A 72,089-nucleotide genomic window follows, 5' to 3' on the forward strand; every position below is an offset into this window, starting at 1 on the left:
TTAAGGCTGGATGAAAGCAAGAGGCTGATCGAAGAACCAGAGGCAATTGTTGACCTTAAGACTAAAAAGTTGCGACGTAAGATGGTCGATTTAGTGCTTGTGCAATGGAAACATACGAATGGGCCAAATCTCACCTGGAAACGGAGAGTGACATGATGAATCGCTACCCGCATTTGTTTGCTGATGTGTGATTCCGGGGAAGGAATCATCCTAAGGGGGAGAGAATTGTAACGCCCGTGTTTCTGGGCTAAAAGCATTAATAATGGTGAAATAGTCTAGGTCAACCTTTGTAACTCATTTTGAAGTAATAAAGAGGAATTATGTGAATATTATGTGAATTATGTGCTTATTTGTTTAATTATTATGATTTAATTAATTAATAATAAAAATAAGCGTTGAAAATAAATATTAGAAAAAGCCGATATCTTTTAAGAAAATTGTAGTGGTCGAAACAAGGATTTCGGAGATATAAAGAACGCCGAAATCCGAGTTATAACGAAGAAGTTATGACCTGTCGAAGTTTTGCGACGGAACCGGCACGACACCGGGAAGCGTAAAAAGTGAATTTACGATAAATTACTTTTTAGCCTTAGAAATCTAAACGAAAGTCGTAGTGTTCGTTAAATCGAGAGCGTACATAAAAAGAACGCCCAAATCTGACTTCGTATGAGGAAGTTATGATTTTTCTAAGTTTTAGCTTAACAGTAGACAACTAAAAACTCGAATTTTAGATCGAATGATTTTTAGCCAACACAACCTAAACGAGAATCGAAGGTCTCATCAATAGTAGTACAACGGTAAAAAGACTGACGAAAACGGGCGTCGGATGAAGAAGTTATGAATTTTTAACGGATTTTCCTGTCCTAGTCTGTTAAAAATAATAATATAAAAATTAAAGTCAAAATTAGCCGATGAAGTCTAAACGAAAGTTGTAGAACATAATTTTACCTACCCGTGCATATAAAGAACGTCAAAAACGGAGCTCGTATGCGAAAGTTATGGATTTTAGAAGGTTTGGGTGCAATTTCCGAGAAATTCGCATGGATTGGAGACGGCCACGTCACCCTCGCGAGATCACGCCTCGTGTCCGACACACGTCGCAGTCCAATTCGCCCAGAGTTTTGGTCCAATGCGCATCCGACGAGCCTCTCCAAGTGTCACACTTTCGAGCCTCGCACCTGGCCCCTCGCACGCGCGCCACCTGCCCTTCGCGTGTCCGAAACTCACACGAGCCACGTCTACCCTCTGTGTCCGAGCGTCGCATCTGCTACGTGGAGTCTTCTCAGCCATTCAAACTTCGGTCTCGAACCCTATAAATAGGGGGCTACGAGATCTCCCGGCTAGAATTAGAAAAATGTCATTTTCACCCCTAAACTTATATTTTGACTATTTTGACTTCCCCCGAAGCCCTGTATCATTTCCAACACCCGAAACACGTCCCGAAGTGCCCGAAGACCCGAAATTTTTTATCTTTTCGGTTTTGAAGCTCCGACTCTCGCAGAGCCCGATTTCTCAATAAAACTCCCGGTTTTACCAGAAACGATCATTTTAAGAAACGAAGTGCTGCCCGATTATCATCAAATCAAGTGAGTGTATAGTCACTTTCATCTTACACATAGATATGAAGTATTTTATATAAATACGTGCTATGTGTATATATATTGATTGTTTATTTGAGATGGTTGTTGCATATATATATATATATATATATATATATATATATATATATATATAATCTACAAATATGTTAGGTATAACATTGATAGATGAAACAGTTGGTGTATGATAAATTGATGAGAGGCCTCGATGTTGTTGTTGTTCAACTCATCTAGCGGAGTATGGATGACGACCACGGACTCTTTTAGACAGTCCAGTGGAACGCTAACAGGCTCGCAACCTGTAGGTGTTTGTGGGCTTGATGTTCACCGGTGTACTCTATCCCCCTCATGGTTGCCTTACGGACATATATGGTTGAGGAATCCCCTTAGCAGTAAAGTCCATCCCGATGATAAAATCCTTAGACTAGGTCCCTTGTATAGGTGTTTAGGGACGTAAAGTGAGGATAACAGGAATGGGTAATCAAGGTTATTGTTGGTTTGATGAAATTAATAAATTTATTCTTGATCGATGAAATTAATAAATTTATTATTATTTGTGGGTTGAAAACCCTAGATGCTTGTCGGGCTCCCAAGCCTGACCCACTCAGTTTTATGTATTACAGGTAGTGGCGCTCGAGCATAGTTGTGATGTGTTGGGATGAGGGATTACGGATATATGCCTGTAGATATGAAATAATGTAGTAAGGCTTATATTGTATTGTTTATACTTATGTACTGTATTGAACATGACATCCCGAGTCTTTTAATGAAATACATTTATAAGGAAATGCTTTTGATAAATCTTTATCATATTATTGTTGTGGGACAAATTCCGCAACTCTTTTATTAAAAGGTTACTCTGATTTTGAAATAAAGTATAAACAAAACCGGTCTTTTCTGTCCGTGAAAATGAGGATGTCACAACAACCCCCATTTGACCATCGTCGTCCAGGATTGCATTGCATCTACTCTGCCTCACATCCCTAACTATGCATATCGATGTGTCTTTGTATGTATACAACCCTAAACCCCTAACTCTGCGAGATTGACGTAGGTTTGATTTCACTGCTTCAAGATGATGGATTGAAAGGAAAAAGGAACGAGTGAAAGGGAAAGAAAGAAGGAGATGATGGGTGCCGCTGATGTTTGGTGATTCTAGTGTTGACCGATGTAAGAAGGTAGATTCTAATGATTGGTGATGGCAAGATGATGGTTGTTGTATGGTAATGTAATTTAGTGGTGTGTGGTGGTTGACGTCTGTTTTGATCATGGTCCCTCTTTTTCTCTTTTTCAATTCAACATTTGTAGTAAAAAGCTCAAGATCAGAGGAATTTCCCTCCCAAATGCAGTAATGATGCTTCATGGTTGTTCTTGTTCTTAAAATTGTTGTTCTTTATGGTGGCTAAGTAGTTGCATTTGAAACCTGACTTTAATTACAATTGTTGATGTTAGCTTGAAATCTGGTGTTTTTATTTAGAAATAGCATCGTACCAATGGCGGAGAACGACGGTGGCAACCGGTGGTGCTCGCTTCGGCGACTCCCGCTGCTTCTGTTCATTTCTTCCGGTGAGGTCGACGCGTGAGACACGATGGGAGGAAGAAGTAAGGGTCGGGGATGTTTGGAGGATCTTTGGGGTTGCTGTACTCGAAAAAATAAACACGGTGGTGGTAGGTTTTTACCATGGCAGCGTGGAGTGGCAGAGGGAGCTGCTCCGGTGGCCGGCAACGGTGGTTCTTGGTTGTAAGTGAAGAAGAAGGAAGGGAAATTTTGTTCCGGTGAGGTATGAGAGAGAGAGAGAGAGAGAGAGAGAGAGAGAGAGAGAGAGAGAGAAAAGTGGGCCCTTTTATTATTAAAATAAATAAATAGATATTATATTTAAGAAAAATCAAAGAAAAATAAAAAATAAATACTCCAAGGGCATTACTGTCATTTCAGTTTATTGAGGGACCAAAACTACATTTAAACTACCTTAAAATGACCATTAATCCAAAAAAATCAAGATTTGGATTAAAACCCCCAAAAAACTGTATACCACAGCGAAAGATGTTCCATTTAATGTTACAACATTAAATGTTCAAAAATAACCCTTTTGTGACAATTTAATGTTACAACATTCCATTTAAAATGTTCAAAAATAACCCTTTTTCCAAATGGTTAACACATCCGGACAAAACTTTGAAATAAATAGATTAACCCCTCATATGAAAATAGTTTACTCCTTGGCTTGTTTTCTTACCAAGGTAAACAGCGAAAGAAATATATATATATATATATATATATATATATATATATATATATATATATATATATATATATATATATATATATATATATGACAAAACTGCAAATTTGGTCCTTGTGGTTTGGAAAAAACTTTGGATGGGGTTCAAAATGTTTTCAGCTTGCACAGAAGGTCCAAAATCAAAGTTTTTCTATGTTTTGGTCCAGAAAAATTTGAAATTACCGATTTAACCTTTTAATTTCATATTTGTATTTTATTTTCTTATTTAATTTAATAATTTATGAAATAAAATAAAAAAACAAAAAAGATAGACACCCACTCCACCCCTACCGGTACCCTCTCTCTCTATCTCTCTCTCTCTCTCTCTCTCTCTCTCTCTCTTTCTCTCTCTCTCTCTCTCTCTCTCTTTACAAAACCCATCTTCATAATTCTTATTTTTAGAAAAATTGCATATCACCATTACCATCTAAACAATATGAAGATCTGTGAACCAAATGAAGATGAAGAAATCAGGGGAAAGATGAAGATGAAGATCTTGTGTTCATCTAATAGCTAATACACAAATCCAGAATTCAGGGGATAGAAATTGATTTCTTGCCTTCAAACATGAACATGCACATACACTCCAGAAATCAAGAACCCTTTCAAATTCTCTCAAAATTTCATCTGTTTCTTTGATCTCTCTTCCAATAGGATCAAAAATATATTCTGGAAGAGCAATAGATGATACAAAAATCATAAGCACCCATCTTGGGTTTACTCTGTGATTGAACAATAGGAGGGAACTCACACACATTGTGTGTCTGTATCTGTGTGTGTGATAAAGATAACAAAAATATGAATGATAGGATACTTCTCATCAATTGCTAACCAAATCGATTTCCTAAAATTGATATTTGTTTGGATCGATCATCAGGAGGTTGAGCAAAGGGGATAAGTCATTCCAAGATTTGGGTTTATTCCACCATTCTAAGAACTCATACAGAGGGTCGATGATGGTTTCGTTGGGGTTGTTGACAGAGAAATCATGGAGATTGGGTTTCTATTTATGGCCTCAGGCGTTGTGAAGGATGCAGTCGAATGTAGCTTAATATGTGGATGATTCTGAAATGTCGATTGGGTGGTTGAGGATGATGATTTACAGATGACCGTGGTTGTGAAGAAGATGAGATAGAGAAGAAGATCTGAGTATTGTGTTAGGAGAAAAAGTTGTATGTGTGTGTGAGAGAGAGGAGATGGGATGTTATTTTTTATTTTTTAAAATAAAAAGTATTAAAATACATAAAAAAAAGAAATTAAAAGGGCAAAACTGTCATTTCAGGTGTTCCAAGGACCAAAACCACAAAAAAAGTTTTGATTTTGGACCTCCATGCAAGTCGAAACCTTTTTGGACCCTATCCAAAGTTTTTTACAAACCACAAGGACCAAATTTGCAGCTTTGTCTATATATATATATATATATATATATATATATATATATATATATATATATATATATATATATATATATATATATATATATATATATATATATATATATATATATATATATATATATATATATATTCCCTTTTCCTATTCAAAACTTTGATTTCAGAATAATTGTTTCAACCCCAACTAGAAAATAGTTTGCAAACTTAGTCCCAATATCAAACTTTGATTTAAGTTATTCAAAACAACCCCTTCCGTTAGAAATAAATTTGCAAACTAGTTCCAAATCATCAAAATTAATTTCCATTTAATCAAAATCAGCCCCTATAGTTAATTAAATTATAAAACCACATCCTATACTTATTAAATAATACCTTTTTGGTTATTAGGTAACAAAAATAGTCCCAATGATTTATTTTGAACGCAAAGGGAGTCACGTAGTGGTTTCTCGCATCACGCTACACCTCAACGAACTTAATTTCCAAATTCATGCTACAAAAGTGGGTGCTTATGGCCCATTTTTAACATTTTTATTATTTTGGGTGAGAATACATATGAAAAATGTATATCTATTATGAAAAATGCATGTTGAACTCATACTTAGCTTAAACCGATATTTTGTTAAAATAATATATCATGGCTAGTTTTTATCATAAAATATATATGCCATAGTGGTTTCAAACATGTTATAACTAGAAAAGATAACTTATATGATGCATGTTATAAATTATAAATAATAAGAATATTATGATTTTACGAAGTAATGCGTATCAAAAAAAAAAATATGGGTAACGTATGTTAAATAGATATGTATAAATTATAACACTTATATCTTGGAATTTTTTATGCACTTGAGGAACTTACTATATATTTAAGCGAGTAATATACACTTTTACAAATATATCGAATTTATTTGGCTTTTATAGAACAACTATATCGTATACATTAGTTATTGACTTTTATAGTGAGACACTATTCGGTACCTAAGTTTGAGTACTTAGTATACCCTCTCGGCTATAACCATTAATCCTTGGAACAAGATACGTATGTATAGATCTATACGGGTTGACACCCTCACATGTGGTTGCTAGCTATAACCATAACATATCAATTAAAGCGGGTGATAATTATCTTTTTTCATTAATCCACAACGTCCAATGAAGCGTCGCAAGAGGTTATATCTAGTCATATAGCTCAGTTATAGGACTCACTATAAGCATTAATCGGATCATTTTTCTAGAAACCACAAATTCGGTTTCTCTAATTATTAAACATTTTAAGTATATATTTACTTATGATTTATCTATGTATCAAACATTTTAAGTATGAAATTACTTACGATTTCTCTCTTTATCAAACATTTCAAGTATGAATTTACTTTTAATTTATCTCTTTATCAAACATGGTTTTAATTATAAGGGAAATGCTTTTTAGACTTTTTAAAAATATTACTACGATTAGCAGAAAACATGTAATTCTCACCAACCTTTGTGTTTACTCTCAAACGACATGTATTCCCGGGAGATCATTAAACCTACTTTTAGTAGAATTTATGTTCATGGATTTCTGGCAACCTAGTTTTATCTAGCTTTTGTTATATCGGCCTACTTATTAAGACAAATTGATGAACTTGATATCATTATTTGTATGAACCTTGTATTCAAACCTTAAAGTGGAATGTTACTAATGTGTTCTTATTGTTGTAACTTGTGATGTATATTCAATTTTTTATGATCCATGAACGAAGTTGCACAACTCGACATATTCTATCGCCTCGGCCACTAGTGTGACACTTATTCATGAAGTTGCTCATTTTTGGATATTGAAGTCGGGTCATCCATTCCAACTTTGAATTGGGGGGGGGGGGGGGGGGGGGGGTGTTAGGGTGAAAAGCTCTTCATTGGATAATGTCTTGGCTTACCCTTTGTGATATGGGTTTTCTTTTTGGGTAGAGCTTGCCTATATATATACTTGTATAGTTTTCATGTATAGGTTTAAGAGAGTTTCCATTGTATAGATTTGTAGAGTAATTATATATATATATATATATATATATATATATATATATATATATATATATATAGAGAGAGAGAGAGAGAGAGAGAGAGAGAGAGAGAGAGAGTAATATAGTAAGCTAACATATGCTTCTATATTTTTTTTACTTTCTCAAATATCTATACAAGTTTGTGCTTAAACTTTAGATCAGGTCTTATCGATTACGCATTAATTCTTCAATTTAGTATTTGTCATCTTCATTGGGATCCTACAACAAAGTTTTACCCAAAGATACATAATTGATTATGAAGTAACGTACTCTCCTATGGTTGATGCAATTACATTATATAATTTAAGAAATATGCAACACATGCAAAATTGGAGATGCAGTTACCGTCTATTTATATAGTTCACATAAGAATGATATTTATATGAAAATCACAAAAGTATTTAAGGTTCCAGAAGCATAAACTTCTAATTCTTGAAAAGTATATTCGGTAAAAGTCAATAAATTTTTGTATGGATTGATCTAGCCTAATGTGGTTCAATTTCTGAAGTACATTCTTGTTGAAAGAAGGTTATAAAAATGATCTTACAACACCATGTGTATTCATAAAAAGATTCTAATCAAAATTTGTCATAATTACTATTTATGTAGATGATTTGAATATTATTGGAACTCCTAAAGAGTTGATGATCTTAATAAAACAAAATTTTATTTGGGCCTTCAAATTGAATACATAAAAAATTGATTTTTGATTCATCAATCCGATTATCTAGAAAACTTACTTAAAGGTTTTTTATAAATAATTCACGTGAATCGAGTAACCTCATGGTGGTAAGGCACCTGCATGCCAAAAAAAATGTTTTTGCCATTATGAATATTCTCAACAAACTAACAAACCAAAGGTAGTTAAAACAATTTACTAATAAAAAAGTTTTGATTTTATCAATAATATTTTAAGCAAAACAAACTATAAAGGTTCTCATTTTAGCAAATGTGGAAAAAAAAAAATCTAAAATATCAAAAATTAAAGTATGTATATAATACTAGAAACCACGTTGTTTGAAATTTATAATTATTTAAAATAATAATTTTTTATACCCAATATATGTTTTTATGTTTGCAAGTTGCAATATATATATATATATATATATATATATATATATATATATATATATATATATATATATATATATATATAGGTTCAGGTTCATTTGAGACCATTCTAATTTTGTGAGACCGTAAGACCAAATCTAAAAATAATTTTAAAATGCAAAATAAATGGAAAAATCCAAAAATTCTTTTTTTAAATGTTATTTTCGGAACTTTAATTAACTAAAAAAAATATAAAAAAATATAAAAAAAATAAAAAAAAATCCGTTTTTTTTTTGAAAAATACGTGAAATATTCTAAATAGAATATTTCACCGACATATTCTAAAAAATAATTTTAAAATGCAAAATAAATGGAAAAATCTAAAAATTCTTTTTTTAAATATTATTTTCGGAACTTGAATTAACTAAAAAAAATAAAAAAAAAATTCTATTTTTTTTGAAAAATACGTGAAATATTCTAAATAGAATATTACACTGTACATATTCTAAAAATAATTTTAAAATGCAAAATAAATGGAAAAATCAAAAAAATTCTTTTTTTAAATATTATTTTCGGAACATGAATTAACTAAAAAAAATAAAAAAAAAAATAAAAAATAAATAAACAAATGCGTCTCACGGTCTCACAAAATATAAGTGGTCTCAAATGAACCTAACCCTATATATATATATATATATATATATATATATATATATATATATATATATATATATATATATATATATATATATATATATATATATATATATATATATATATATATATAATAAACGGCATATACTTTATTATCATTATATGTCAATTGAGTCATATATCTATAAACCTCTCACCTATTCTCAAAAGCTTGTGCTTATTTATCACACTAAATCCTCTTTGATATCTTGTCAAATGTCAATGGAGGCAACCACCAAACCACCACAACCGTCACTCTCCTTACCATGGAAAACACGCATTCATCTTTCCTTTTTCTCCATCGTCACGGACGCATGTTGCCGGAAAAATTGCACTGTCAACCGTCGTCTTCTTAACCTACTCGACTTCCGGATTCCACCAACCTCAGAACCAGTCAACGGCGTAGCATCACACGACGTGGTTGTAGATGAGACTCGTAACCTCTGGTTCCGTGTCTACGTACCTACACAACACGCCGGTGAAGATCTCCCGGTGATCGTGTTCTTTCACGGAGGAGGATTCGCCTTTCTCTCCCCTGATGTCATGCCATACGATGCTGTGTGTCATCGATTCGCGAGAACAGTTCCGGCCATTGTTGTGTCTGTAAACTACCGGCTTACGCCTGAGCATCGGTATCCGGCGCAACATGATGACTGCTTCGATGTGCTTAAGTTTCTTGATGATGAAGAGAATAGGTCTAAATCTTTGCCGGAAAATGCGAATATGTTGCGTTGCTTTGTTGCCGGAGATAGCGCCGGTGGAAACTTAGCTCACCATGTAGCTCAACGAGCCTGTGAATTCAACTTCCGACGACTCAAGGTATATATCGATCATTAATGACTACAGCCACAACAAGTTTCTGTAATCATAATTATTGGTAACAAAGACTTGCATCATGTTTGAAGGTGATCGGAGTTGTAGCAATTCAACCATTCTTTGGCGGCGAGGAGGGGACGGATTCCGAGACCCGACTCGATGGAACACCGATTATTTCCAAAAAGCGAACAGATTGGTTTTGGAAGGCGTTTTTTCCAGAAGGAGAAGGGTTCAATCGAGACCACCCAATCAGCAACGTTAGCGGCCCAAACGCGGTGGACATATCAAAACTAGACTTTCCGGCGACTATGGTGGTGGTGGCGGGATTCGACGCCTTATATGACTGGCAAAAAAGGTACTATGAGTGGCTAAAAAAGTCAGGGAAAGAAGTTTATTTGTTTGAATATCCAAACATGTGTCATGCTTTCTATCTCTATCCTGAATTGCCTGAATCTGGACAAGTTCTTGCCCAAGTGAAAGATTTCGTTCACACGGTGTGGAGTAATGTTGCTACTTTGTAACAAATTAAAACATTGGTTAATAATTTCTTTTATTACGTATGCATTATTAGTTGTACCAAACTCGTATTATATTGAATGATTTTGGCCCGGTGGTTCATTGGTTGGTCTACAATTTTGCGTAATAAGATGAATGGGTATGTTCAGATGCAACCTATTCATAAAATGATGTCATATCAACGACATGTTAGTTTCATTATAAATTCACTACCAAGCCACTGTCCTCTCGAAAATATTACCATTTCACATCAATTATTTATTTATTTATTTATTTTGATATTATTAGATTAAATTAAAAAAATAATTATTAAACAAAAATAAACACATAAATATTAAATAAACACATTTTACATTAATTAATAAAACAAAATTTTAAAATCTAAATTACTTAAAAAACATAAACATTTAAAACCTAAATTACTAAAAAAAAACATAGAAACTATGACTTGAAAAACGTTAACATAGTCTGGATATATATATATATATATATATATATATATATATATATATATATATATATCATCAAGGTAATACCCATAATTATATTGATGTTCATTCACAACGAACGACATATTTGATACTTTACCCTACAAAATATCGTTAAATATTGGAGATGCTCACCGCGTCATACCAAAGAATGCATGCCAAAACCAAAGGGCATGTTAAACAACATCCTCTAGTATAATAGTCAGCACACCATGGTCACCTCGTGTGAATTGACATCGCCATGCATTGGGACAATTTGTCCACTCCTAATGTGTACAATCAATGCTGTCAAGCATTCCTGGAAAGCCATGTTTAGCTTCATGTGCGGCATACAACTGTTCGACATCATTTCTAGTTGGATGTCGCAAGTATATGTTACCATAAAGCTCTAAAACATACTCATAAAAAGATAAGCACATTCTCGACCAGTCCTCTCAGACATTTTCAAATACTCATTTGACGCGTCTACGACTATGCCGTATGCCAATTGTCTAAGAGTTGTTGTGTATTTTTGTATTGTACTAAAACCATGTTTTCCTCTAGCATCTCATCTCAATTGGAAAAACTCATAATTATTTTCCAAATCTCTAGCTATACGTAAAAATAAACTTCTACTAATACGCAATCGTTCTTCAAATTTTGATAGGTCGTACAAACTATCAGAGACAAAGTAATCACGTACCAAAAGTTCATGTTCCACGATACGATCCCAATTTATCGAAATTCTATGCTTCTTCTCAACATTTGAACTTTCGCCTCTTTGTCGCACCCTTTCGTGTGCTGCAGACAACAACATGTGCAACACCAAGTCGTCATCAGAGTCGGGTGAAGAAGAAATCGAACCAGTAAAATTATTCATATTTATGTTTAAAAGTGTGTTTGTTTAAATTTAGAGTGTATATATATATATATATATATATATATATATATATATATATATATATATATATATATTACTACTTTATAATGCATAAATAATTATGGAGTCCATCACTTTTAAGATCAAAGTCTTAAAAACAAGGAAAAGAAATATGAGCCATTCAATTAATTTTGAACGATATAGATTACAAAATTAGTGATCCATGTGAATGAGTATTAACCAATCAAAGTTAACAAATAAAAAATCTTTATATATATGTAACATTCATAAAAGTCATGCCAATTTAAAACTTTTTAAATCATTCAAAAACCAACAATTATTACAAATTTGTTTTCAAAATAGTTCCATCTCAGAATATCCCAGAAACAAAGTCATAAAATGCGAGGTGGTGCACGATCACGCCTTCACCTTGTCGTGATCATCCAAAGGACCTGTAACAAAATACAAAACTGTTAGCTTGAAGCTTTGTGAGTTCCCCCAAAATACCGATACATAACAAATAGCACATATACAAATAACATGTAATGGGTCCACAACTCTACAGACTGGATTACTCCTAAGCCCACAGTGTGAGTCTGACTTGCCTTTCAGGCCCACAGCTCACATCTGGCTTGCCCTCGAGCCCACATCATAAGTCTGGATTGCTCTCAAGCCCACAACTTATGATTGGCTTTCTCCCTCAGTCATTGGATTGCAATACAAATGATTAGCCCATAGTATGAGTCTGACATGACATGCCTGGCCCTCAGTTTGTATCTGGAATGCTTAGGAGTCCTCAGTATGAATCTGGCATGCCCTGCCCGACCCTCAGCTTATATCTGGCGTACTCCAGGGTTTGTTGGCTACCGCACAGAGTAGCACAACCTCAACCCATCCAACACAACATGTCGACATATAACAGCTAAAGGCACGTACAGATAACCAAATAGTAATGCATGTAGTCTTACAGATCTACCAAACTGACATACCAACTAACATGCATAACTATCTCATACTCAACATATCATCAACTACTAGGATATGAGATCTAATGGGCCGGCCTTGGTGCCTTCGACCCCTAAGTATAGTGAGGACAACTAACCTCGCAAGTAGCTCGGGATGATAAATGTCAAACTCCCCAAATACAACTCCAAACTCAATCACCTACATTTACTAATGATCCACTTGCATAAATCCCCAAATTACTAAAATACCCCCAGAAGTCAAACCAGTCACCCCTTGGTCAAGGTCAAAGTCAACGGTTAAGGTCAACAATCCATGTTAACCCAACTCGTTAAGTGTAGCTCACTAACTCGTCGAGTCCTTCCAGAAATCGAGAAATCCTGAAAACCCTGGTTGACTCATCGAGTTTCGAGACAACTCGTTGAGTCCATACAGTGTCCAAAATTCGGGAAAACCCTAACTGACTAGTCAATTCGTCTTATTGACTCTCCGAGTCCATGTAGAAACCAACAAAGGCCAATCTTCATTTGACTCGTCGAGTCCCTTCAGTCCATTTCTCATTCAAGCGTTTTTAAGCTACCCCAAAGCTACAAATTGCAGATCTAGCCTCCTAGGGCATGGTTTCCACGTAAAGTTGCAAACTTTACATGCATGCAAGGTCTTAAATGCCAAAACCAAGCTAAGGGAGAGGTTTAAACCAAAGAGAAGGGCCCAAAGCTTGATAAATTCAATAACTTTATAACTATAGGGACTTAGAGGAGTCAATATCTAAAGTTACAACTTCATATCATGCCCAATACCCGAAATGATCCACAAATATGTGAAAAATGGCCTTAAACCTAATAATAAGGATATCTAACACTAGAGTGATCAAGGTAACAACTTGTTACCTTCAAATGGAAGCCAAAATGATGTAGATGCTGGATTTACAAGCTCTTTCCCGTACCAAGCTTCTCAACCTTCAAACTTCTTCAATAAACGCACCAAAAACACTCTCTTAGCCTCAAAAGCACAAGTAAGTAGTAAAGAGTGGCAAAGGTTTCCTTCTCTGGGTAATGAGGTGATAAGGGAGGCCAAGGGAGGCGGGTTAAGTTTTTTAAATAGGGTGCAAACCCTAAAAATTAGGGTTTTCCCATTCAGCTCCTACTCATCTAGTTGGGGTCCTCCAACTCGTTGAGTAGACCTCATAAAATCACGCGGCCTGATCCGCTTCTACACGACAAGTTGGGGCATCCAACTCGTCGAGTAAGTCCAATAATGTGACTAATAAGCTTTAAATTTTATACCTGGGAGTCGAGGTGTTACAATTCTCCCCTACTTGAACTAGACTTCATCCTTGAAGTCTGTTGTGGTAAATAACACAGGGTAATCCTCCCACATCTCTGCCTCCGGCTCCCAAGTCCACTCGGATCCCCTCCGGTGCTGCCACTATACCATTACTAAAGGTACTTCCTTGTTCTGTAGAACCTTCACTTTCCTCTCAAGAACAGCCACTGGCCTCTCCACGTAATTCAGGTGCTCGTCGACCTGTATATCGTCCAATGATACCACTGCCTCCTCATCTATATGCACTTTCGCAACTGTGACATATGGAAAGTGTTGTGGACCTAACTAAGCTCGTCCAGGGGATCTAGTCTATACGCCACCTTGCCAACCCTAGCAATGATCCTTAATGGCACAATATATCGGGGACCCAATTTCCCCCTCTTCCAGAAGCGAATCACACCCTTCCGGGGTAAAACCTTCAATAATACCATGTCTCCCACCTGGAACTCTAGCTCAGATCGGCGCCTGTCGGCGTAACTCTTTTGCCGACTCTGAGCGGTCTGCAACCGCTATCTGATCTGTTGAATCCTCTCAGTAGTCTGCAAAACTACCTTTGTCCGTCCCATCACCCTGTGACCAATCTCACCCTAACAGACTGGGGTGCGACATCTCTGTCCATAAAACAACTCATATTGTGGAGCACCAATACTGCAATGAATGTTGGAGAACTCTGTAACGTCCCAAAAATCAAGGGTAAAAATTTCATTTTTAATATAACTAAAACATTGATACCATTTAATTCAAACAATCAAATCATAGTCAATCAAATCGTTCATTAGAGTTTATCCCAAAATCATTCATTGCGGAAATCATAGGTGTGTGCACTGCGATCAACCCGAGCTCTTCCGTTCCAAAATGATGATACCCGAAACCATAAACAAACTTGTAAGCATGAAGCTTAGTGAGTTTCCCAGAGCATACCATTCACACAAACCACATATCACATATCCTGTTAGCTATAAAAGCTACACACATATCATATATACTGTTAGCTATAAAAGCTACCATATATCACATGAGCCCTACATACATAAAACCTGTAATATTGCCACGGGCTACCCCACATGGTCTTTACCTAAGACTACCATGGGCTCCCCCACATGGTCTTACATCTAATGCCATGGGCTACCCCACATGGTCTTTACCTAGGACTGCCATAGGCTACCCCACATGGTCTTACATCCAATGCCACGGGCTTCCCCGGGGTCTTCCCTGCAAATACCTTATATAACCAAATATCATATCATGCATCACATAAATATCTACACATAACACGTACATAAACCTGTAAGGATGCCGTGGCTACCTCCACGGTCTTATACCATTGTGCCATGGGCTACCCCACATGGTCTTCCATGCAATTATCACAAAGAAAACTAGCATATCACATAATTACCAGCATACCACCTAGCATAAAGCTAACTATCATATCACACAACATAAGATGGGCCGACCTTGGTGCCTTAGACCCATTGGTATGGTGAGAAGACTCACCTGCAACTGTCGGCTGAAGAAATAAGATCATGCTGCTCCAACCACCGACACGAACCCCTCCACTAGTCAACACCAAATAACTGAACTCAATAAATACGAATAATTACCAAAATACCTCTAGAAGTCAACTGGTCAACTCTTGGTCAAAGTCAAAGTCCTTAGTCAAAGTCAAACTTCCTGATTGACTCTACTCGCCGAGTCAACCCGCTGACTTGTCGAGTCCAAGAATCTTCGAGTCCCATCCTGCTCAACTCACCGAGTCGTCCCTTGACTCACCGATTCACGACTTAACTAGAAAAGGTTAGGGTTCCATGACCAGACTCGCCGAGTCCAAGAACAGACTCGCCGAGTCCGAGGCAATATTCAACAGACTCGCCGAGTTGTTCTTCCAACTCGCCGAGTCCATACACATATTCATACAACTCGTCGAGTACACTCATGTGACTCGCCGAGTATCTCCAGTTCTCAATCCATTCAGAGGTTTTTAAAGCCATGTAGGGGCTCCAATCCATAGATCTACCCTTCTACAAGCTATCCCTCACGTAAAGTTGCAAACTTTACGTGATAACAAGGAGATATAAGCCCAAAACACACTAGGGCTTGGGTTTTAGACAAAGGGGCTTTACTAACAACCCAAGAACTGAAGCTTTATGACATTCTAAGCCATCATGAGTCTAGATCTGGAGCAGCAACCCCAGATCTAACTCTCAAATCCGAGATAGGTCTCAAAACAAGCTAAGGGACTCCCAAAACAACCACCAAGGATAAACCAAAAAGGAAATAGCTTAAGATAAGGCTCCTTACCTCAGAGATATGCCCAAAACTGATGTAGATCACAGATCTATACAAGACCTTGATGCTAACTTCTAATTTCTCAAGATCCTTCCACCAATTTCCTCTTCTAAGCCCCCAATCTCCTAAAAAATGAAGCCTCCCACGAATTTTGGGGGTTTTTACAACTCAAATGGAAGGTAAAGAGGCTGAAGGAGGAACATAACATTCTTTATATAGGGCACAACCCCGGGATTAGGGTTTTTCTCTCTTCAGCACCAACTCGTCGAGTCCAACTGCTGACTCGATGAGTTGGTTACTTAACTCGCGAACAAAGTCCTGCTCCGACTCGGCGAGTCGGAATACCTACTCGTCGAGTCCCCTTCATTATTTACACTTTACCCCCTAAACTCTTGATTCTGACTTGGGATGTTACATTTCCTTTCTTGGCCTTTCTGATTTCGGGTGTTACAAACTCTGTAAGGGGTAGGTAGGAGTCCCAGCTCCCACCAAAGTCAATATATCAGGCTCTCAACATATCCTCGAGGGTTTGTATGGTCCGCTCACTTTGTCCATTTGTCTGTGGATGGTAAGCCATATTGAAGTGCAGCCGTGTACCCAATTCCTCGTGGAACTTCTGCCAGAAATGGGAGGTGAACCGAACATTGTAGTATGAGACAATAGAGACCAGCACCCCATGGTGAGCAATGATCTCGCGGATATACAAGTCGGCCAGCTTCTTGGCCGATGAACTCTTCTGTATCTCTAAGAAATGGACACTCTTAGTCAATCGATCCACAATGACCCATATAGCATCATATCCCTTCGTCGTCCTTGACAACTTGGTGATAAAATCCATCGTGATCTGCTCCCATTTCCACATGGGAATCTTCAGAGGCTGCAGTTGACCGTGCGGCCTCTGATGCTCGGTCTTGATCATCCGGCAGGTCAAGCACCTCTCCACAAACCATGCAATCTCCCTCTTCATGCATGGCCACCAGTAACTCAGTCGCAAATCCCGGTACATCTTGGTAACCCTTGGGTGAATAGAGAAGCGAGACTTTTGAGCCTCCTCCAGAATAATATGTCTGACTCCACCAGACATCGGAACCCAGACCCGACCGCAACAGGTCGATAATCCCCGGCTATCCTGCACAAATCAGGTGTTCTCACCCCTAATCCTCTCAAGCTTTCAATTCTCATGTCGCATACCCTCAGCCTAAGCTACCCTGATCAAGCTCACAAGTGGAGAATCCATTAATATCCTCATACATGTCATCAGAGTAGAAGATCCAGCTGACTTGTGGCTCAGAGCGTCCGTAACCACGTTCGCTTTACCTGGGTGGTAATCAAATCATCCACATAGACTAAAACATAAAGTGTGGATGAAGGAGTAATATGAATAAATAGTAATGTTTTAGATTGAAAAGTTCGAAAACCATGTTAGACTAAGTAATTTTTGAGCTTTGTAAATCAAGCTCTTGGTGCCTATTTAAGGCCACAAAGAGCCTTATTCAACTGACATACATGATGAGGGTGATTTCGATCTTCAAAGCCCCTGGGTTGTTTTATATACACCACTTCAGATAGATCACCATTAAGAAAAGCGTTATTGATGTCGAGTTGTCGAATGTAACGTCCATAGATTTGGGCTAGTCAATTTAGAGATAATACAAAAGATTATTTAGAATAAATAATCTTAACCAAGTTGTAGAATATGTCTCAATGGTTATGTACATATAAAGAACGCCAAAATCCGAGTTATAACGAAGAAGTTATGGCTCGTCGAAGTTTTACGGCAAAACCGACACGACACCAGGAGACGTAAATAGTGAATTTTTCATAAAGTAGTTTTTAGCCTTAGTGATCTAAATAAAAGTTGTAGTATACATTAAACCGAGAACATTAAAAAAAAAAGAACGCCCAAATCTGACTTAATATGAGGAAGTTATGAATTTTCTAAGATTTAGCATAGCAGTGCACGACCCGAAACTCGAATTTTAGTTCGAGCGGTTTTTGGCCTGCACGACCTAAATGAGAATTTAAGATCTCATTAATAGGAACTCAACGGTAAAAAGACAGACGAAAACAAAGTCCATATGTAGAAGTTATGAATTTTACGCGGAAATTTAATAGTATAATCTCCTCATACTGTTAAATTTAAGATCGGTTGAGAATTAGCTAAAGGAGTCAAATTGAAAGTTGTAGATCTTATTTTTACCTACGCATGGATATAAAGAACGTCAAAAACAGAGCTCGTATGTGAAAGTTATGGATTTTAGAAGTCTGAAGTGTACCGTGCGAAAATGGGTGATGTGGCACAATCTTGGCCTTTGTTTTCTCCACAAGTCTTGTCAATAGATGGTGACATGTGGCACCAATTTCAGACATTTTCATCTTATAAATAGAACCTCTCGCACCCTCATTTTCTTCACATATTTTCCATTCTTTCTTCTCTTTACTCTCTCTCTCTCTCTCTCTCTCTCTCTCTCTCTCTCTCTCTAGAACCTCTCTCTAACCCCGAAACCCCCCGAAAAGCCTAGGAAACCTCCCTAGCACGCGGAAAAAGCCCCGAAGGGCTCGACGACTCCAAGAAGAAGTGCTTTCCGGCTCGGGAACGCTGCTCCAAGCAAAGCCCGGTTTTCTATAAAACCTGTTGTAAGTCAGCTACACCTACCCTATTTTTAATATAGCTTTTATTTAATTATAGTAACGTTATTAGGAACTTATAATAAGTACTTGGGCTATTAGTATGGGTTATATAAGTATATTTTAATGCTTATATAATAGTAATAATAGCTAGACTATTAATTAATCTCGGCGAATAATAGACTAAACTCTAGTGGTAATAATACTAGGTTTCGTCGAAGGAAATTATTTTTAAGAAGCGAAGCGCTGTCTGAGTTCGGATTCACCACCTTTTCAAGTGAGAGCATGGTCCTTTTCATCTTACACATAGATATGAAGTATTTTGTATAAATTACGTGCTATGTGTGCATATTATCTGAATACTTGCTGTCTATGATGGATGTTGGGATAAAACATGGGTAGATGAAATAGTTGGTGTGTGATGAAATAAAATGATGAGAGATATGTGATGGTAGGAAGGTGATGATAATTAGGTGATGGATAGAAGATGATGAATCGGTGATGTAGGATGAAAGATACGATAACCTTGTCCGACAATTTGGAGATCTAGTCATCTACTAGAGTATAGATGGCGACCACAGACTATTCTAGAAAACCCATGGAAACACCAGCAGACTTATAACCTGTAGGTGATGAATTACGAGTCCAGGTGATGTTGTGACTGTATATTCATGTGATGATATTCTAACCCTTACTATGAATTACAAGTTCAGGCAAAGTTGTAACTACGTATTCATGCGTTAGGAACGAGCATATAAGGAAATGTGAGGTAAAAAGATGAGAGGTAAATATGATATAGGAGATGACCCTTAAGATAATTCTTTAAGGAATATCAAAGAAGATAACGGGGATGGGTAATCGGGTTGATTGTTTGATGCTTAAATATAATAATTATATTATTATGGGTTGAAAACCCTATGTACTCACCAGGTTTCCCAACCTGACCCACTCCAACTTGTTTGTATCACAGGTGTCGATACGAAGCTACTTTGTACTGAGAGATTTAAAATATATGTAGATCACTAGTGTAAATGAATGTAAGTTTTGTTTATGCTTATGTTTCTGAATTGACGATGACATCCCAAATGTTTTAAATGAATAAAAATACATTTCTTCGAAAGTGCTTTGATAACATATTTATCATGTTTTTTTGGAACAAATTCCATAACATTTTTATTAAAAGAAGTACTCTGATTTTTATAAAGCATAAACGAAATCGGTCTTTTCTGGCTGTGAAAATGGGGATGTCACATCGAATGTGCCAACCTTGGGATAGAGCAATCGAAAGTACCAGTCTGATTGTTGTTGGTTTAATAACTGGACTGAAAGTATCAAAGTAGTCGACTCATTCTTCTTGAGTGAACCCTTGAGCAATGAGTCGTACTTTGTATTGGTCAATTGTACCATCTGACCGTTTCTTGACCCTGTATATCCACTTAGAACCAACAACATTGGCATTAGTAGGACAATTAACAAGTGACCACGTGTTATTTTTCATGAGAGCATCATATTTTGCTCGCATCGCATCTTGCCAACATTTGTGCTTAATTGTTTGTGAAAAAAGGCAAGGTTCGATAGTAGAGCTAATAGAAAGATCGACATTGAATAACATAGATTTGAGAGAGTTTGTGCGTGATAGGGTTACTATCGGGTGTTTACTGTTTTCATTTGGTCGAAAAATAGATGTATTGACGGAGGTTAGGAGGGGATAAGAGAAGACATGTGTTGCGATGACGGAGTGACAGGGGACGAAGGGTTCGTATAATGGAGTATATATAGGCTAGAAGGAATAATATGTGGGCCATGCGTGATAGTTGGGTCTGGTGGGCTCGTGGGACTAATAAAAGGAGTTGAGGTTAGTGGATTAGAAATTCAGGTTTGATTGTCAATGACAACCGTAGGTGAGGGGTCAAGAGAAATGGATGTGGTGTGATCTTGATTTGTGTTAAAATGTTGGCAAGGAAAGAAATCTTCATTAAATATGACATGGCATGAAATATATATATATATATATATATATATATATATATATATATATATATATATGAGAGGTTTGTGGATGAAAGCATATATAACCTTTACTAGTTGTGAAACCCGTATATTATACGGGTTAATTAAAACATAATGTTAAACAGGAGCGATTAAATGAAAAGTTTATCTGAATTTGAAATATGAAATAAGTGAAAATTATGAAAAAAAAATGTAAAAAATAAATTAATTAAAATTATGTGTTTAATTGTTAGACCCGTGTACTAAACGATTTATTATAATAAAATGTTAAATACAAATGTTTAAAGTGTAAATTTATTTGAAATTGAAATTTAAAATTTGAAATTTGAAATTAATAATTAGTATAGTAGGTTTAATTTATGAAAACTAAATTAATGATATAGTGGAAATGAATAATGAAGTAATTGACAAGTGGAAAATAAATATATTTCAAAATTATGACAAAATGACATGTGGCCAAATAAATGAGAGAATGACAAGTGACAATAACATTTTCATTTATTAGGGTAGATGGGAGGCACTATATCCAAGACAAATACAAGGTTTTAAACGAAAGTCAATTGTATAAGGATTATATGGTCTTAAATATGGATAACAAAGACAGCCAAAGGTTTTTAAAAAATCATAATTGGGTGTCTTGTGATATAAACGTTGATATGGTGATTCATAATTTAGATTAGGAGTGATGGTTCTATTATGTAGATAGATAGCAGTTTTAAAAGCATGTTCCTAAAAAATTGAAGGAAGTGAGGATTGAGCTAGAAGTGTGAGACCTTTTTCAACAATGACTCGATTTCGACATTCAACAACCTCATTTTGTTCTTGAGTATGAGGACAAGAGATACGATGTAAAATATCGTGGTGATGAAGAAACTTAGAAACATTTCGATATTCTCATCCACAGTCAGTTTGTAGGCCTTTAATATCACTATCACATTGAAATTGGGTTTTTATCATTGCTAAAACTATAAGAAAGTTTCAAAGACTTGAGATTTTTGTGATAAGAAATAAACCCTTACAAATTTAGTACAATCATCAATAAATAAGACAAAATAACGACTTCCATTTAAAGAGAAAATGGGGGAAGGTCCCCAAACATCAGAATAAACTATTTCAAAAGGTTTTGAAGATGTAACATGAGAACTTGGAAAATAAAGTCTATGACTTTTTCCTAGCTGACACGACTAACAAATAGTAGGAAATTTATTTGTGGACACGAGAAGATTAAATGTAGAAACTAAATGTCGAAGAAGCGGTCTACGTGGATGTGCAAGTCGTCTGTGCCATCCATGAAGTGAAGTGCGACTACCAGTAAAAGCTTTATGAGTATGAGAGGGAGTAGTTGATACATGACTTCATGTTTATCCCCTTGAAGGATTGTTTGTCCTTAAAATGTCTTAACAGAACATGTTTTAGGCTAAAATTCCATGTAAACATCATTATCTTCTGTTTATTTGGAAACACTAAGAAGATTTTTAGTGAGTTTAGGAACAATTAGAACATTTGGCAATTTGAGATAAGATAAAGAAGATGAGCCAACATGAGAAATATAAAAGTGATTACCATTTCCTACTTGTAGCTTTTCATCCCCTGTGTATGAATCAGCTATGTTGAGCTTTGTGATGTCGGGAGAAACATGGTCAGTAGCACCGGTATCGAAGTACCAAGCTAGATCAATGGATGATGGGCTAAAAGATCCTAATAATGGTTTGCTTTAGGATTGGGCCTTCTAGATGGAAAATCTGTTTGATTTCCCCATTACCAACAATCAATAACTTTGTGACCAGGTTTAGTACACAATTGACAAATTGGGCATCGTCTCCTCTGGTCAGAGCTGTGATTTGTAGTGGAGGAATTTGACCTTTGACCAACATATGAACTTGATTAAGTGTTTGATCTGTGATCAGTGTATGAGTGAGAGGAGCGGTGATTTGAACGATTCATTGTTACAGCAGCAGTAGGGGCTTATGACACAGATGCAAGGCGAATATGTTCTTGTTCAAGCCTAGCTTCTTCCTGTAACAAAAGACTTATGAGATCATCAACTGTTAGATTTTTAGATTTCATCATAATAGCAGTAATGAAACTGCCATAGGACGAATCAAGGCCGACAAGGATGTGGCTGATTAGGTTTTCTTCATGAACTGGACGTAAGTTTTCTACCAAGGAATCAACAAGCGATCTTTTTCTTTCAATGTATTCTATCATGGTCATAGACCCTTTTGTAAGAGTCTGAAGTTGATTTTTGAGTTGCATAGGACAAGCCCTAGTTTGATCTTGAAACAAAGTCTCGATGGTTTGTCACATTGTGTAAAAAGAGTGTGAGCGGGCAACGAGAGCATGAGCTTGATCCGTCATTATGGAAATTTGCCATAGTAAAACAAACCGAACACGTTTCTTTCGGACTACATAATCTGGATTTGGTGCTGTGGTGGCAAGAGTAGCAACAACAGTTGGAGTGGTATTAGTGGCCGGAACGGCTGCAACAGCAGGAACAATAATTGTTTCAGTCGGTGGTTGAGGATTCAGAACATAATCCTCCAGATCAAAAGCTTCATGAGGTGTGCTAATTGTTGTGCGCTAAAGAGGATAGTTAGTGTGATCAAGTTTGACAGTGATTGATGGTATTTGAAAGTTCAAAGTAGGGGCTGTGGTAGTAGCCAGATTGAGAATACTTTGGGACGGAGATGCCATAGAGAAGAATCAAGAGAAAGAAAACAAGATTAAAGTGTTTTCAGCTTTGATACCATATATATCAAAGGTATTGAATTGAACTATGTATTGAATCATGTTTTAGACACAAGAGATACATAAGTTTAAATACAAAGGAAAATACAACTAAAGTGGAGATATTATCTCCTACATATCTGCTATGACTATTTGACTAAAAGACTAAATAAAAAACAATATACACGTTTAATTTAATGCTATTAAGATCAATATCCCGACATGAGCACGTGTACAATGAGCTCTCCAACCAAGGAGATGATTAAATGATAGAAAAGATAAAAAAAAAATAAAAGGGAAAATAAAATATTTAAAGAGATAGCAGATTGTGACTGCCATTATAAATTTTTTTTTTTAAAAATTGACCAATAGAAACATGTTAAGTCCTCTTTTAATATATATAAAGAATAAAATTAAAAAATTTGATCAATAGAAACATGTTAAGTCATCTTTTAATATATATAAAGAATGGTGGTGGTAGGGATGATAATTACAAATACATGTAATTAACTAAAAGGAAGGTAATAGGAAGCATGACATCAGATAACAAAAATACCTTAAAGGACACATGTTTAGGTTAACGGGTCCAAATAACTGGAAGTTAAATACATAGACCAAATAGACCAATTTTTTAGTTTATTCTTTCTTTTGTAAACAACTAACCTGTCTTTGTTTTTTTCAATAGGCAGGATTATATACAATAGATAAAAACAAAATACGTTGTTGTCGAGCATGGAGAATATTTTCAATAAACGACGGTATGTAATGTTACAAACAATTCACGAACCAAAAGAGTTGTATTTTATAATAATATTATAAGCAAAAGAAGAATTCTAATTAAAGGTTCTCATCTTAGCAAAGGTATACAAAAACGAAAGATTCCACAGTGATCCAAAATTGAAATATGTTAAATAGTACGATAGAAACCACCTTGTTTGAACTTATTTAAAATAATAATCTGTCTAAATTATGTACCCAATATATGTTTTTATGTTTGCAAATTGTAATATATAATAGAAGACATATACTTATCATTATTTTCATCTCAATTGCATCATACATCTATTATAAAACCTTTCACCTATTCCTCAAAAGGTTGTACACATTTATCACACTAAATTCTCTTTGATTTCTTGTCAATGGTGGCAACAACCAAACCTCCACAACCGTCACTCTCCTTACCATGGAAAACACGCATTCATATTTCCCTTTTCTCCGCCGTCACCGAAGCATGTTCCCGGAAAAACGGCACTGTCAACCGTGGTCTTCTTAAGTACTTACTCGACTTCCGGACTCCGCCAACCTCAAAATCAGTCAACGGCGTAGCATCACATGACGTGGTTGTAGACGAGACTCGTAACCTCTGGTTCCGTGTCTACGTACCTACACAACACGCCGGTGAAGATCTCCCGGTGATCGTGTTCTTTCACGGAGGTGGATTCGCTTTCCTCTCCCCTGATGTCGAAATGTACGATGTGGTGTGCCGCCGCTTCGCGAGGAAAGTACCGGCCATTGTTGTGTCTGTGAACTACCGCCTTTCGCCGGAGCATCGGTATCCGGCCCAACATGATGATTGCTTCGATGTGCTGACGTTCCTTGATGATGAAGAGAATAGGTCTAAATGTTTGCCGGAAAATGCGAATATGTTGCGCTGCTTTATTGCTGGAGATAGCGCAGGTGGAAACTTAGCTCATCATGTTGCTCAACGAGCCTGTGAATTCAACTTCCGACGACTCAAGGTATATAGTACTGACATTGTATATTGTCATATTGACATTAATGACTAGAGCTAAAACAAGTGTCTTTATCAGTTTCTTTAATCATAATTATTGGTAAGAACAACTTGCATTGCATGTTTTGAAGGTGATCGGAGTTGTAGCAATTCAACCATTCTTTGGTGGCGAGGAGCAGACGGATTCCGAGACCCGACTCGACGGAACACCGATTGTTTCCAAAAGGCGAACAGATTGGTTTTGGAAGGTGTTTTTGCCGAAAGGAGAAGGGTTCAATCGGGACCACCCAATCAGCAACGTTAGCGGACCAAACGCGGTGGACATATCAAAAGTAGATTTTCCGGCGACCATGGTGGTGGTGGCGGGATTTGACCCCTTATATGACTGGCAAAAAAGGTACTATAAGTGGCTGAAAGAGTCGGGGAAAGAAGTGTACTTGTTTGAATATCCAAACATGTGTCATGCATTCTATCTCTTTCCTGAATTGCCAGAATCTGAACACCTTTTTGGCCAAGTGAAAGATTTCATTGAAAAGGTATCGAGCAATGTTGCTACTTTGTAGACAAATTAGTTGTGCCAAACTCGTATCATGTTGTATAATATTTGGCTCGGTGGTTTATAAGTGATTCTACAAATAAATAAATAAAGTCTGGGAGTTTTGAGAATGTGGTAGTTTATAAAATGGTTGAAAAGATTTAATTCGGACGTATCACCAATTGCCAACGTATCTAAATGGCCGACTATTTGTTAAGGTTTAGTTAGTACATGCATATCAATAAAGTTACCCGTCCCCTCAAGTTGCAGTTTTCGTAAAATTGATCTGATTAGCCTCACCATTATTTGAGTAAATAGAAACAAATCCGTCTACCTCGTTTAATAAAACGTACCTACTTTACAAAACTGATTTATTTAAATCGGATTTAAAAAAAAAAAACACAAACTGATTTACGTTGTTTTCATTATTTTTGTTTAAAAATATTACCCATCATGTATAATCTTCGCCCGATGCAATCAAAAAACCTGAAATTAAGGTCATCCGTTATACCTACCACTAATTACTATAGTGATGGGTGTCACATCAATACTACATTCTATAGCATTATCTATGGGATACCTACAACTCTACCTCATTCTTTTTAATTAAATTTAAGAGTAAATTACACGAATGGTCCCTATGGTTTGGGGTAATTTACATATTTGGTCCCTAATTTATTTTTTTTAACTCGAAAGGTCCCTACAGTTTGTTTTTGTTGCGTGCTTGGTCTCTGTCATATTTAAAAAGACTATTTTGCCATTGATTTTTTTAATTTATTTAAATAAACACACTCCCAACCCCACTTCTATTTCCACTTCACCTTACTTTACCTTACCTACCTTACCTTATTAGGTATGACAGGGACCAAACGTGCAACAAAAACAAACTGTATGGACCTTACGAGTTAAAAAAATAAGTTAGGGACCAAACATGCAAATTGCTCAAACCGTAGGGACCATTCGTGTAATTTACTCTAAATTTAAATAAAAAATACATAAAAGTCATATAATTTTTTTAAATACTAATTTTCATTAATTTAAAATATAAAATTACATTGATTAAAAACTACATTAATTAAAAAAATAACGTTAAAAATAAAAATTACATTAATTAAAAAAATAACATTAAGAATTAAAAAGCTAAAAATATCAAACTTCTAATTTGTGTGTTTAAGCAATGTTATTCCATTTTAGAGACTTCTTCAACTTTTGCCAAACTTTGACATGTCTAAAACGTTGATGATTTGTGTTTTCATATTGCACCATGACCACATTAACCGAATCGATATCGGCTTCGTGTACGTTGTTTATAACAAAGTTGTAAATTCCATTAAACTCGGAACATTTGGCTCTTATATCGCGCCACTTCGAGCATATTTCATCAACATTTCGAATTGCATAACCCATTAAACAATGGAAAACACTTTCAACATTTCTCTAAAAAGAACTGTAAGTTTGACCAACATCTTATTCCGAAATTGTCACACATGCTTGTGTTGATTTCTCTTCTTCCTCTTCTGACCATTTCTTATTTTTGGGAGGCATGGTTTTGAAGGATCAAACAACAAAAATGTATGATGACTAAAGGGAGAATAAATGTATGAATAATAAGAAGATGAGTGGTAGTATTTATAGGTAAATATTGAAGGAATTGAAAAATAGCCTTTAAGAAGGAGGAAGAAAAGGTCAAACAAGATTTAATGCAAGAAATGAATTCATTGGTAGTTTGGAATCGTTGTCCGGAGCACGAAGGGTCACTACCACAACTCACCACGAACCACTGCGGTGGTGTGCACGGTCGTGGTTCGTGGCCACCTAAACCACGACCCACTTCGTGGCTACCATACCGGATGGTCTAATAATCAAACAATGTGCCCTGAATCCTAATTGTGTGTAGATTAAGACACATGTAAACTTTGTTTTTCTTAAAGTAGATTTCGTCAACATTATCAAGATGTTTGTATCACATGATTAACAGTTAAAAAAGTTCTTTAAGACCGCCAATCTTTAAAAAAAATCATGAAACTTATAGTGTAACATTTCTTCTTTTATTGAGTTTAAAATCTTATAACTCATAATGATTATGTCATTATATGTTGTCAAAAAGATTTTTGGATTTTTTTGTTCATTCTTGTTCTTTTTCATTTAGAGTATTATTTTTGTTACATAAAAAAACGTTAATTCTAATTATGATATGTGCCCTAAGGATACATATAAGAAACATTAAATATCACAAATATTATCATAATTAAATTAGAAATTCATTTATTTAAGGAATATTGTCATAATTAAATGTGAAATAAATTAATAATCTCCATAATAAATGAATTTAACATCTAGTTATGGTAATATTTATCCTAATTAATACTTATTATTTGTGTCCTTAAGACACATATTAGAAAATCCCAAAAATAGAAAGCATTACAAAAAAATCATTATTATGGAAATAAAATCCATATAAGGTCTATATATGTTATGACACTTGATAAAAACCGAACAATCCTGCAATTATGTGTGACGTCTGTTTAACTACTAGAGAATGATAGTAAATTTATTTAATTCAAACATATATTTAATGTCGCCATATATAAAATGGTTTAAACTTCCTACCCTGAGAAAATCCTCATATTTTTAAGCATCTATTTCAAACACAACTAGAAAATGCATTTATAATTGAAAATGATATTAAGAAGTTTGGGATTGTTGTTCCAATTATGTCTTTGATTGGATTAGGTAGTGGTTTGCTAGATAAATAATACAAAATAGTGCCTTTTGATGAGAGATATGACCAAGAAGCTTCGAGAAAATCGGCGTTTTCTGAATTATATGAAGCCAGTTATTAAATAGTGAATCCATGGATATTATAGTCGGAGGACGAAGAGAATGTAGATGAGATAACATATCCAAGGAAGTTTTAGGTCATATTTTGGTTGGTTTGAGCTAGGCATTCATTTGTATAGGCTGTGTTAATATTTGTTCATGTATTTGTAAGGGTTTGCGGTTGGGTGATGTTTACGGCTGTAAACATGTTTACGGATGTAAACGTGTTTACGGATGTAAACGTGTTTGCAGCCACTGTTACCTATATATAGTGTCAGTAGGTGTCAAAGTAAGATAGCAGTTTACAGTCGTATGTGTGTGTTTCGAGTCCATTGTACCTGACGTTGCAGCCAATATAAACGTGTGCAATTTGGATCATTCTTGCTTCTACTCCTTGTTTTATAATTTTGGCTTGTTCTTTGTGTTGATCACTAGTTGGTTCTTAGTTTTTGGGACTTACAGTTGGTATCAGAGCTTGAGTTGTATCAATCTCTTTGGAAAGATCTGGAGTGCTTTTGCATTTTTTTCTTGAAAGATTTTACGTTTTTGGATAGTTTTTGAAAAATTATTAGGAGTTTGTTCTTCATGTTTTTCATAAAAATGAGTTTTTGATCGAGTTTTGGAGCTAAAAAGGTGAAAAATCGCGTTTTTTTGTCGTAAACTGCGAAATCTGGCGGCCAGCTGATAACGAGGTTTGCGGCTTCAACTTCAAACACTTTGTGGCTTCGCGCGTGTTCAGTCCTCCTTTGCGGTCAGCAGCAAATATTCAAAAATGTTGGTTGGAGCAAGGATCGAACATGGGTCCCTGCCACACACAACCCACGCCATACCAATTGATCTAGCAAGCCTGATGTTTAACATCTTCCCTGATTAAATCATATAGCTTGGCAATTCCGTTCCTATCTTCGAATTTTGACAATTTTAGGCCAAAAAATCAATTTTTTTAATTTTAAAATTCCATTTTCTATCCAAAATTTTGGTTTTTAATTTTTGACTATAATTTTTTGACCTTAAAATTTGACTTTGACTTTCAAGTTTGACATTTGACTTTAAACTTTGACTTTCTCGTTTAACCTTCAAAATTTCACTTTTATCTTTTCGGTTTGACTTTTCAAGTTTGAATTTTAGGTTTGACCTTATAAGTTTGACTTTTTTAAAACTTGATTTTTAAGGTTGACTTTCTTGGTTGTCAAAGGGCATTTTTGGTAAACAATGAGTTCCGCAAACATCCCGATCAATGAAGTTTCATGCTCTCAATATTGCGAAACTATGATTAAGTTTCTTCATGAACAAATTGATTTGCTAAAAAAGGGAAAATAAGGACCTCAAATATGACGGATATACACTTAGGAAAGGTCAAAAACCTCTGAAAGAACAGTTAGAGGCCAAAACCAAGGACTTTAGGAAACTTCAGGAAGAGTACAACAATAAATGTGCAAATTATAGATATGTTATGGAACAACTTGCTGACTTGACTATCAAGTTTGACACACTAAAAATTAAGTTTGAAAATGCAGATTTTAATTTCAAAAAATTTGATGTGTTAAGCAAGAAAGTCGAGCCTATGATTGAAAAAAATTAAAGTTTAAGGATAATCAAACCAAGGGTCTAGGGTATCATATTGTTCCACCTCCTTTCAATGACAAGTATAACCCACCCCTTGAGACCAACAAGGAAGAAATACCTGCTCTGTATGGCCAAACCACTGTTTCAGCTTCAATTAAGACCGAACAATCAGGGCCAACTGAGGGTGTTGAGATGAAAGATTCTAATGATTCTTCTTCCTGTGTAGGTAAAGTAGTGGAAGATGAGAACAAGGAGAACAAAATTAATTCTAGTTCTGTTGATTTTGTTGACTGTCAAACCAATGTCTCCTTGAACTCTGAATCTATTGCTTCTAACTTAGTTACTTCTAATCAACCTGTTGTTGGTAAATACATGCCACGAATTCAAGCTAAACAGAGTGCCTATTGCAAGTGTGCTTGTGGGAACAATTAGAGACAAGGCAAGGACGTGCTACCAGGGGCAAGTAGAAACAATTCCTACGTGAAGAAAAAGACATATTTTCACAGTGGAACACCTGGACAGATTGTCAAAAATTGTCCAAATCGCGCATATGTTCCCTACTACGCTCAAGGATGGTAGAATGTGCAACTAAGGAGCTTTTCCAAAAGAAACCCTTTGAGGCCACATTCTAACAATGGTGACTGGAATGCGTAGAAGGCCAAGAATCAAAATCCCAAAGTCAAGAAGCGAATATCGGCCAAGAAGTCCAATCCAAGAGATGCTCCAGTGAAACCAAGATCAGTTAGATCAAAGTCATCTCAAAGATTGGCTTCAAGTTCAAAATCAAGTGACAAGGTACCCATCGGATCGAACAAGAAATGGGTTAAACCCAACTATAGATGGGTACCAAAGGTTCAATCTCCCAAATCATCTAATGATTCTAACATTTCTTCATCTTGTGTTTGTAATAAGCAGGATATGTCATGGGAGATAGTATCTTGCGTTAATGACAAAGGTCAACCCCAGTTTCAAAATGGACTGTGTTCCAAAGACCAATTAACCCCGCACTGTGTGCTGAAGTAGTTATGGAGGCATATCATCAGACTTGGGTTTGTTGATAGTGGCTGTTCCAAGCACATGATAAGGGACATCTCTTAACTATACAATACTCAGAACTTTATGTGAGAGTATGTGTCCTTTGCGGGAAGGGAAGAAAGGAAAGGATCACACATGGGGTTTTGTGCTTAACGATGTGAAGAATTTTCAGATCTGTTTTGAGATTATGCGTACTGTTCTCAGACCTTCTGGATGCAAATTCAATCGGTGACTTACAGTTTGGGTTTTCTTCTCGATACTCATGAGTTTATCTTAAAATGATTCATTTTGAAGATAATCTTTTATTTTCTTATAAACTTTCGTTAGTATGTATTGTTTGGGAAGTGATATGAAGTCTAGTTCTAAAGGGAAATATGAAATTCGTGTAATGCACTGAAGCCAAATTTCCTAGACTCTGTGTTCAATGTGCTGGTAGGCACAAAGGATTCAAAAGGACTAGACATTGATTGAAAATGAAAAAACTAGACAATATGGACTTAGATAGTTTCATTTGGACTGACCATACGACGCTCGGGTAGATTGAGTAGTGATATAAACATGGGAACCTGGAAGCACTAAAAGTTAATTATCTGGAACTGTGGCTCAACATTTCATTGATGTATGGACTCATGTCCTTAATTCCGGTATTGATAGGGCGATTGGGGGTTCTGATAAAGTAGGTTTGTAGGAAATTATTTTATTGCTTTCTATCTGTTAGTCATACGTTGCCTCCTCTGTGTGATTGGAACATATCCGACTTGGAATGCAACATATGCAACTATATCTGTAACGACCCGTCTTCGGTATGATGATTCCATAGTATTTATTTTGAAGTTTGCAAGAGGGACTCGGCGAGTTCATGGCTTGACTCGCCGAGTAGGGTCGGGATTTCGAGCACGTGTTAGTTGGCGACTCGGCGAGTCCATATTCGGGACTCGGCGAGTCTGCCTGCCTGATAGAAACCCTAAATCCCCGGGTTGCTCCCTATTTAAACCACCTTATAGCCCCCAATCTCGCCTCCTTCACCCTCAGAAAGAGCTGTGAGAAACCCTAATCAATCCTTGAGTGATCTAAGTGTTGTTGTGTGAATTTGTGAAGGCTTGAAGAAGAAGAAGAAGAAAGGAGCAAGGAGAAGAGGTGTAGAGCAGAGATCCAAGGGCAAATCAGAGTTCTTTGAGGTATTCTTCGGATTTCCTTCCCTTTTATGCTTTAAACCTCCATTAGAACTCTTCTAGATCTAGTTTGATACTTTTCTCAAGCCTTATGATTGTATGGATGCCCTAATAAGTCGAGATATCCTTAGATCTGTTCATTTAGAAGTTTCAGAGCCCAGATCTATTGCCTTTATGAAGATACTTTGCATGGAAACCCTAGATCTAGCCTTTATTATGCTTTTTGAGCCATTTTATCTTCATGGATGCATATGGGCACGTAAAGATAGAATCTTTACGTGCTAATCGTGTTAAGGGAGTCCAGATCTATAAGTTTTATGCACTGGATTCAAGCAGAATCGAGTTTAGAGTTGCTGCATGCAAGCGACTCGGCGAGTCGGAAGAACGACTCGGCGAGTCGAGCCGCGAGTCCCCGATTTTTCCCCTTTTTTGAGTGATGCCGAGTGGGACCAGTGAGTGGTGGAGTGGACTCAACGAGTTGAGGTTAGACTCAGTCATGGAGGGACTCGGCGAGTTGTTCATACAACTCGGCGAGTCCAAGGCAATCTTCTTAGCTTGAAGAACAACTCGTCGAGTTGTTCATACGGCTCGGCGAGTCTGATGCAGATTGCCAAAGTTTTAGATTCGAAAGGGAACTCGTCGAGTTGATGCCATACTCGACGAGTAGCGGCGAGTAGGGTTGAGAAGTGAGAATTGGGACTCGGCGAGTTGGCGGCCCAACTCGGCGAGTCAGGTCAACTGTAGGTTGACTTTGACCAGGAGAGCTGACTTTGTCCAAGGGTAAAAGAGTCATTTTACCCTAGTGCAGTGTTTAGTATTTGATTGAGTGTGTTATGGATTTGTACCCGGGGAGATACCGGAGCAGCAGCAGTTAGCTTCCAGAGCCATACACACAACAGCCAGTTCACGAGGTGAGTTTCCTTCTAGTAGGAACGGGTCTAAGGCCATAATGTCGGCCCGTCTAGCTAACAGTCAGCTTCGGACCTCGATCCGATGTAATAGTTAGTATGTTTGATGCCTTTGTGGTTCAGACAGGATTATTGTATTTTATGCCAGTTGATATGTTTATGCTATGTTCAGCCAGCTTCGGACTTCGGCCCGATGTAGGGGACAAAGGTCCCAGTCAACTTTAGATTTCAATCCGATGTAGGGGACGTAGGTCCCAGTCAGCTTCGGACTTCGGTCCGATGTCTCAGTCAGCTTCAGACTCCGGTCCGATGTAGGCGACAGAGGTCCCAGTCAGCTTCGGACTTCGATTCGATGTAGGGGACGAAGGTTCCAGTCAGCTTTGGACTTCGGTTCGATGTTCCAGTTAGCTTCGGACTTCGGTCCGATGTAGGGGGCAAGGCCCCAGTTAGCCGGACTTCGGTCCGATGCAGTGGGCAGGGCCCAGTATGTGCTTTATATGTTATTGTGTGGTATGTGGTAGTTTGGGGGAGCTCACTAAGCTTCGTGCTTACAGTTTCAGTTTTGGTTTCAGGTACTTCCGCAAGCAAAGGGAAGAGCTCGGGATGATGGCATCGCACACACCACAACTTCAATTTTTATCCTGGGAGTTTATTCAGTTTTCTTAGATATGTTTGATACAGTTGTGACACAGTTTTCTTTTTACAACATTTTAGTATGGTTTTGAGATACGCAGCGCATGGTCTTATTATGATACACTCAGTTTTATGATTTTTGGTTATATTAAAAATGAAATTTTCGGGTCGTATTTTTGGTCGTTTCAAGTTGGTATCAGAGCCTTGGTTTGAGGGATTTGGATACGCTTCTGGGTGCATCTGAACTCAAACTAAGGGAAAGATAAAAAGATTTTCAAAAGTAAAAATGTTTTCGAAAGAAATTTTGGAAAGACACTTAGAAAGAAAAGATTTTTTTTTTAGCAAGATAAGGGTGTGGTGCATGCGATCAGCCGAGCTCAAGTAAGTACTCCCAAATTACCCATACAAGTTTCAGTTTCAGTTTCAGTTCAGTTTCAATTTCAGTTCAGTTTCAGTAGAACAGCATGCTAGTATAGGACTAAGGATCTAGGAGGATGCCTTATGTGCCTGTTATATGTGTTTCAGCTTATTGAGAATTGCATGCTAGTATCGAGTAGACAACAGTAGGATAGCCTGTTTAGGTTATGCCTGGTAGCGCGAGCTTAGCATTTTATGCTAGATCAGTTTCTCGTTATGAGAGTAGGATTGCTTGGGTAGTTTCCGGTGTCCGAATGCTGCTTGCTTCGTGCTTTGTAGAATTCTTGGTGATGAGAGTTAGCCGTTTGGTGAATACGTCACGTTACATGTGATCAGGGTTGAATAATCTCAGAGTGTTGGATTTGGCCCTATTGCGCAGCTCTCGTTTGAGTCTAACCGTTGTAGGGACAAGCCTTTTACTCGAAGGATTATCCGAGCCTCATCACATGTGATGGTATTCAGGTGATGGCTAATTAGCATTACTAGGAGGCCTTCAGCAGCTGAGGACTGTTTTGAGTAGAGTCAAGATTTCCCTAGGGCAAGCCTAGGATGAGAATAGTAGAGATCAGTAGTAGTAGAAGTGACTTGGTGGAGTCAAGGCAGTTCTTGAGGAAAGTACGGATAGATGTGGAAGGTAGTATGGGCCCGTACTACTGAAAGCAGAGGATCCGTACTCGAATCAAGGAAGGCCAAGACAAGACCAGGAAGCTAGTAGTAGTATCAATGATCCCTTGAGATATTTCAGTTTTCTGATGTTGCTATGATGTGTTTCAAAATGGTGGTTTTGCGTTCGAGGCCAGCAGCCAGCAGTGGAGGCGTCGGGGAGGGATCAGGATCAGGCTCGGGAAATGAGCGCATGGATGAGCAGACCAGAGAGTTTCTTTCTTTAGAGATTACTCGTATCATTTTAGAGCAGACTCCTGTGATCTTCGGTTCAATCAAGGAGGGTATCCTAGAGCTGATGGATGAGAGGTTGGGCACCTTCCGTGCCGAGGTGGCGGCCATGATGGGGTCGAGCACACTTACATTCAGGGAGTTCAGGGCATGTGGAGCTCCGGACTATCATGGGGCGCGGGACCCCATAGCGAGTACTAGATGGTTGGCGGATGTGGCCAACGCATTCCGCACTAGCAGGTGTCCCGAGGGGGACAAGGTCAGATTGGCGTCCTGTCTTCTGAAGGACAGGGCACGGGATTGGTGGGAGGAGGTCGGTCATACCATGGGAGATGATGCAGCATTGGATGCCATGACCTGGGCTGATTTCTCTACTAGGTTTAGGGCGGAGTTTGCACCAGTCATTGAGGTGCAGCAGTTAGCCAGAGAGTTTCAGGACCTCACTCAGACTACAGAGACCGTGGCGGAGATCACCGCCAAGTTCAGGGAGAGGGCTCTTCTTGTTCCTCAGTATGCAGCCGATGAGGAGATGAAGAAGGCCCGTTATCATGAGATGTTGCGGAGTGATATACGCCAGTTTGTGAGCCGGTCCAGCTGTAAGACGCTGGACGACATGATTGCTAGGGCTCGAGAGAGGGAGATTGATCTCGAGATGGAGAAGAAGAGGAAACCGGAGGCGGTTTCGGGTTCAGGAGGTTCGGGCAAAAAGCCCAAGGTTTCAGATCAGAGATCCAGGACCCAGCCGAGCCACAGTCGATGTGGCAGGTGTGGGAAGATGCATGATGGGGTGTGCAAGGCAGGGAGTTCCGACTGCTTCAAGTGCGGTCGGACTGGGCATTTGAGTAGGGATTGTACGACCCCTGCTACTGCTGTTGCAGCATCAGATCTGATTTGCTTTCAGTGCAATCAGAGGGGACATAAAAAGTCCCAATGTCCGAGTTTAGCTGCAGTAGGGAAGGTGGCTGCACCTGCCCCTGCTACTTTGAGGATCACAGATGGCTGGCAGGGCCGAGCCGAGGCGCCTGTGGCGAGGAGCAGGGCGTTTCAGATGACAGCAGAGGAGGCGCGAGCGACTCCTGATGTGGTGACGAGTATGTATCTTCCCTTCATCTTTGTTTTATTATTGTTGATTATTGCTTATGATTATATGTTTTATATAGGGTCGTTCTCTGTGAATGACATTTCTGCTATGGTATTATTCGATTCGGGGGCTACCCGATCATTTGTATCGCTTGCGCTTAGCAAGAGATTTAGTGGAGCTCCAGGGGAGCTGGATTGTCCTCTAGAGGTTGAGATAGCAGATGACAGGACCGTGAGGGTCGCCAGGGTGCATAGAGGATGTACTCTTCAGTTGTTCGACGAGCAGTTTTCAGTGGATCTGGTTCCTATTCCCCTGCGAGGGAATAAGGTTATAGTAGGCATGGATTGGCTGAGCCCCAACGGGGTGGTGATTGATTGTGAGCAGCAGTTAGTGAGGGTTCGCTCTCCCAGCGGGGGAGAGTTAGTGATTCAGGGCAAGAGGCCACAGCGCGGACCAACCTTTTGTTCCGCCACGAGAGCGAGACGTTATTTCCAGCAGGGTTGCGTGGGATATGTAGCTTACGTCTTGGATGCCCGGGAGAAGGGCAAGACAGCAGTTGATGATGTTCCGATAGTGCGAGACTTCCCGGACGTATTTCCCGAGGATTTGCCGGGAATACCTCCTTAGAGACAGGTTGAGTTCAGGATCGACCTGATTCCTGGTGCGGCTCCGATAGCCAAGGCACCGTATCGTCTAGCTCCCCCTGAGATGCAGGAGTTGTCTACGCAGCTGCAAGAGCTGCTAGACAAGGGTTTCATTCGGCCGAGCAGTTCGCCTTGGGGAGCGCCGATCCTGTTTGTGAGGAAAAAGGATGGGTCGCATCGTATGTGTATCGATTACCGGGAGTTGAATAAGGTAACGGTGAAGAACCGTTACCCACTCCCGAGGATAGATGATTTGTTTGATCAGCTTCAGGGAGCGTATTGGTTCTCCAAGATCGATCTACGCTCCGGGTACCATCAGATGCGGGTTAGAGATGAGGATGTGTAAAAGACTGCTTTCAGGACCAGGTATGGTCATTATGAGTTTGTGGTGATGCCATTTGGGCTCACCAATGCTCCAGCCGCGTTCATGGACCTCATGAATCGCGTGTGCAGGCCGATGCTGGATCGGTCAGTGATAGTATTCATAGATGATATCTTGGTGTATTCCAAGACGCAGGAGCAGCACGAGGAGCACCTGAGGGAAGTGCTGGAAGTTTTGAGGAGGGAGAGACTTTTCGCAAAGTTCTCCAAGTGTGAGTTCTGGTTGCGCGAGGTGCAGTTCCTTGGTCACCTCATCAACCAGAAGGGTATTTTGGTGGATCCGGCCAAGATAGAGGCCGTGATGCAGTAGGAGGTCCCGAAGTCTCCATCTGAGATTCGGAGCTTCCTAGGGTTGGCAGGGTATTATCGAAGGTTCATTCAGGATTTCTCCAAGATAGCGGTGCCGCTCACCCGACTGACAAAGAAGTCGGTGGTATTTCGTTAGGGGCCTGAGCAGCAGGCAGCGTTCGAGACTCTCAGGCAGAGGTTGTGCGAGGCTCCGATCCTTACCTTGCCATAGGGAGTAGAGGACTTCGTAGTCTATTGTGACGCCTCGATCACAGGTATGGGAGCGGTGTTGATGCAGCGAGGCCATGTGATAGCTTACGCCTCGAGGCAGTTGAAGCCTCACGAGGCTAATTATCCTACCCATGATTTAGAGCTGGGGGCGGTTGTGTTTGCCCTCAAGATCTGGAGACATTATCTTTATGGGGTCCGTTGTACTATCTACACGGATCACAAGAATTTGAGGTACCTTATGGATCAGCCGAGTCTGAACATGAGGCAGAGGAGATGGTTGGATGTGCTGAAGGATTATGATTGTGAGATTCTTTACCACCCATGGAAGGCCAACGTGGTGGCCGACGCCCTAAGCCGCAGAGTGTTGGCAGCCCCTATCAGGGATTTGTGTTTGAGGATGACTGTGATTACTCCATTTTTGGAGCGGATCAAGGAGGCTCAGGTTGAGGGCCTCAAGGAGGAGAGGCAAAAGTGTGAGAGGATAGTGGGCCGAGTATCTTCGTTTGATTATGACAGTCGGGGGTTGCTGACGCTTCATGGGAGAGTGTGGGTACCGTACTGGGGTGGGGTACGGCAGGTGTTGATGGACGAGGCTCATAAGTCTCGATTTTCTATCCACCCCGGGGCGACGAAGATGTATAGAGATCTTCGACCCGATTATTGGTGGCCCTGCATGAAGCGGGATGTTGCTTGGTATGTTGAGAGATGCCTGACCTGCAGGAAGGTCAAGGCGGAGCACCAGAGGCCTCACGACAAGATGCAGCCGTTAGACATTCCCGTGTGGAAATGGGAGGACATCACCATGGATTTTATCACCAAGCTCCCCAGGACCGCACGAGGAGTAGATTCGATATGGGTAGTAGTGGATCGGTTGACGAAGAGTGCCCATTTTATCCCGATCCAGGAGAGTATATCGGTAGAAAAGTTAGCCGATATCTATGTGCGGGAGGTTGTGGCACGTCATGGAGTGCCGGTTTCGGTGGTGTCAGACCGAGATGTCCGTTTTACCTCCAGATTCTGGAAGCGGTTCCATGACGAGATGGGTACTCGTCTCCATTTCAGCACCGCTTTCCACCCTCAGACGGATGGGCAGAGCGAGAGGAAGATTCAGACTCTCGAGGACATGCTTAGGGCATGCGTTCTGGATTTTGGTGGCAGTTGGGATACGTATCTTCCGTTAGCGGAATTTTCGTATAACAACAGTTATCATGCGAGCATTGATCAACCTCCCTTTGTGATGCTTTATGGGAGGAAGTGCAGGACCCCGATTTGTTGGGGCGAGGTAGGTCAGCGAGTCATTGGGAGCACAGAGGTGGTGCTCAAGACGACCGAGTTGATCCAGCAGGTCCGTAGTAGATTGCAGACTGCGCAGAGTCGGCAGAAGAGTTACGCCGATAGGAGGCGTTCAGACTTGGAGTTTCGAGTGGGTGATATGGTCCTTCTGAAGGTCTCACCTTGGAAGGGTGTTATCAGGTTCCGGAAGAGGGGCAAGTTGGGTCCCAGGTTTATTGGTCCTTTCAGGGTTTTGGCCCGGGTGGGTCGGGTTGTTTATCGGTTGGATCTTCCTGAGGAGCTTAGTCAGATCCACAACACTTTTCATGTGTCTCAGTTGAGGAAGTGTTTGGTGGATGAGTCAGCAGTCGTTCCCCTAGAGGATATTCAGGTTGATAGCAGCCTGAATTATATTGAGAGACCGGTCGCGATTCTAGACCGGAAGGCGAAGACCTTGAGGAACAAGGAAATTCAGTTAGTGAAGGTGCAGTGGAAGCACCGGAAGGGGTCTGAGTGGACGTGGGAGGCTGAGGAGGAGATGAGAGAGCACTACCCGGAGTTATTTGCAGTTTCAGCCGTAGCAGACTTCGAGGACGAAGTCTGAGCCAAGTGGGGGAGAATTGTAACGACCCGTCTTCGGTATGATGATTCCATAGTATTTATTTTGAAGTTTGCAAGAGGGACTCGGCGAGTTCATGGCCTGACTCGCCGAGTAGGGTCGGGATTTCAAGCACGTGTTAGTTGGCGACTCGACGAGTCCATATTCGGGACTCGGTGAGTCTGCCTGCCTGATAGAAACCCTAAATCCCCGGGTTACTCCCTATTTAAACCACCTTATAGCCCCCAATCTCGCCTCCTTCACCCTCAGAAAGAGCTGTGAGAAACCCTAATCAATCCTTGAGTGATCTAAGTGTTGTTGTGTGAATTTGTGAAGGCTTGAAGAAGAAGAAGAAGAAGAAAGGAGCAAGGAGAAGAGGTGTAGAGCAGAGATCCAAGGGCAAATCAGAGTTCTTTGAGGTATTCTTCGGATTTCCTTCCCTTTTATGCTTTAAACCTCCATTAGAACTCTTCTAGATCTAGTTTGATACTTTTCTCAAGCCTTATGATTGTATGGATGCCCTAATAAGTCGAGATATCCTTAGATCTGTTCATTTAGAAGTTTCAGAGCCCAGATCTATTGCCTTTATGAAGATACTTTGCATGGAAACCCTAGATCTAGCCTTTATTATGCTTTTTGAGCCATTTTATCTTCATGGATGCATATGGGCACGTAAAGATAGAATCTTTACGTGCTAATCGTGTTAAGGGAGTCCAGATCTATAAGTTTTATGCACTGGATTCAAGCAGAATCGAGTTTAGAGTTGCTGCATGCAAGCGACTCGGCAAGTCGAGCCGCGAGTCCCCGATTTTTCCCCCTTTTTGAGTGATGCCGAGTGGGACCAGTGAGTGGTGGAGTGGACTCAGCGAGTTGAGGTTAGACTCAGTCATGGAGGGACTCGGTGAGTTGTTCATACAACCCGGCGAGTCCAAGGCAATCTTCTTAGCTTGAAGAACAACTCGTCGAGTTGTTCATACGGCTCGGCGAGTCTGATGCAGATTGCCTGAGGTTTTAGATTCGAAAGGGAACTCGTCGAGTTGATGCCATACTTGACGAGTAGCGGCGAGTAGGGTTGAGAAGTGAGAATTGGGACTCGGCGAGTTGGCGGCCCAACTCGGCGAGTCAGGTCAACTGTAGGTTGACTTTGACCAGGAGAGCTGACTTTGTCCAAGGGTAAAAGAGTCATTTTACCCCAGTGCAGTGTTTAGTATTTGATTGAGTGTGTTATGGATTTGTAGCCGGGGAGATACCGGAGCAGCAGCAGTTAGCTTCCAGAGCCATACACACAGCAGCCAGTTCACGAGGTGAGTTTCCTTCTAGTAGGAACAGGTCTAAGGCCATAATGTCGGCCCGTCTAGCTAACAGTCAGCTTCGGACCTCGATCCGATGTAGTAGTTAGTATGTTTGATGCCTTTGTGGTTCAGACAGGATTATTGTATTTTATGCCAGTTGATATGTTTATGCTATGTTCAGCCAGCTTCGGACTTCGGCCCGATGTAGGGGACAAAGGTCCCAGTCAGCTTCGGATTTCAATCCGATGTAGGAGACGTAGGTTCCAGTCAGCTTCGGACTTCGGTCCGATGTCTCAGTCAGCTTCGGACTCCGGTCCGATGTAGGGGACAGAGGTCCCAGTCAGCTTCGGACTTCGATTCGATGTAGGGGACGAAGGTCCCAGTCAGCTTTGGACTTCGGTCCGATGTTCCAGTTAGCTTCGGACTTCGGTCCGATGTAGGGGGCAAGGCCCCAGTTAGCCGGACTTCGGTCCGATGCAGTGGGCAGGGCCCAGTATGTGCTTTATATGTTATTGTGTGGTATGTGGTAGTTTGGGGGGGCTCACTAAGCTTCGTGCTTACAGTTTCAGGTACTTCCGCAAGCAAAGGGAAGAGCTCGGGATGATGGCATCGCACACACCACAGCTTTAGTTTTTATCCTGGGAGTTTATTCAGTTTTCTTAGATATGTTTGATACAGTTGTGACACAGTTTTCTTTTTACAACATTTTAGTATGGTTTTGAGATACGCAGCGCATGGTCTTATTATGATACACTCAGTTTTATGATTTTTGGTTATATTAAAAACGAAATTTTCGGGTCGTATTTTGGGTCGTTTCAATATCTCTATAAATATCTTTATCTATTAAATTATTTCTATATGTTTTCCATATGTTGTCCGCTCTGTGTGATCGGACGATCCGACCTGGGATACAACATATGCACCCTACTATCTCTCTATTCCTTTATCTATGTTAGACATATGTTGTTCCCTATGCGTGATTGGAAGACATCTGACCTGGGATACAACATATGCATTTCTATATCTGACTTCTTTCTTAATGATTGAATACTCACCTAAAGTAAGGAGTTATTTGGATGTTCTTGATTACTAGGGTATGTCGGGAAGTGGGGAACACGTTCTAGTACATCTAAAATTGAATCATTTAAAAGGTTGTCTGTTGATCTCACTGCTGAATTTAAGTGGACAACAATAACATTGGTTGTCGTCAGCTAAATGTCCATTTAGGAATATATATATCACAATGACTTTTCACTTATAATCTGTCAAAATTTTCAAATATCCTTTATGTTTAAGTGGACCACAATACCAGTGATTGACTAGATTCAGACATGCAGGCATGTACTGATAAATGATATTGAATTGCTTGACAACTTTGATCCAAAATATTTTTGTTTTTTGTTAAATTTGTTCATAGTTCTCCTCTATGCACAAGTTTAAGGGGGAGAATTAAAAATTTTAAAACCAAACAAAAATCAGAAAACCAAAAATCCAAAAAAATTGTTTCTGTTTTAATTTTTTTTTCAGAAAATATGAAAAATCCAAAAATATTATGTGTTAAGTTTTTCTTTTTGTTTTGTTTTTATCTAAATTTTTCTTTGTCTTGAAAAGTGAATTCAGATGTAGATAAGAGTCATGGAGACTGTATCAAATATTTCTCAACCAAGGCTTCATCCGTGATCATTGAAGAATTCTCATTCGAAGGAACAAGAAATGAAAACTATTCTTTCAACATTCAATCTTTCAACCCCAGAAGCAAGGTGAAGCTGTACTTGAAGATTATGTGACAGATTGCATTGAAGCCTCCTTAATCAATTTGCTGCTATCTATGTACCTGCTAAAGTGATCCATAGGATTCATTCTCTCTGATATTCTCTCTGAAGATTCTCAAGCTGAAAGCGCCATTTTTCAAGAATCTCTACATGAAGCCCCCACACCCAACGTGCATTCAATGTTAAATTTTGAAGAGAATCCCAAATGTTCAAAATGAAGTCACTCACGTAGAAGATTCATCTGTTCATCTTGAAGCTGTGAAGAAATAGAAGACAAAAAGCTGAAGCCAAGCTCCAAATGAGGATTGACAAGAAAAGCCAGCTACATTTTTAGGGGGAGTTTGTTGGGTTAAAGAAAAGAAAGCTATAAACCAAGGGGGAGATTGATGGGTCTAAAGTATGGTTTATACTTTACTTTTCTAGGCTATTGTAGTTTTCGGTCTAGGACCGAAAACTGCCTTAGGTTTACGGTTGTAAACGCGTTTAAGGTTGTAAATCTGTTTATGGTTGTAAACGTGTTTTCAACCTCTGTTCCCTATATATAGTGTCAGTAGGTGTCAGATTGAAAAAAGGGAGTTTACGGTCAAGTGTGTGTAAATCGAGGTGTTCTAGAGAGAGAAACTAGAGAGAAGAAGAGTGTGTGTGTGTGTGTGTGTGGATCTCATGTGTATGGAGCATCATTAAATATTCATCAATACATCATAGATTCATCAAGTTCTTCTTCTTCTTCCTCTCCATTTGATCTTGCATCATCTACTTGAGTGGGATTCCGTACCATCAAGCGGATCAGATTGATACATCAAGCTAATTTTTGGGACTTACAGGAAGGAAGATGGACTAGACTCACTCTCATTCATGGCATGGGAAAAAGTATCCCTAGTGACTTGTAGTGAAGATATGCTCATGAATTGTAACATCTATTTTTCAGGTACATTTTCTTATCAGATTATTGCTTAAAACTTAATTTTTGAGAGTTTTGACTGGTCGCGATGTAGTGGTCGAGAATTACTATGGTGCGGCCACGTGATTAAAATTGGATGTGTCGTCTTGCTTGACCACGACGCAACATATGAATGGCCACGAAACAGTAGCGGTTGAGGGTTTAAAACCCTATATCTCGAGATTGGAGCTCTATTTAAGGGAACTAACCTCAAAGGTTTCCTTATTTGGCAGTCTCCACTCTCTAAGATCCTTACCCTCCCAAAACCTAGCCTCCATGCTTTATTCTTGAGCTTGTTTTGTGTTTTCTGTGAAGCTTGGGGAAGAAGGAAGTCCATTATGATGCAAGGAAGCAAGGAGTGAACTTAGATCCACCATCTACTTTATAAATTTGAGCCACTTGAGGTATAAAGTTTGGATCTTGACTTTTATTTGTTTAGATCCAAGTTTAAATAACTTTTTGGTGGTTTTAAGTTCCGTTCTTAGAGATCTTTGGAGTTGAGCAACTCATGGACCAACTAAGTGACTAAAATGATTAATGTACTTGTGAGTTTGGAAGAAATGTGTGCTTTCATGCTCTACCGTGAGGTCATTAATGCATCTTAGCTTACTTGGATGTTAGGTTTTTAGTGTGGGTGATCATGAGACTTGGGAATGGAAAAAGTTATATACTTTATCCATTAAGAACATTAGGAGCATCAAATATGAGCTTTTGAGCTCTAGAAATAAAGGGTTAAGTGTTTAATCAATTAAGTTGTTTTAAAGTATTGCAACGACATGATGGTATGCATACCATGACGCGATGGTGGGTTCATTCGCAACTGAAGTGTCTTGTAGCCACTATGACGCAACCATGGTGTTGGCTACAACATGGTGACTCATACTGTGACTTCGTCTTTTGATCAGGTTTGACTTTAGGTCAAACTTTAGGGTTAGGTTATAAATTGATGATTGAACCTTATAAAATGTCTAGGTGGGTGTTGTACCAGTTTATTGATTGTGACGAGTTGTAAGGATGTCTGCTTTCGTCTGTGAGGTGAGTCTTCTTGTTGGATTAGTGTCTAAGGCTGTAACTATATTTGGTAAGTACTTGACCCGATTGTGCATGGTCCTTTTGGGTTGCCTTCACCATAGCAACTTGATAGGGTGATTTAGAGAGAAGAGATATTATTATTAATGTATTATAAGGATAATATTTTAGAGGAATAATAATATTATTTGATTAATATAAGTCATAAATTAATTAGGAATTAATTTGGTGACTTAAAGAGATTAATTGAAGAAAGGGGTATAAACTGTCAAATGTGTGATAGTTGTATTTTGAGCCAAGAATCCTTATGGATAATGGGTTGGACGATTTTAGGGATGTGAATCATCTAGAAATCGTCCAAGGCCTTATCAAGAAGGGAATTGGATTGCTTTGAGGCTAAGTTATCCAATTAGGGTTTTAAGGTGAAACCCTAGAAGCTCACAAGTATAAATAGACCCTTGGGGTTGTGGAAATCGGTAACCTTGTTATTGGGGTAACCCTAGAGCCTATTTCCCTCTTCCTAACCTCTCTCAAATCATCTTCTTGCTAATTGGTGTTTGTAACCCATTAGAGGAGTGACATTTGTGACTCTAAGCTCCAAGAAGAAGAAGGTTTCAAGCAAGTAACTCAAGGTATTATTCAAGATCTGTTTTCATATGATTTTGATTGTTAGTTTACATTAGATCTAGCCATGAAAGTCTTGGATATATTGCATGTTCAATTAGAGAAACCTAGATCCAAGCTATAGGGTTGTATGTGCACATAGGGAAAGTTCTTATGTCCAAAACCCATCAGTGGTATCAAAGACATGATTGGTTTCAATTGAATGTGATGCTTAACTGTTTTGCTTGCTGTAAATCGTTTTTATTCACCTTTGTTCGACCCAACTCGGCGATTCAGTATTTGGACTCGGCGAGTTGGCCCTACTCGGCGAGTCCAAAGATTGACTCGGCGAGTCCGAGCGTCAGATAGAGGATAATTCGGGATTTTATTGCTGTTTTGTCTTGGATTGATACCTAAATCGTTTTATTATGTAAAAATCTGAATTTTAACTTAATTTAATGATTATCCTTGACATAAATATAGATAATTTCAAATCTTTTAAATATTGTTTATTTATGTGATAAATATGGACTATTTAAGATTATTTGGTAATTATCTAATGACTAAAATTGGATTAGGTCAAATATAGATAATTATGAAATTAATTGTTTAATTTGAATTATTTGTTATTTGATCCCTATTGTTTTGAAAAGTTCAATTTCTATCCCGAAGTTTTGAAATTTGAATTTTGTGATTAATAGTTTAATTTAGAAGAATTTAAATTTCAACCCCTAGAGTTTTACAAGTTTAAAATTCAATCCTATACTATTATAATATTAAAGGCTTAATATATATATATATATATATATATATATATATATATATATATATATATATATATATATATAAGTAAAATTAAAATGCTAGTCTTACCGTTAGTAGGCCTCATTCATGAAGCTGGTCTATAAGGTGGGTATAAGGTTGCTGCCTATAAAATGACGCTTAATGGGTGTACACTCACACCCACCGCTTGCTTGACCGGTGGAGGGTCGTTAGCCGAACGGGTAGGATAGGGCAACTCTGTCTCCTCATTAATAAGTATAATGAAACTATAAAGTAAGTAAACTATTTTATAAAATTCCCAATCTTAGTTACTTTAGGAAAAGTGAATTGATGCAATCCCATGAAATTGGACTTTGCACCCTTGCTAAGAAGTTAGTGGAGCATGTGTGGTTTACCGACACACTAATTGGTTCTAAGCAAAGGTGGCAAAGGGTGATTCATCGTTTATCATAGTTCGATGGAGCATGTGTGGTTTACCGGCACATAGAATAGATGATTGTAACAATGAAGGCACCATGTAGATTTGCATGGTAATTCACACCCGCTTTGTGATCCTCGGTATCCCAATCACAAACTAGAGGGGCATATCGAGATTTAAACATGCCATTGAAAGGTTCAATGAATCTCAGAGAAAATCTAGGAATTCTCAATAAAACTTAAGGTTATGTTTTCAAGGTGAAGAGTTAGTGAATTGTCATTCACTTACTTCCAAATTGTTTGCATGATTACGACATCCCTTTTTCTAATATGTAAATAATGTTGTTGGGTCCTAGCCCTAATTTTTCATTTTGGGTGTTTAATTAGGGATCCAATTCTAATCAAACTTTGTCCTTTCTATTTGTAGATGTCGAACGCAAACAACGTTGCTGCTAACTCATTCACGTTAATGAGTCTTTTCCAAAAGGTGACCTTCTATGGTACGAACTTTAGCGAATGGATAAGATACATTCGCACCATTGCACGCTACGAGGACAAAGCGTATGTCCTCGACGAAAAGCCCGAGAAGGTCAACCCGGAAATCGCTACTCCCGATACAGTGAGGATAACTTAGAGCCGGCCTTGGTGCCGTAGACCCTATCGATACAGTGAGGATAACTCACCTAGAAAATGTCGACTTGGAAGATACACTCCAACCCTTGGATCACCCGACACAGGATCCACCACCTAAGATCGTAGCACAATATGCTCATAAGTCCTTAACCTTATAAGGTACCCCATAACCCACTAGTCAACCCCTGGTCAAAGTCAAAGTTCTTAGTCAAGGTCAACACTCCATGTTGACCTTAACTCGCCGAGTTCTCTGAAGTACATTCCAACTCGCCGAGTCATCGGAGTGACTCGTCGATTTCCTTCGATTCTCGATCAAACTTAAGGTCACCCGTCGAGTTACCTCCTTTCAACTCGACTAATACACACTCATACATATCCAAGAGAAAACTCATCCGACTCGTCGAGTTGTTCTTCAACTCGTCGAGTCTTATGGCGATCTTCATTGGACTCGCCGAGTTGTTCATCAACTCGTCGAGTTCACGACCATCTTCATGTGACTCGCCGAGTCAACTTTGCGACTCGCCGAGTCCATTCAGTCCTCTTTCCATACATACTTGTTTTGAGCCATGCAGCGGCTCCAAATCATAGATCCAAGCTTCTAGGGCATGCTTATCATGTAAAGTTGCAAACTTTACGTGCATGCATGGCCATAAATGCTCCAAATGTCTATTCTAAGGTCTTAATGGAACTTCATGCTCAAGAGGGACCTTAATCACAACCAAGACTGTGACTTTATGCTTCAGAATCCAAGGAGGGTCCAGATCTGAAGTTACAACTTCAGATCTAGCCCATAGCTCATCATACCAACTTGAAAATCCATAAAAATCCCTAGAACTCAACAAAAGGGAAAAAGGGAAGTAAGGATGGCACTTTGATACCTCTAAAGGATGCTAGCTGAGGTAAATCTTGCTTCCCACTCCTTCCTTGCTTCAATTTCCTTTGTACTCTTAGCTTTCTTCCTCCAAGATCCTCTTTTCCAAGCTTCAACACCACACCAAGGCACACACACACACGATTCAAGGTTTAAGGGGGGCTCTCAAAGACTGTAAAGAGCCCAAAGGAGGCTAAGGCTCCTTTAAATAGAGGTGCAAACCTCGGGATTTAGGGTTTCCACTGCCAGCTCCTACTCGCCGAGTCCCAACATGGACTCGTCGAGTAGGTCACTTAACATGCGATCCCATCCCGTTGCTACTCGACAAGTAGGTCAACCAACTCGTCGAGTAGAGCTTAACCCAAAAAATCTTATTTAAGAATTACCTGAGAATCGGGGCGTTACACCAACTTTATGTTTTAGGCCCAAGGGATAGTGTTTTAACATTATATTGAATGCCCATGTGGTGGTCCAGCCTTGTGTTGGAGGCCTTGTGTGTGCATGCATTGTATGTGTATTATGGTGTGGGTGTGGGGTATTTTTAGGAACTCACTAAGCTTTGGCTTATAGTTGTTGATTTAAATATTTTAGGTACTTCTTGAATCGAGGCAAAGTAAAGGAATGATTGTACACAATATCCTGGACATTTTATGATTTGAGAGATGTTATGTTATCATACTCTGATTGATCAAGTATTGTGAAACAATTGTTTTGTGGTGTTGTCTTTTATAAAAATGACTACTAATTTTCTTTTAAAAATTGAAAATTCTTTCCATGGTTTTTGGGACATTACATGAATGAGAATATTTCAAACGTAACTAATGGAGAGGATATAAGAAGGATTGTATTCCAAACAAACACATCTCTAGTTGACATCATAGGTTAGGTATTCATGAACCATCACATGAACACCAAACAAGGGGTATGTGACATCCCCAATTTCACGATCATTTTAGAAATTTTATTTATGCTTATTTAAAAATAAGAGTATCCATTTTAAAGAGTAATATTGCGGAATTTGTTCCCAGAAAAACATGATAAGCATTTTCGAAGAAATGTATTTTATTTATTAAAACGTTGGGATGTCATCGTCAATACAAAAATATAAGCATAAACAGACCTTACATTCATTTACACTAATGACTTACATCTCCTTTAATATCTCAGTGTAATGTGTCTTCGTATCGATACCTGTGATACAAATAAATAGAGTGCGTCAGGTTGGGAAACCTAGTTAGTACATATGGTTTTCAACCCACAATAATATAGTTATTATGTTTAATCATCAAACATTTAACCCAACTTTCATCCCCATTATCTTCTTTATTCTTAAGGATCTACCCTAAGAATCATGTATTCTTCATTAATTTATTCCTAATGATTGTACTAAGAAATAGGCACGAAGTCCATCGTTGTCAGGATCTATTCAACAGACACTAAGTCCATACTTGTCGATGTCATCTGTTAGGCACTAAGTGCATAGCTGCCAATATCCATATATAGGGCACTAAATCCATAGCTACTAACGTTCACTTATAGGGCACTAAGTTAATAGTTGTTAGGGTTTTTAGAGTACATATGGTGATCACGTAGTTCAAAAAAACCTACAGGTTGCGAGCCTGCTAGCGTTCCACTGGACTATCTAGAATTGTCCGTGGTCGTCATCTATACTCTGTTAGATGACTGGATTATCGCTTAGGTCAAGGCTTCTCATCATCTTTCACCTCTCATCATCTATATCATCCTTTATCTCACATCATTCATCTCATCTTTCATCTACCCATCTTTACCCAATATATTTATGGGTATAAAAATACATATACCGTTTAAATCAAGTAAAACGTGCATATTTTGTTCATCCAGTAGGGATATCAAGAACACAGATAATATGAACACATAACACGTAATTTATATTAAATACTTCATATCTATGTGTAATATGAAAGTAACTATGTGTAACGCCTGCAGATTCGGGCTAGTCAATTTAGAGCCAATAAGCGTCAAAAATGACTTTTTGATAAAAGATTATTTAGAATAAGTAATCTTAATTAAGTTATAATATACGCCACAAGGGTTCCATACATATAAAGTACACTGAAATTCGAGTTATAATGAAGAAGTTATTACCTGTTGTAGTCTTGAGACAAAATCGGCATGACTCCGCGTAACGTAAAAAGTAAACTTTTGATAAATTACTTTTTAGCCTTAGCGATGTAAACAAAAGTCATAGTATATGTTAAACCGAGAACTTACATAAAAAGAACGTCAAAATCTGACTTTGTATGAGGAAGTTATGATTTTTCTAAGATTTGTGATAGCAGTGCATAGCCCGAAATTCGAATTTTAGATCGACCGATTTTTAGCTAACACAACCTAAACAAGAATCAAATATCTCGTTAATAGGAACCCAACGACGAAAAGACAGACAAAAATAGACGTCAGATGTCAAAGTTATGAATTTTTAACGGACTTTACCTGTCCAGGCATGTTAAAATAAAACTTTAAAAATAATATCAAAATTAGCCGACGGGGTCTACATGAAAGTCGTAGAGTATGTTGCCACATACGTGTGGATATAAATAACATCGAAAATGGAGCTCGTATGCCAAAGTTACGGAATTTAGAAGTTGAAAGTGAGCTGTTGCGAGGAGGGTGATGTGGCACAATCTGGACCTTTGCTTGCTCCCCACGGCCTCGCTTCGGATCGTAACACGTTCCCCTTGTATGCACAATGTAGCCCTTGTGCACACAGCATACTGGGAATACGCAACGTACCTCCGAGGAACGCCCAACATACCGAGGATCAGCCTCCTATAAATAGCATGCGAGGTTCACTCATTTTCCTCACACCTTAACCCTTATCTTTCTCTCTATCTAACTTCTCTCTAAACCTCTCCCAACCCTTATTACTTCCCAATTGCTAAGAGACGAGTCCCGGAGTGCCAGAAGACTCTGAGAAAAAGAGCTTCCAGCTTGGAAGTTCTGCCCCTGTAGAGCCCAGTTCCTAGCCAAACCTCATAGTAAGTGAATTATGTTTACCCTACTTTAATTATAGCTTATGTTTAAGTTCAATATTGGTATTATGAACTTATAAAAAAACAAATATATTATAAAATATAATATACAAAGTGTTATTAAAATATATTTTAACTACTCGCAGTACGGGGAATTTTGTTTGAAGGGTCGAATAAGGTTGTTGGATTTCAGAAGTGCTATAATGCCAAAATGGTCCTACCCACCGGTGTTTAATGTCTGGACCCTATCTATACATAGTGGTGGAAAAGTATTGTTTAACACTTATAAAGCAATATCGCTCATAAATAGTCGCGATAAATATTAGACTAAAATCTAGCGGTAATGATACTAGGTTTCGTAATAGAATAGTTAGAAGCGAAGCACTGCCCGAGTTTGGAATCATCACTGTAACACGTGAGTGCATATTTACTTTCATCTTACACATAGATATGTAGTATTATATATATATATATATATATATATATATATATATATATATATATATATATATATATATATATTAAAGATGACCATCTTTATGAATAGTGAATTTGTGTGTTTTTTTGTCAAGAATATTCCATGGATGTGTTGTTTCCGTTTTGTTTTTGTACATGCAAATATTTACATTCTTTTATACACGTGTTGATCGTTGTTTGGCTTTATCCGCTTTCGGATCCTTCCCACCGCGTCCTTATCCAATATCTTCTGATTCCAGCATTAGAAACGTTACCTATCCCCTTTGATTTCTTCGAAATTTCAGATGAGCATCAGACACCTTACCTCTATGGTAACTGCCCCATCACCGTTCCCTCTCCCAATCACATACGCTTGTTTCCACCGCTTTCTATTTGTTTCAGTCTTATGGAGACGATCAGTCTCCAGTTCTACCGCCTCTCACCGATTATGTTCCCCTCCTCTTCTCCTGTCGCTCTCTCTCACCTTAAATGCGGACGATGACCCATTTTTTCCTGTATCCACCATCACTTGCTTTCACTAATATCCACCTCCGACCTCTCATGAACGCAAATGACAAAGATCTGCTTCGATTTCCCGATTCCGCCCCTTTAAGTTACCGTCTTAGAAGCCGAATTTGACGGTTGATCTATTAGAAGCCGAACCCGACGGTTGATGTTGGTGAAACGCAGGAGGTTTCTAACTGGAGGTGAGTTGGTGGGTGTGAGCGGAAGTCACCTGTCTGCAGCGGAGGTTGTGGTGGTGATCGTCTACCGTATCCAAAGATGATTCGGATATGAGCGGCCTTCCCAAGACCCTAGATGACTGTAATCACCGGACACCGCCATCACCAAACACCTATTTTCCCCATCTATCAAATTCACTGTCTTTAAAGTCATTCTCTCTTTACTTACTACACTCTTTTGAAGATTCTTCGATATGAGGTGGATACGTTGCCTCTGCAGGTCCAAATTTCATCAATGATTGGTCCCTATTCCCATTGGTACACATGTTTGTTTCATGCTAACCCAATTACTTGTGTGTATGTGATCTGTTGTTTGCTTCTTTTATTACACCATTTTCTTGAAGATTCCTGGAAGTGTATGCAAATTACTGTATGTTTAATATGCAGATTGTACAAATGACAGCATTTGGTGATTCATCAGGCAATCACCATTGGACCTCATTATCAACCGGATCCTTCACCAACTTCCATTAACAATCTAACCACCGGTAGTATCTGGTAAGTTCTATTTCAGTTGATCTGTATAAGTTTCTTTTTATGCTTTCAGCTCTTAGTGGATAAATCTATGTCATGAGTGTTTGAATTCAAATTTGTGAGTCCGATGCCAAATGTATATTGAATTAATGCATCTTTTATATCTTTCGACTCATGATGTATGTTTATAGGGTTTCTATTTACCGATTGAGCATAGTTATTTCTCATACTTATCTGTAATTCGTGTCATGAATTTAATCAAGTAAGTATTGTTCTTTCTAATTCAAAAGAATTTGAACTTATACTGTGAAATTATATTCCCTCTGAGTGTGTTGTCTGCTAATCAACAAGATGTCTTGCTATAAACACTTCAAAATATGAGTAATTTGAACAGTTTGTGTATGATTCAATGGCTCTGATGATAGTCAATTGAGTTAGGATGAACAACTTGCAAGAGCATTCCAGGAGAGTCTGAAGTTGAGTTACCTCCTAGAAAGCATCGGTTTGATTTCTTTAGAATGATTTGATCAATCAAGTTCACCTGTTTCTATTTTATGTTCTTGAGAAGGTATCTGCAGGTTTTTCTACCATGATAATAGAGACGACGTCGGTCCGTTGCTTGCTTTACAGTCAATGGTACAATCTTTTTTGATCCCCATTTTGCCCTTACATTGCTTTAAACATTATATGGCATTAAATTGGACTCTTTAACTGTATTTTGAGTTTTAGGTGTCAAGAGTGTTTCTTTGAGGATATGTCACAGACAAAAAGGTGAATTCCTGCTAAGCAAACCCAATTTAAAAAACCTCAACAAATATTGAAATCAGTTTGCTGATGCCGAAGCAGGTATTTGTTTGGATAATTAGGTCCTTTAAAATTGAATTTGTAATTTAAAGAGCTTCATATAGTGATTTTGATACTTTTCATTATGTATTGATTTTGGATTATGTTTGGGTCTTTCACTTCTCAAGAATTTATGCTTATGGCACCATATTTGTTCTTATGTCGACTTTTTTTTGGGTTGTTTGTATCTCAGATTGTAATTGAGTTGATTTCAAGGTCATCGAGCTTAGGATTGCAGTTTGTTGATAGGGAGATACAAGTATTGGAACAACTTGGAATGGTATTCTAACTTTGATTGCATGTTGAAACATTTGCCCACCAACCGTTTGTTAAAAGTTTTTACTGAATTCTCATATTTTTATGTGGTTACTAACTAATACCAATCATCTATTTGTTTTTGAGATTTGCTCGAACAAACAAATCAGAGAATGAAACATTAGTTTTTGTTTTTGAATGACATGTGCACTTCAACACTCTATGGGAAATACTCTTCAACATTAAGGGCAAATCTGTCCCACAAGTACTCTTCAAACATTGGTTTTACACTGCAAGGTATGGAATTATAGATAGCTGACATTTGTATTTGTTTTAATATTCATTGTCAATTTAATTTCTTTTAGTTGGGTTAATCAGAATGTAGGAAATAAAGCCTTTCAGAATGGTAAGCATACAGAATTAGTAGATCATTATAGTGCTGTAATATCAAATAGTATAGAGTAACACTCATTTGAAGTTGTTTGTTTTTGTAATCATGCCGCTGCAAACCAATATTTGGGGGAAGTCATTGATGCAATTGGAGATTGCAGTATACTAAAGCTTTTGACACAAGTTTCCCAAAAGTACAAATTTCTCATTAATTTAATTTTTCTATATATAATAATGTAAAAAGTTCATAAAGTTTATTGTTATTTTGGTTTTTGAAATGGTCGGGCTCTTTCTAGAAGGGTTACTTTACTTCAAATGATTTGAACGGCCACAAAATTGTCAGAATTCACATAAGTTTGGTAGTAATGGGAGTGCGAAAGATCTAAGAAGAGCTCGATGCCGCGTTTTGAGTCTATAATAAAAAGGGGAAGATGAAAATTCATTAGACCTTTACCCTATTCTGTAAGTTTGTATGTTTTTTTAAATTAAATTAAAGCATTCATTATTTTTATGTCTTATTATTATTTTGTATGCACGTAGAGGATTAGACCTTAAGATGGAGCATCAGATGTTAAAAAGGCATATCAAATTGCAGCTTTAACACATCATATAGACAAAGTCAACCAATAATGAAAAACTCACTTCCTTAAGGTACATTTTTTTAAAACAAATATATAAAAAAAAGATTTTTTACATCCTATAGTGAAAATGAATATGTAAAAAATAGGATTTTTTTTAAAAGTCATTCTTAAATACAAGAAAAATATTAGAATATAAGTAAGTTGAGTCCCAGAGAAAAAGGAAAAGCCAAATTCCTACTAAGCAAACTCAATTTAAAAAACCTCAACAAATGTTGAAATCAGTCGGCTGATGCCGCAACAAGTATGTGTGTGGATAATTAGGTCGTATAAAATTGAATTTATAATTTTTAGAGCTTCATATAGTGATTTTGATAATTTTCATTATGTGTTTTGGATTTTGTTTGGGTGTTTCTTTACTAACCAACTTCTCAAGATAGGTAACTACTCCTATTCCAGGGTGTTTTTGATACCATTAAATTAACAATATTAAATTTAACTTTGGTCTTTTTTTTATCAGCTATGTTTATCCACCGTATGCACGTTTCGTATGAGAAATTGAAGGGGAAGGAGAAAACCAAGAGAATAAAGAAGGATATTATGGTCATATGTCATCAATCTTCAACAAAGGTGCAAGTTTCTTTGGCCATGATTCGATCTTGACATGTTTCATGATCAATAAATAACTGGGCTTATTAATCTCTTTTTCTTCTTGAATTCTGAAAATAAAAAATCCAAGTTTCAAAAAACAGATATGGGGATTCCATTAAAAGATGTTCATGTTATCTTGATTTCTGATAAATTCCATTAATAGCTCCTATTTAAGCGTTACACCTCCATTTTCATGTCTTAATAAGCATTTTTCTGCAGACACATGGGCTGAGAGTTGAGCAAGAAACTACAAAGAAAACAATTGGATTCATAGAGGTATTTTATATCCATTTTATCTAGAGCTAAATACAAGAAATAGCAATGAATTCCATTTATTTTTTTATCAACTTATCTCACTTTCATTTAATGTTAATTTTTTAATTTTGTTTGCAAGCATTTGTTTCAATAGGAAAGCAAGAATGTGTAAAAGGGTATTGGAAGGGCAACCTTGCTCAGGTGCTTTACATTATTTGAGGAAATGAAAGGAAAAACATAAATGAGGGCAAATTTGTAAATTTTAATACTTAATGGGAAAACACTCATATATAACTTAACTGATTCGGTTACGTCTTATAGTTTTTCAGGTGCTACGCATCGTCCCCTATAGTGCAGTTCAACTATTTTGCTTATAAGTCTTACAAGTTATGCAATAACTTTTTCTTGGAACAAGGTGATTTGACCATTTTGCCCTTTAAATTGATGTTGAGTTTTGCAGAAACTTTATAGGGGGAAAGATGGGGAGCTTTTTGTTATTAGGAGATTAGATGCAGGTGCTTATGCTGGAATGACTTCCACTTTATGGTAATTTGCACATTTGAGTAAATTATACGACATCTAGCTGTGATTTGATTATTTATTGCCATTCCATCGTATTTGTTTCACTTTGAATTCTTATTTCAATTTGGATTGAAAACTCCTATCGTATCCTAATCTCTAATCATTCGTTTCACAGCTTGGTGAAATAGGATTTTGTTTTTTTGTCATGATTGATGTTGGATGTGTTAATGATTTTCATTTATAAGTGTTGTTTGCAAATGCAGCTATTTCCAGAAAAGGAAAGGTGACTTGACTATACATAATTAGTAGAATCAGGACATTACATGCTTCAGGTTAAAGAAAATGGGAAACATATGGTTTCCTTTTTGTCCGACACTCCCGAGCCGATTTTAAACACATGTTTGGACTTAAATAAGAGGTCTGGGATTGCTGCTAAAGGTTGGTCTAATGTCGTCAACAAGGAGACTGTAGATGTAAGTATATATATATATATATATATATATATATATATATATATATATATATCCATGTGTGTGTCTGTGCGTGTGCGCACGTGCGTGTGTGTGCTATGAGACCGACTCATTTATATATAATTTGGAACATGTATAAATAAATTCGACCTATATGTGCTATTTTCAAAATGTTGTTTTATTGTTGTTTTTTTTGAAAAAAATCATATCTATTCTTGAGATTACAATTGAATTTATTAGTTTTCTGCAATTTTAGACTGGAAATTTTGTGCAGACCGTTACAAAGCTGGTTAGCCACAGTCCAAAGGCAGGGTGCTGCTATGTGGGGTGGTGCCACCAGATTCAACCACCTAATACACAATGCTCATCCACATGTTGGTTATGGTTTAGATTTTATCTAGAGATAAGTGAAATAAATAGCAATGTACTTACATATATATCTTTGTAATAGAATCTTAGCTTCAGAGGATATTTCGGATTTCATTTTCCTTTTGTTTTTTTTTCCTATGAATTGATAGCGATGTTTGTGACAATAGTTTCTGTGTTTTACCACTATTTGTTGACTAAATTCCATTTTGGGTTTGTATTGCACTTGTTTCTGCAATTTAGACGCAGGCTCGAATGAATTGTGGAGATTTGTTGTTGCTGAAATTGTTGTCGATTTTTTTTTATCATCCTCCAGGTATTAAGGTTGGAACTCATTTGGTGATTTTTTTTATCAGCCTAACAGGTTAAGTATGAATGCAGGTGAAAAAAAATGTGACAGTAGTTGGAAATAGGAATGAGTTGTCTTATTCAAAAAGTAAGAGAAGAATAAAGTGTGGAGCAAGGATAAAGTTAGAGAGGGTTAAAAAGAAGAAAAAATTTATGCTTTCAAATGGTGCATTGATTATTTGATTTTCCATCAATCCATCTTGCATTTATGTTTTGTAAATTGATATTATACCATTTTGTTGATTTTTATGATGTTGTCATCGCTACACCTTTCACACAAAATTCCCAACAAACTATACATTAATAACATAAATAATCGATTATGTTAGAACGAAAAGAGCTATAACACAAAAATATTCATATTTATCTATTTATTTATGTATTTATTTACATTCTTTATTTTCAAAGTAGTTTAACAAATACAATCCAGGTACAAAAACAAAACTGAAACAACAGCTAAACGATAATGAGAGACCATTTCCACCAAAAGGACCCATGTTCACTATTGCAAAAGGTGGCAGACTCTCCAGTTCCATCCCATCAACCAAAGGATAAACCCATGAAGTATATATTTCGATAAATAGCTTATCCGACAACAAAAAATTATCCATGACGAAACAATATTACTGTCCCATAACAATACACAAACTATAAACAAATAGTTGATCAAATAACATTTCCAAAGAACAAACAACAGAAAAATTTATCGCATCCGACCCCCGCATCGCGGGGGTTCCCCACCTAGTCTAATATAATTTACGGGCTATGTGTGCATATTATTTGTGTTCTTGATATCTATGTTGGAGGAACAAAATATACATGTTTTATTTTATTTAAACTGTACATGTATTTTATACCTATAAAAATATTGGGTAAAGATGGGTTGATGAATGATGAGAGATGAAAGATAAAATAGATGAACATTGGCAGCTATGAACTTAGTGCCTGATAGATAAACCTTGGCAGCTATGGACTTAGTGCAAAATAAATAAACCCTGACAGCTATGGACTTAGTGCCAAATAGATAAACCTCGACATCTATGGACTTAGTGCCTTACAAATGAACATTGGCAACTATGGACTTAGTGTATTACAAATGAAGGTTGGTAGCTATGGATTTAGTGTCGTATAAATGGATATTGGCTGCTATGGACTTAGTGCGTAACAGATAACATCGACCACTATGGACTTAGTGCCTGTTGGATGAACCCTGGCAGCGATGGACTTCGTGCCTATTCCTTAGGACAACCATTAAGAATGAATAAATAATGAATAGATGATTCTTAGGGTAGATCCTTAAGAATAAAGAAGATAATAGGGATGAGAAGTTGGATTAATTGTTTGATAATGAAACATAATAACATTATTATTGTGGGTTGAAAACCCTATGTACTCACCAGGTTTCCCAACCTGAACCACTCAGTTTATTTGTATCACATTACACTGAGATATTTTGGGAATACTCTGATTTTCAAATAAGCATAAATAAAGTTTTTAAAATGACCATGAATTTGGGGATGTAACAGTTGGTATTAGACCATTAGTTTAAGGGAACTAGGAGTAAGAATTTATTTCTAGACTTAAACTTAGAATGCTAAGCGATGATTGTAACGCCCATAGATCCGGGCTAGTCAATTTAGAGACGATAAGCGTCAAAAATGACCTTTTGATATAAGATTATTTAGAATGAATAATTTTAACTAACTTGTAGTATATGTTACAAGGATTCCGTACATATAAAGAACGCCGAAATCCGAGTTATAACGAAAAAGTTATGACCTATCGAAGTTTCACGACAGAACCGGCACGACACAGCGCGACGTAAATATTGAATTTATGATAGAGAAAGATTTGGCCTTAGCGATCTAAAAGAAAGTCGTAGACTACGTTAAACCGTGAGCGTGCATAAAAAGAACGTCCAAATCTGACTTCGTATGAGGAAGTTATGATTTTTCTAAGTTTCGACTTAGCGGTACGCAACCCGAATACTCGATTTGAGACCGAGCGGTTTTTATCCGAAACAATCTAAACGAGAATCTAAGATCTCGTTGATAGTAGAGAAACGATAAAAAGATAGGCGAAAACGGACGTCGAATGAAGAAGTTATGAATTTATAACGGAGTTTTCCTGTCCCGGCATACTAAAAATAATATAATAAAAATAAGATCAAAATTAGCTGACGGAGTCTAAATGAAAGTTGTAGATCTTGTTTTTACCTACACGTTGATATAAAGAACGTCGAAAACGGAGTTCGTATGCGAAAGTTATGAATTTCTGAAGTTCGGGGCGCGAAACCCCAAAACTGTCAGATACCACGATGTGGCAAGCAGTGCCACGACGTGGCAAGTCTTCTGACACCTCCTGGAGTCCCCCAGACGCAACTTGCGATGACGCATGCAGTGACGACTAAGCCCACGACGTGGAAAAAGGTGCCACGACGTGGCAAGGGCAAAATTTGCCCTATAAATAGATTTGAAGGGCCAACTGTTTAGGGTTGCTATTTTCTCTCCTCTCTCTCCCGTTTTACCTTGATTTACGTGCAAGAAATATCCCAAAGCCTGAAGATCCTGAGAAGAAAAGAGTTTCCGAGCCGAAGCTCTGCCCGCGAGGAGCCCGATTTGTGTGAAGATCTTCAAGATCTACCGAAGAATACTACTTCTACAAGCCGTAGTGCTGTTCGATCATCTTCTGATCAAGTGAGTGTATAGTTACTTTCTTCTAACACAAATATGAAGCATTTGCTTGAAATACATGCTATGTTTTTATGTACTGTTGTTTATTTGAGATAAGTGTGGCATGGATGTTTTATATGGTTTTTAAATGAGTTAAACTGTATACGTATTTTATATCTACTAATATGTTGGGTAGAACATGAGTAAATGAGATAGTTGGTATGTGATAAAATGATGAGGTATGTAAGATGATTAAAGAATAATATTGGTAGATACACCAATTAGAGAATGTCATAATACTAGCAGATGCGCTTAAGAATAATATTGGTAAATGCACCAAATGGAGAATATCATAATACTAGCAGATGTGCTTATGGGATAATCCTGGAAGATGCGCTTATAGGAAAATGTCGGCAAATGCGCCTAATAGAGAATGTCATAAACTTGGCAGTCGCGCCTCATAGTGTATGATGTAATCCTGGTAGAGGCGCTTAAAGGATGATGTTGGTAGATACGCCTTATGTAGCAATAGATTTTGTGCCAATTCCTTTGGTCAATCCTTAGGAATGAATGGATGACGGGTAGTTGAATTCTTAGGGTAAAATCCTAAGAAATAAAGAAGATAATGTGGATGGGTAATTGGGTTGATTGTTTGATGGTTGAATATAATAATTATATTATTGTGGATCGAAAACCCTATATGCTCACTAGGCTCCCAAGCCTGACCCACTCAGTTTTCTTTGTATCACAGGTATCATACGAAGACATATTTCACTGAGAGATTAAAAGAGATGTAAATCATTAGTGTAAGTTCTGTTTATGCTTATGCGTCTGTATCGGAACATGACATCCCGAGATTTTGTTATATAATGAAAATACATTTCTTTAAAGGAATGCTTTGATAAACTCTTATCATATTTTGTTTTGGGAACAAATTCCATAACTGTTTTCTTTAAAAGATTACTCTGATTTTAAAAACAAAGCATAAACAAATCGGTCTTTTCTGGCCGTGAAATTGGGGATGTCACAATGATCGTGAGGAGTGTGTCTATTATATTTTAGGTAGTGCACCTGAATTGACACAAGAACTAGCTTACTTTAGGATTAGATGCCTAAATTGCTTTTATATGCTAAATGATTTATGTTATAACCTTATATGCTTAGTGATGCTATTATTTGATCGGATCTATGGTCTATTGCCGGCCGGATCTGAAAATTTTATATGTTTAAATTTCTAAATGTTCAATTATGATACTAGAACTGGCATGTAACTTTTTGGAGCAATAATGAGGATTACACATCTAAACCTTCTCTATCTTAAATTTCTCGTCTTGAAGAACTATTACAGTGTATGCAACGTCATGATAAGGAATTGTACCAGAATGAGCAAATAGAGGAAATAAGAAAGCTGATGATAGTGAATGATACATATCGGAAGATACTGTAAGAGAGGTATCTTGCCTTTAGAATGTGTCTGATAAATAATACGTCTGATACGGGAGAAATACACTTTCGATTAGCAAAAAGAATGAAATTTTGGTATAATCCATGAAGTTATCCCATCGTTTGGCATTTCCTCCATCAACCGAGTTGAAGCAGAGTTGATGATTGAAAATACGCATGAAAGAAGTCCTAATAGAGTCTAGGGAAATTTTTATGATCATTACACATTCGTATGTGTTAAATCGTTTTGTGATTTTAGGAAATAAGAAGTTGGAGGATTGCGAGACAATACTTGAGATGGGTATGAGTAGGTGTGAATGGTAGTAGAGGCCTATACTACCAGAAGCACATAACTCACAATTGGATCAGGGAAAGTCGCAAGGTTAACAGGGCACTAGTAATTGATCCCGTTTTGTTCATGTTTGTCGTTACCATCATTTCGGTAATAACCAAGAAGATGATTGTTATTCTGACCCTAGTGATCATATCAAATTGAGTCCGACTAAGATGAGTATGTTAAGTGGATCAGAGAACCAAGTTCGATTTAGCATATGACTTAAGCTAGAAGATTGAAGTGAAATATAATCAAAGCAAACCATAAATATATCATGTAGTTGAACCATGACATCCATAAAATAAATGCATAGCTTGTAGTCTCACATCTAAAAAATAGATATGTTGATAGATTCGTATGATACTTTTAGCAATCGTTAAATTTTTAACGATAAAAAATTGGTTAATATTGTTTATATAAAATAAGTCGATCATTGTTATTTTAAATAATCAACAAACATACTTTATTACATTAAAAGATAATAAACATTTTTTTCATGCTTTCAATCTATATATATATATATATATATATATATATATATATATATATATATATATATATATATATATATATATATATATATATATATATATAGGTTCTATGGATAACAAAAAACCCTAATTTTTTTTGAATGGGTGAATAGATAAAAAAAATAAAGATCCTAGCAAGGAGCTAGGGCTAAAACCAGACAATTATATCGAAATGTTCAAAATAGAATTTTGGAACCATAAATTCCAAAAAATACGAAATTTATGTTTCTGGTGAGCAACCCAATTAAAAGAAAAAGCAACAATATCATCAAATAATCTATCTTGTCTAGGTTTCGTATAATCAAACACACATATGTTTCTGAAGTTCCAAATAGTCCACCAGGTTGTGCTAAAAATAGCCTCCAACACCAATCTTTTACTAGACGACAAGTGCATCACATCCAAGAAAGACTTGAAACCTCCAACCGATATCAACAAAGTGCTATCAATATCATACCATTGGCTCAATTTCTAAATCAAAGTTTTTGCTACCCTACACTCCATAAATAAATGAACAATTGTCTCAACTTGATTTCTACATATAGGACAAAGAGAGTTCAGAATATTAACCCCTCTAAGCAGCAAGTTATCTCTATTAGGAAGATGATTCAAAGAAAGTCTCCAACTAAAAATATTTACTTTAATAGGGAGTAATTTATTCAACCTTGTTTCCTCCACGCCATGAGATAAAGACAAATTATCAATTACAACCCTTGTGTCTTTAACAGAAAATTCAACATCATTAGCAATATCCTATACCCAAACATCCTTATTGTTAGTAAGGTAACATTATCCAAATCTTTTAACAAAGCTGAGAGGTGGACGGACTAAGCTCGACCTCTCAGATCGGATCTCCATCTCCATTTCCAATCCCCGACTTCACGTATATCTGCAATGACACAGTTAACATTAACATCAAGAGATGCCAATCTTGGGTAACTTACTTCTAAAGCATCATTTGCTATCCAAACATCCTTCCAAAAAAATGTATTTCTACCATCACCAATAGATTTCTTTAGAGAAGATAAAGGGATAATTTGTCTATAGTGAAGATTCATTGAATCTACAATTGAAGGCCAAACACCTTTAACCGGCAAACGTTTACCAAGATCGAACCCTACAATGTGACCATTAATAGATCTAATAACTTGAACCCATAATGCATCTGGGTTGTTGACCATCTTCCACATCCCTTTTAACAACAACGCTTCATTAAAATCCCTCAAGCTTCCCACTCCTAACCCTCCATTAATTTTAGAAGCTAAATTCATCTTCCATTTAACCCATGAAATACGTGTTTCATCTTGATCTGCCCCCCCCCCCCCCCCCCCCCAAAAAAAAAAAAAAAAAAAGAATTTAGCTCTAGAAGATTTGAGAACCTCAGCAACTTTAATTGGCATCTTTATCTGCCCCTAAAAGAATTTAGCTCTAGAAGATTTGAGAACCTTAGCAACTTTAATCGGTATCTTAAAGATCAAAAAATAACAAATACCCAAAGAGCCCAACACTAAGAAAATAAAATTATACCTCCCTCCTACTAAAAGCATTTTAGATTTCCACCCATTAAATTTTGATCTAAATCTTTTGAAAATAGGCTCCTAACTTTTAATACAGGACATATTTAGATCAACCAGAACTCCAAGATACTTACATGAGAAAAAACCAGCCTCACACCCTGCCATTATTGCAAAACTGTAAACCTCAAAATCAATGACACTGACCCTAAAAATCTTTGATTTATGAACATTGATTTGAAGACCTGAAACCTCATAAAAACATTTTAAAATAAGAACAAGATTTTTAACATTTTGTATTGTCCAGTCACCTATAAAGATGGCGTCATCTGCATATAGTAGATAAGAAATTAGAATCTAACTGACACCAATTTTTATAGGTTTAAACAGCTCCGAGTTAATCACATTAGACATAGCGACATTTAGGGCCTTCATGATAAAAAAAAAAGAAAATGAGATAATAGATCTCCTTGTCTAAGACCTCTCTCCAAGTGAAATTCCACCATAGTGTTTCCATTAACCAAAACCGAAGACTTTGAGGAAACAAGACAAGCTTTGATCGAAGAAATATAGTTAGGACTGAATAAAATACATCACCTTGATAAGAAAATCCCATGACACTGAATCATAAGCTATTTCAAAATCTACCTTACAAATCATGGTTTTCTTTTTCACCTTCTTGAACCAAGAAACCGCTTTATTTAATAACAAAGGTCCGTCCATGATTTGTCTACCTTTTATAAAGGCGGATTGTTGAACACTAACCGCTACTAGAAGGTAACTCACCTGCACTGGCTGAACTTGCTGATGATCCCACTAGCTGCTGCCCGACCACTCACTGAACTCCTGCTTTACTAGCTTCCCGAGCTATCAATATCAATGCAACACTTAGTCTAACTGACCCCCGACAGTTAACCAAGTCAATTCTGGTCTAAGTCAAAGTCCTGGTCAAAGTCAACCTTTCCAGGTCAACCCTACTCGCCGAGTCCACTTACTGACTCGCCGAGTTCATATACTCAGGGTCCTTCCATTCGCGACATGACTCGCCGAGTCCAACGATTCCGAGTCCTGACCTGACCAACTCGCTGAGTCTCCACCCGACTCACTGATTCGAGTCTCAACTCGAAGGGTTTGGGGTTTCGCAACCTGACTCGCCGAGTCCAAGAACTGACTCGCCGAGTACCAGGCAATCTTCATCCAACTCGTCGAGTTGTTCTTCCAACTCGCCGAGTTGTTCTTCCAACTCGCCGAGTTCATGCCCAACATCATCCGACTCGACGAGCTGTTCATCCCACTCGTCGAGTTCCTCCTCATCTTCATGCTACTCGCCGAGTCCACTAGAAGGACTCGCCGATTCCAATTAGATCTACATACATGCAGAGGACTTTTGAGTCATGCATGGACTCCAAACTTTAGATCTACCCTTCCCAAGCCTATCCCCCACGTAAAGTTGCAAGATTTACGTGTAGAGATGGAGATCTAGGCAAAATACACCATAAACTAGGGTTTAAGGCCAAGGGGCTTCAAAATCAACTCAAGGGCTGATAGTTTATGCTTCTCCAGACCATAACACACTTGGATCTGAAGTAACAACTCCAGATCCGGCTTCTAACCCATAAGGGTGGCTAACCATGGCCTAAAAGCCCCAAAACTCACAACCAATATAGATCTAAGGGAAGGAAATGACTGAATACCTTCAATACCTCAGAAAGGCTCCACAAACTCCAGATCTGAAGCCAATCTTTGAAGCTTCACTGATTCCCCTTCATCTTCTTCCTTCAAATCACCCAAAAATGGCTTGGAAGCTTGAATGCACAACAATGGAGGCTTAGGGTTCGTTTTCTGAATGAGGGAGGCTCCAAGGAACCCAAATGGAGAGAATAAGGAGCTTAAATAGCGCCCAAAGTCCCGGATTTAGGGTTTTCCTTGCACAGACCAGGCTCGCCGAGTCCACTTGGCCGACTCGCCGTGTTGGTCACTTACACCTTGACCCGGATCCCGCTCGGACTCGCCGAGTCGCCCCTAAAAATTAGGGTTTTCTTTCCTTTCTTGGCCTTCAAAACTTTGGGTGTTACAACTCTCCCCCACTTAAACTAAACTTCATCCTCGAAGTTTGCTATGGCCCTCCGCCTGCGATCTGCCTCTAATACCCAACCAACTATTCCAACACCAGGTGCCTTCCCCTCGCTGGCTTTTCGCTCGGTCATTCCGACTAACATTAATCCTTGCAGATAATTATCCCGAGTCAACCCTGACCTTGAACATTCTGGAACATAACTTGCTCAACCGACTCTCCCTCTGGTACTCACCGAGTACTGCACTGAACCCATAGGGGTTCTCCACTTCCTTCCTTGCGCGATTTCCTTGCCTCCCCAAGGCAATGCTCCATAACCAACTATTTCCTCTACCCCTATGAAGACCCTATCTTCACCAATTCTATTACTCCCGCTACTTCCAGTACGGGTCAACACCGCCAGCAACCACCGACACTCCTATCTGACATAACTTGGTGCCGAGCACCCCTCGATTTTGACCAACTGAAAATCACCATAGACTGCTTACCCATACTACTACTGACCGAAAATTCTGCTATTCCTCATCCGCCTTCCGGATGAACCGAGCCACCTTGGTCCTTACTGATGTCTCCATATCTGGGTTACCGAACCCTACCAGTTACTACACCCCATTGCAACCTCCTAGTTGCTTTCAGCGACTTCCGAGGATACCTCGTCTATCTATAATCGTTCTATCCACTCTGCCACTCATATTGAAACTATCCGAAACACTGAACTGGCTGAAACGCTGAACTGGATGAAACACACTGAACTGATTGAAACACTGAACTGGCTGAAACACTGAACTGACTGAATCACTGAACTGGCTGAATGGCTGCTTCCCACAACTTCTAAACGAGATCTTCCTCTGGAACTAGTTTCCACCAGTCATCCTGACACTGTAACTCTAACAACCTCCCAATCCACCGATCAGGTCCTTACGTCACATCCTGACATCATCAATTCCACGACTAACAATATGATGGCTCCCAGACTAACGGTAGCCCTTAACATACCCGAACCCCAACGGTCCTCTGCTACTCTGATCTCATAACTGTGGTGACGATCTACTGACAAATCGCCGACTTAACCATAACTGAACCATTTGGGAAATCCATAATCTAACCCGTGGATTCCATATCCTCACTACTGCACCCGAACTGGTGGGTACTACTGCTTCCCCCCCCCCCCCCCCCCCGCGTCCAACAACGCGCTCATGCTGCCTACCAATCTGATAAAGGCCACGGCTACCCTCATGAACCTACAACTCTCTAGTACTATCCGGCTGCTAGTGAATGCTACGGCTACCCCCGCAGACTTACAACACTCTACTACTATCTGACTGCTAGTGAATGCTACGGCTACTCCCGCAGACTTACAACACTCTACTACTATTTGACTGCTAGTGAATGCTACGGCTACTCCCGCAGACTTACAACACTCTACTACTATCTGACTGCTAGTGAATGCTACGGCTACCCCCGCAGACTTACAACACTCTACTACTATCTCGAGGACATCCTGACTATCCCTAGTCTTGCTAGTGATTCCTCATCCTGATTTCTCAAAACCAGCCCTCAAACATCGAATGCTACATCAACCTCGACATCTTATACCCTTGATACACTTAGTGCTTCGTCAAGGAATTTTTCGGCTTGGTTCCCAAACCAACCGTCTACTATTCCAGATACAAGAAGCTATTGTTGGGAAGTTTCCAAACTCCCAACTCCTGAATCTACACAATCCTGCATGCTGACTCTGTCACTAGCTACTAATACGAAAACATCTCTTGCTAACCGTTCTCAGGATCCTCATTCCGACTCACTTGAGCCCTACAGGTGGTCCTCCAATCCTGGATTCCCAACCAGCTTCTAACCATCTAGATTACATGAACTAACTGCTGGGAAGGTCCTCGAACTCCCAATTCTAGGCTTCTCAATCCATCAATCACTATGCTATTATCATTTCTTCTCAGAGGCTGCGCACTCATTCTGGGTCTGCGTGGCTCTAATCCTGGTATACTCGGAGGGTTCTCCCCCACTTCAATCCTGCTTACCCCTTGCTGCTCAATACTCAAAAGAGATCCCGATCTTTGCTACCATTCCATAATCAATCTGTCGAGGAACCCAAGCTTACATAGCTAGGGATCTAACCAATCCATTTCTAAAATCATACGGCTCCGAATTAGCGAGACATACCAAGTCCCTCCCATGTATGCTACAGTTACTGCATCTGAAGTAACCTGATCTAGAGGGGACGACCTCCTATTCACCATTCAATTCCAAGGTATGCAGATGGCATAAGACTCCGTCACAAGCAGGTAATATAATACCCAACCCATATGCTTATTGACATCAATGCAACAACATAACAATAATATCATGAATAATAATTTACAGGGAGGTAAAAGATACATACCTCCATCACTCAGCGCTGCTCGAATCCTTGCTGAAATCAACCAGAAAAACTCGGCTCCGAGCCGTGGGCGCCCTTGCCCGGCCTCGACAACCACTGGCAATACTTGAAGTCCCAAGGGCAGGAGCTGGCACCTGCCCTGCTGTATACAAACTCGGACAGTGGGCCTTCTTGTGGCCCCTCTGACTACAATTGAAACATATCGGATCAAGTCCATGGACGATGGTAATAATACAATCCCTGCTAAAATGGCCAATCTGGCCGCACTTGAAACATGCAGCATCACCACCACTTCTACGCTTGCACGCACCCAGGTGCGTCCTACCGCACTTCCCGCATCGACTGCGACTCTGATAGTCCCTCGTCCTCAAATCCGACCCCTTGGGCCTCTTACCCGAACCTGTGGCTACCTGAGTCTCATCCGTTTTCCTCTTCCCTTCCGACTTCCTACCCGTCTCTCACTCCTGCGTTACCCTATTGACACTGCCCGTTGACTGAACAACAGCTGTCTGATCCTGGAGCTTCACAATCAACCTATCAGTGATCCTCACGACCATGTCGGGCAGATCCTCGCAAATGGCTCGCGTAACCTCCTCAACTATCCAATCATGCAAAGGTCTCTCTTGGAGATGGAATGCCCCACTAACTCCTATCCACTGATGACAAAAACTAGAAATGGGATCTCCTTTCCCGATGGATCCCTGAACTCCTCGAGAATCGGGGCCTAGACGAGCCCCAATCTGTCCTGAAACTATCCCGGCCTTAAAGGCCTCAAGATGACTGTCCATGAGCTCCACAATGGCCTCTCTAACTGAACCGAAAATCACTGGAGTCTGATCAACGATGTTGCATGTGATCTCTGCGGGAATGAAATTCCTCATCTGATCATCAAGCTGCCCGGCTCTAGAGCCTGAGCCAGATCCCTCCCCGGCACCTGAACTGCCAACTGATATCTCGCGCAACGTCACCATGCTGAAAATATAACAATTCCTGATCAATTTACACACTACCGCTGAGGGATCTCTCACACACTCTACTAGTTCTCTGGTTTTGCCTTGGCCCCTCTTGAATCGAGTACGGATCCTCTGCTTTCAGTAGTACGGGCCCATACTACCTTCCACATCTATCCGTACTTTCCTCAAGAGTTACCTCAACTCCACCAAGTCCCCTTTTCTCTACTACTGATCTCTGCTACTCTCATCCTAAGCTTGCCCTAGGAAAATCTCTGACTCCATTCAAAACAGTCCTCAGCTGCTGAAGGCCTCCTTGTAATAATAATTAGTCATCACCTGAATACCATCACATGTGATGAGGCTCGGATAATACTTCGAGTAAAAGACTCGTCCCTACAACGGTTAGACTCAAACGAGAGCTGCGCAATAGGGCCAAATCCAACACTCTGAGATTATTCAACCCTGATCACATGTGACGTGACGTATTCACCTAACGGCTAACTCCCATCACTCAGAGTCCCATAAAGCACAAAGCAAGCAGCATTCGGATAAAGGAAACATACTCAGGCAAAACTATTCTCATAACAAGAAACTGTACTAGCATACAATGCTAAGCTCATACTATCAGGCATAACCTACACAGGCTATCCTACTACTGTCTACTCATTACTAGCATGAAATTCTTATCAAGCTGAAACACATAAAGCAGGCACATAAGGCATCATCCTAGATCCTTAGTCCTATTCTAGCATGCTGTTCTACTGAAACTGAAATTGGTAATCATAACATAAAATTGTATGGGTAATTTGGGAGTACTTACTTGAGCTCGGCTGATTGCATGCACCACACCCTTTTTCTTTTCAAAGTCATTTTCTCTTTTCAAGTTATTTACTTTCTAAATATTCCTTTCGCTTTTTCTAAAACTATTTTCTTTTCTCAAACTCCTTTTTACCATAAATTTCTTTAAAAATGTTTTTCTTTTGAAAACCTTTTACCGTTTCCTTAGTTTGAGTCCAGACACACTCTCAAGTATGTCCGAATCCCTCAAACCAAGGCTCTGATACCAACTTGTAACGTCCCAAAAATACAGGCCAAAATTTTCATTTTTAAATATATTATTATAAAACCAACAGTATAAGAAAACATCCATAATATCATGTCATGTCAAAACCAACGTAGAAATAATCAAAACATGTTATCATGAAACAATATCAGAGTGTAATCCCAAAGATCTCATGTGCGGAAAGCTATAGTGTGATGCGCTGCGATCAAGCCGACTCCTTTCCCTTTAACACGAAGTACCTGAAACCAAAACTGAAAATCGTAAGCACAAAGCTTAGTGAGTTCCCCCATCATACCACATACCATACAATCACATAGCATACATACTGCCGGGCAATTCTGGGGTGCCCGACCTACCAGTGTCAAGCCATTCTGGGGTGCTGACCTACCCGTGTCAAGCCATTCTGGGGTGCTGACCTACCCGTTGTTGGATAAGGTGTCTAAGTCCATAACTATTTCGGGCTTGTACTTGACCCGACCCGGCATGGTCCATTTGGGTTGCATGGCATCATGCAATTGGATAGACTAAATGAGAGAAATAACACTTGGAGATTATTAATATATTATAAGTTCTAATATATTAATAATATTATTTGATTAGTTGATCAAAGAATTAATTTGGAATTAATTAAGTGATCAAAGGATAACTAATTAAATATATGGGTTGATTGTGTAAATCATCCATATCTTGTATAGTGGGCTAAGAGGCTCCATGGATTATCAAGTTGGGTTCTACCCATAGGATGCTCCATGGATGCTCCATGGGAGTTACAAACCCATGGGTCATGGAAATGAAGAGTCATGACACATTAGGGTTTACATGGTGTAACCCTAGGTGTGTCAACACTATATAAGAAGCATATTCTCCACCAAAAATCGGCACTACTAAGGAACTAGAGGGCTTGGCCGATTTTGAGAAGTGTGTGTTATCTCAAGAGTCTTTCCAAGAGCATTTGGTGTTGTGTGAAGCATTTGAGGCATCACACTTGGGGTGCTAGGCTCACAAGGTTTCAAGGAACACAAGCAACAACAAGGTAAGTTATTCTATCTATGATTCAAGTTAAAATTGTTCCCCATGTATGCTAGATAGGAATATAACCTTGGAATTCAACTTTGCATGATAATTAGACAAACATAGATCCAAGGTTATTAGGGTTGCATGTACACTTAGGAAGTGTTAGAATGCTCAAAACCCATCAGTGGTATCAGAGCCAGGTTTGTTTGTTTGTTATTTGTGCTTAAAAGTTGAAGAAAGTCGAAAATCTTGCTGTCTGACTGATGGACTCGGCGAGTCCATGGGGAGGACTCGGCGAGTTCATGTGTATCTTCAACCTACTCGGCGAGTAGGTTTATGCACTCGGCGAGTAGGGTCGACAGAGTGCAGAATTTCGACTTGAGTTGCTGGAAATGGATTAGAGTCATTACCCTAAAATGTTTTGGTACTTGAAAACTTATTTTAGAAGGTGTAATGTCTTTTCTAACTCATTTACAACAACTAGTTATCAAAATTACAAAGATTAAA

General features: G+C 38.4%; 2 protein-coding genes across 2 annotated transcripts; both read left to right on the forward strand.

Moving 5' to 3' along the window:
* The first annotated feature begins 9,176 nt into the window (after positions 1–9,176).
* On the forward strand, positions 9,177–10,493 carry LOC111881634 (probable carboxylesterase 18). The gene is made up of 2 exons (XM_023878037.3): positions 9,177–9,878; positions 9,965–10,493. The coding sequence occupies exons 1-2, from the start codon at positions 9,183–9,185 to the stop codon at positions 10,394–10,396; spliced, it is 1,128 nt and encodes a 375-aa protein (XP_023733805.2). The 5' UTR covers positions 9,177–9,182; the 3' UTR covers positions 10,397–10,493.
* Positions 10,494–24,739: 14,246 nt separating this feature from the next.
* On the forward strand, positions 24,740–26,163 carry LOC111881635 (probable carboxylesterase 18). The gene is made up of 2 exons (XM_023878038.3): positions 24,740–25,417; positions 25,542–26,163. The coding sequence occupies exons 1-2, from the start codon at positions 24,818–24,820 to the stop codon at positions 25,971–25,973; spliced, it is 1,032 nt and encodes a 343-aa protein (XP_023733806.1). The 5' UTR covers positions 24,740–24,817; the 3' UTR covers positions 25,974–26,163.
* The last annotated feature ends 45,926 nt before the right edge of the window (positions 26,164–72,089 follow it).

The sequence above is a fragment of the Lactuca sativa genome, chromosome 7 (genome assembly GCF_002870075.4).
Source record: "Lactuca sativa cultivar Salinas chromosome 7, Lsat_Salinas_v11, whole genome shotgun sequence".
Taxonomy (NCBI): Eukaryota; Viridiplantae; Streptophyta; class Magnoliopsida; order Asterales; family Asteraceae; genus Lactuca; species Lactuca sativa.

Excerpts from the sequence above, each read along its gene's own strand:
- LOC111881634 (XM_023878037.3), top strand. The coding sequence starts at position 9,183 with ATGTCAATTGAGTCATATATCTATAAACCTCTCACCTATTCTCAAAAG. Across the intron at positions 9,879-9,964 it reads TCAACTTCCGACGACTCAAG|GTGATCGGAGTTGTAGCAAT; the intron begins GTATATATCGAT and ends TCATGTTTGAAG.
- LOC111881635 (XM_023878038.3), top strand. The coding sequence starts at position 24,818 with ATGGTGGCAACAACCAAACCTCCACAACCGTCACTCTCCTTACCATGG. Across the intron at positions 25,418-25,541 it reads TCAACTTCCGACGACTCAAG|GTGATCGGAGTTGTAGCAAT; the intron begins GTATATAGTACT and ends CATGTTTTGAAG.